The 66,738-nt window shown below is 34.8% G+C and overlaps 1 protein-coding gene across 4 annotated transcripts; it reads left to right on the top strand.

Annotated features, from left to right (window-relative positions):
• Window positions 1–46,031: 46,031 nt before the first annotated feature.
• On the top strand, window positions 46,032–61,885 carry LOC138312183 (uncharacterized). Of its 4 annotated transcripts, XM_069253187.1 has the most exons (6): window positions 46,032–46,134; window positions 52,229–52,324; window positions 54,812–56,126; window positions 56,250–58,914; window positions 60,471–60,865; window positions 61,154–61,885. In XM_069253187.1, exons 1-3 carry the CDS (start codon window positions 46,040–46,042, stop codon window positions 54,978–54,980), a joined length of 360 nt encoding a protein of 119 aa, XP_069109288.1. In that variant the 5' UTR covers window positions 46,032–46,039; the 3' UTR covers window positions 54,981–56,126; window positions 56,250–58,914; window positions 60,471–60,865; window positions 61,154–61,885. The 4 variants fall into 4 exon arrangements, with proteins under 4 accessions (XP_069109288.1, XP_069109287.1, XP_069109289.1 ...); XM_069253186.1 differs by having other exon boundaries at window positions 54,812–58,914; XM_069253188.1 differs by lacking the exon at window positions 46,032–46,134 and adding an exon at window positions 47,463–48,329 and having other exon boundaries at window positions 54,812–58,914.
• Window positions 61,886–66,738: the final 4,853 nt, after the last annotated feature.

Raw genomic sequence — 66,738 nt, 5'->3', positions numbered from 1 at the left:
GATCCCCAGAGGGAATCTTGGCGCCCACAATCAAAGAATGATCTATGTCTGACAATGTTCTAAAGAGGGATCTTTTTTCTCTGCTTTTCAAACTTTAGCAACTTTATACATATAAAATTTGAGACAGATCGCTTCAGTACTTTCTGAGAAATAGCAGTAACAAACTTCAACTATCAAAATCCAAGATGGCTCCTTGGCGGCCATCTTGTTAAATCGATCGGTCCCAAATCGAAATATTGCACAACTAGGGCCATAGAGGAAAACCTATATATAAAATTTGAGACAGATTCATTCAATACTTTCTGAGAAATAGTGATAACAAACTTTTACACTATCAAATTCCAAGATGGCAGCTGGCGGCCATTTTGTTGACCGATCGATCCAAAAACGCTATTATGCACAACAAGAGCCCTAGGGAAACTACATATGAAATATGAGAAAGATCCCTTCAGTACTTTGTGAGAAATAGCGATAACAAACTTTAACTATCAAATTTTCCAAGATGGCAGGCCCTGGCGGCCATTTTGTTGACCGATCGATCCAAAAACGCATTATGCACAACAAGAGCCCTAGGGAAACCTACATATGAAATATGAGAAAGATCCCATTCAGTACTTTGTGAGAAATAGCGATATTAATCTTTAACTATCAAAATCCAAGATGGTGCCTGGTGGCCATTTTGTTGACCGATCGATCCAAAAAACGCATTATGCACAACTAGGGCCCTAGGGGAACCTACATATGAAATTTGAGAAAGATCCCTTCAGTACTTTCTGAGAAATAGCGATAACAAACTTTAAGTATTAAAATCCAAGATGGCTGCCTGGCGGCCATCTTGTTAACCGATTGGTCCCAAAATGCAATATGCACAACTAGGGCTCTAGGGGAACCTACATATGAAATTTGAGAAAGATCCCTTTAGTACTTTCTGAGAAATAGCGGATAAACAAACTTTAAGTATTAAAATCCAAGATGGCTGCCTGGCGGCCATCTTGTTAACCGATTGGTCCCAAAATGCAATATGCACAACTAGGGCCCTAGGGGAACCTACATATGAAATTTGAGAAAGATCCCTTCAGTACTTTCTGAGAAATAGCGATAACAAACTTTAAGTATCAAAATCCAAGATGGCTGCCTGGCGGCCATCTTGTTAACCGATTGGTCCCAAAATGCAATCTATGCACAACTAGGGCCCTAGGGGAAACTACATATGAAATTTGAGAAAGATCTCTTCAGTACTTTCTGAGAAATAGCGATAACAAACTTTAAGTATCAAAATCCAAGATGGCTGCCTGGCGGCCATCTTGTTAACCGATTGGTCCCAAAATGCAATATGCACAAACTAGGGCCCTAGGGGAACCTACATATGAAATTTTGAGAAAGATCCCTTCAGTGCTTTCTGAGAAATAGCGATAACAAGAATTGTTAACGGACGGACGGACGGAAGGACGGACGGAAAAATGGACGGACGGACCACGGACAAAAAGCGATTTGAATAGCCCACCATCTGATGATGGTGGGCTAATAAAAAAGATTTGATGCATATCAATCAGTTATCTAGCGCTTGCAAGATCGTCTTTCGATCATTACAATATATACACTTGTATATTATTTTTCTTTGCTAGCTTAAGTTCTAAAAGTAGTGGACGTAAATAGCTTAATTACGTATCCTTCATTAAAAACTGAACGTCTATAAAAGATCATGCAAAAATAAATCCACTTCAAACTATGTGACGTCTTCCACTTATTGTAGGCTATTTGTTTTGATTCTTAATCACTGGTAAACAACAATATATTTATGATCCCAACCCTGCAAGTGCAAGTTATCTTGACTGTTATATTACGTCATGGTCCAGGGGCGTAGGAAGCGGGGGGGCCAAATTGCCCCCCCCCCCCCCCCCCCACCCCCCCCACCCCCCCCCCCCCCCCAGTTCCCAAGAATGGGTGAGCAAACATGTCTTTTTGCCACCCCTTCCCCCATTTTCGCAGAGTGAAATTTTCTAAAAAATGCACATTTGAAAAGAAAAAAGGGTCCTCCTGCACATTTTTGTACTTCATTTTAGAAAATTTTCCACTGCACGGCGCTTGTTCAAACCTTTAATAATGAAAATTCAATTCACACGAACTAGACTAAAAATGTCCATTAAGGCATTATACTATTTAAAAACAAGAGGCCCATGGGCCTTAACGGTCATCTGACTCATTGCACAAAACAACAAAGTCACAGTATAAAGTATTGGTTAACGATTAATATAAAACAATTCAAGGAACTCCTTAGTTGAAATGTAAGTTTCTGAAATAGGTAAATGTCATTTGTTAACAAACTTGGTAGCCCTTCATCCATACATGGTTGTAACCCATTCACGAATTAATATAAGGAGGAGTCAGATTTTAAAGCCAAATTTCAGCAAAGCTTCCATTTTGGACATCTGCCATACTATCTCCATGGGTCTTAGCTTGGTCCTTTATAAAATATGATTGTCCTCACCTAAAGTCCCCCCTTCTGAATCAATTAAAACCCCTGTAGACCAATTTTCCTTGAGATCAGAGACTGAAACCTGAAAACAGGAAGTAGGCTAGCGGCCATCTTGGAATACCAAAATCTTTATGAAAATGTTTGCATGTTGTTCGGAATCAATTTAAACCCCTATAGACCAATTTTCATTGAGATAGGAGACCGAAATCTGAAAACAGGAAGTGGGCCAACTAAAATTAAGAAAATTTGCCCTTTTGGGGTCGGACCAGACTCATTTATATAAATTACGATTGTCCTTCCCAATGATATTTCACACACAAATATGGATGAAATTCATCTAAGGATGAAGGAGGAGTAGGATTTAAAAGCTTAAATTAAGAAAATTTCCCCTTTTTGGGCCCTGTCCCTCTGCCCCTAGGGGTCGGACCTATCTCATTTATATAAAATATGATTGTCCTTCCCCAATGATATTTTACACTAAATATAGATGAAATCTATTCAAGGATGAAGGAGAAGTAGTATTTTAAAGCTAAAATTAGGAAAATTTGCCCATTTGGGGGCCCCACCCCCTCAGCCCCTAGGGGTCGATCGGACCAGGCTCATTTATATAAAATATGATTGTCCATCCCCAATGATATTTTACACTAAATATAGATGAAATCCATTTAAGGATGAAGGAGGTGTAGGATTTTAAAGCTTAAATTAAGAAAATTTGCCCATTTTTGGGCCCCACCCCTCAGCCCCTAGGGGTCGGACCAGACTCATTTATATAAAAATATGATTGTCCTTCCCCAATGATGTTTCACCCCATAAATGGATGAAATCCATCCAAGAATGAAAGAGGAGTATAGGATTTTAAAGCTTAAATTAAGAAAATTTGCCCCTTTGGAGCCCAACCCTTCTGCTCCTAGGGGTTGGACCAGGCTGATTTATATATATGATTGTCCATCCCCAATGATGTTTCACACCAAATATGGATGAAATCCATGCAAGGATGAAGGAGGAGTAGGATCTAGCTTAATTATATAAATTAAGAAAATTTGCCCTTTTGGAGCCCCGCCCCTCTGCCCCTAGGGGTTGGATCTATCTCATTTATTAAAAATATGATTGTCCTTCCCCAATAATGTATCACATCAAATATGGATGAAATCCATCAAAGGATGAAGGAGAGTAAGATTTTAAAGCTTAAATTAAGAAAATTTGCCCTTTTGGAGCCCCGCCCATCTGCCCCCTAGGGGTCGGACCAGGCTCATTTATATAAAATATGATTGACCTTCCCCTAATGATATTTTACACCAAATATAGATGAAATCCATCCAAGGATGAAGGAGGAGTAGGATTTTAAAGCTAAAATTTAAAAAAAAATTGCACTTTCGGAGCCCACCACCCCTCAGCCCCTAGGGGTCGGACCAGGCTCATTTATATATAAATATGATTATCCATCCCCAATGATGTTTCACACCAAATATGGATGAAATCCATCCAAGGATGAAGGAGTAGTAGGATTTTAAAGCTAAAATTAAGAAAATTTGCCCATTTTTGGGCCCCATCCCTCAGCCCTAGGGGTCGGACCAGGCTCAATTATATAAAATATGACTGTCCTTTCCCAATAATATTTCACACCAAATATGGATGAAATCCATCCAAGGATGAAGGAGGAGTAGGATTTAAAAGCTTAAATTAAGAAAATTTGCCCTTTTTGAGCCCCGCCCCTCTGCTCCTAGGGGTCAGACTTATCTCATTTATATAAAATATGATTGTCCTTCCCCAATGATATTTTACACAAAATGTAGACGAAATCCATTCAAGGATGAAGGAGGAGTAGGGATTTTAAAGCTAAAATTAAGAAAATTTGCCCTATTTTGGGCCCCATACCTCAGCCCCTAGGGGTTGGACCAGGCTCATTTTATAAAATATGATTGTCCTTCCACAATGATGCTTCACACCAAATATGGATGAAATCCATCGGAGGATGAAAGAGGAGTAGGATTTTAAAGCTTAAATTAAGAAAATTTGCCCTTTTGGGGCCCCACCCCTCAGCCCCTAGGGGTCGGACCAGATTCATTTATATAAAATATGATTGCCCTTCCCCAATGATGTTTCACACCAAATATGGATGTAATCCGCTCAAGGGTTAAGGAGGAGTAGGCTTTTGTATAAATAGTCTTACGCATGACGCACGGCGCACGACGACGGATGAAACACGATGACAATAGGTCATCCTGACCTACGGTCAGATGACCTAAATCAAAGTACTGAAAGTACTAAATGGCTCGGTCTCAATGATTGGAGGATATATTTCTAAAGTCAACACTTTTTTTGGACAATAAGAAATAAAGTTTGCTAGTGTTCCTTCCAGTTTGGACTTTTGAGGATTCCTTGGACACCAAGGTGTTAAATAAGAAACATATACTAAACTCTTAGGAGCCCATTCTAATATTTCCCATGGTGTTATATGCCAAATGACTTTATAGCATCTTTAACCTTTTCCTTGTTAATTTGATGTCAATTAAAATATCCATTCTGAATTGCTATTCTCGTTAAGTTCCTGGGACCAAAGTATCAGTTAACAAGTATTGTTTTGCAGCAGAGACAGACATGAGGCATATTTTTCTATGCCAAAATGTCTTAAATATAGAATATGTCAGTCCTCTAGAAGACTTATCAATATAGTCATACCATTTCTGAATAAACTGGTCAATTGGTCTACTTTTAACAAGTTTTTGTAATTAGTCTTTTGTAAAACAGCAAGTTGATTGATATATCCAAACATGATTTAAACTAGCTCTGGATAAAATATCTTAAACATCTTACAGCCATTTAAACAAGAGCTGTCGGGAGAACAGCAAAGCTCGCCTATTCAGAAGAAGTTGTTGTTCAAGTACAGTAAAACCCCGTTATATTGCCACCCGTTTTTACCGCCAAACTCGCTTATCGCCATGAATTTATTCAGAACGGATTTCCCTCCATACAAATACACCTGTTTTACCGCCAAACCCGCCTACCGCCATCCGCCATCACATTTGCGGAACAAATGATTAAAATAACACTATGATGACCTCGTTAATATCGCCAAATTCTGTTGATAGTGACACATGTTTTCATAAGGTGCTCAAATGCCGACTGACAAGTAATCAGCTACACACACTATGGCCGCGTGTACGACCGTGTGTACACAGTGAAATCAATTAACAATATGGGTACACTTTTGTTATTGTTTTTACAGGTACATTGTAGGTGTCGGAAGTTGTGGTGAATAAAACTCACTTCTGTACATGTGTTTTACGTATTATCATCGTTAGTTATTTATTGACACAAATGAACCAACAAGTCTGTTTCTCGATATCGCCGTTCGTTTATATTGGACCATAAAATGCAACTTACAATTTCAAGAGTGCCGTCTGAGTGCCGTTTATTACGGGAGTACCTGTTTTGATATTTGTAGACATGTGCGCGGAAGTGAGGTCACGACCGCACTGCGCTTGTTCAGAACTTCTATTCTTTGTTTCCGGGCGGGATTTCCAGTGATAAAAATATCATGTAACTTACGGCACGATACATATTTATTGAAAGACTACTATCGAAATTACTTTAATTTTGGAACTATTCATATTACAAAATACGAAGTGGCCGTACAGTACACAGACTGACTAGAAAGTCTGTTTCAGTACGGCACCGGGGGATTACCTATATGTATTTAGACCTAATTAAGATTTCAACGACAAATCCAATATACCGCCAAACTCGATATATCGCCAAAATCTAGGAAAACAGAAGGTGGCGATATAACGGGGTTTTACTGTATTTACTATTTAAACATGGGAATATGACAAATTAACAGACTAAAAAAACCCTAAAGGGCCCCAAATTGGTTGTATTATCACGTTCAGCATCCATACACATTAGGAAAATAAAATCATAAACATTTATGATGATTTATGCTTAAACAATTGACAAAATAGAAACTTGCTCAAAAACTTTAACATGGTAATATGACAAATTAACAGACTCAAAAACTCCTAAAGGGCCCCAAATTGGTTTTATTATCACGTTCAGCATCCATACACATTAGGAAAATAAAATCATAAACATTTATGATGACTTAAGCTTAAACAATAGACAAAATAGAAACTTGCTCAAAAACTTTAACGTGAAATATGACAAATAAACAAGACTCAAAAAACCCCTAAAGGCCCCCAAATTGGTTGTATTATCACGTTCAGCATCCATACACATTAGGAAAATAAAATCATAAACATTTATGATGACTTAAGCTTAAACAATTGACGAAACAGAAGCTTGCTCAAAAACTTTAACGTGAAATGGGACGCCAACGCTGACGCCGACGCCGGGGGGTGACAACATTAGCTCCCCCTATTCTTCGAATAGGCGAGCTAAAAACATCTGGTCTATTTTCATGTTAAGTATACATTATGCCAAAAAGTAATCATTCTACATTTTATTCCAATAGGAATTGGGTATCTTGTTAGCTCGCCATAAACCATGAATTGTTTTATACACTTTTTAAACTTGATAAAATTTCAAATGATTTTTTCTACAATATTTGTATTTTCAAATCCCAATACTTCTGATGAGTATAATAAAACTGGCATTACAAGTGACTAAAATATTTTCAGTTTAAAATCAACAGGAAGGGATACATTCCTTTGTTTCTTAAAAATAGTAGACACTGATTTAATTGTTTGTTCAGCAGTTTTTTTCCTTTTCTTTAAAAACGCTACCATTAATGTTAAGAAATATACATAGATATGTATACCCTTCTTATCAAAATAATTCTATATCCCATAACGTAAACTGGTGTTGTTGGGCCAATTTACGTTTTGAGAATATTACAACTTTTATCTTTCTGATATATTAGAGTATAATTTCCATGTAATGCAATAATGTAATGCAATATTATTCAAATCCGTTTAACATTTGTTGTAGAACAGTGTCATCGGCATATAAAATGATAAAAGTTTGGGATACATTTCAATATTATCTGTAAATAATTTGTCAATAGTTGTCAGACAATTAACATTCTTTTTCCGCCAGATAAGATTCCAAGTCATCAAGGTATATTGAAAATAGGAAAGGAGATATAAATAAGGTACCATACTGTGCATGTAAATGTTCAATGTAAATAAACAATGTAAGCTGATCTTGCAGAATTGCCTTACAGCGTTATAATAAATGCAGTTGTCTCATTGCATTGGATGTAATTGATTTAAGGGCAGTTCATGTGGCGACCGGAAAAGGTAAAATCAAAATTTTCAGACTGATCAGAGAAGATTGATAGTCAAGGAGGGAAAACATTAGACAACCTGTGTTATGCAAATTAATATCTTATTTATTTTGAATAAATTATGCCGAAGATGATGATTAGTGTGTTAACAATAATCTTAATATGTTTTCTAAGAATATTAACAACTAATGTCATATTGTGTTATAAATATTTAATGTTTTATTTATTCTTTTTATTTCAAGCATGTAGATGTCATAGAAAATAAACAAATACCAAGTATATGCATATTAAAGTAAAATTCACAAATCACAACACTAATGTGTATTGTATATATGGAATGAAGATGATGATGGTAATTATTTGGATCAAAAATGTTTACAACATTAAATGTATTATATATATGGAATTTAAATATGATGATAGTAATTATTTTCAGATCAAAAACTATTACAGTATTAAGCTACCACAGTTGAAAATGATTTCTTTCATTTTGTTCACACAATTTTTCTCCTGGACTGGTTCCAATTGAAATGATACTTGCATGTAGACATTCTGTAAAACATAAGGAAACAGTAAATGTATTAACAGAGTAATTACCGAAAAGGCTAATATCATATAATTAAAACATTTTTTTTTTTTATAAATAACAATACCAGTTTAGAGTAAATATTATTGAAATTTATTTTCTGTTGTTCTTTAGTCCTCCTGTTCTTTACAGTTTTGTCCTTCATAAATTGATTGTAATACAGCAGTTGTCATATAATGTATCTGATAATGTGCACACAGAAGTATAAGTATACGCATATGCATGTGTGCATGGGCACGGTGATAAGTTTATTTTGCCGAGTAAAAAGTTCAAAGAACTAGTATTGTTCATACTCAAAGATGTAATCGCACTAAAAACAGTGATCGTGTAGGCTTTTGTGTGATTGCATTTGTAAGGGGTGTATCTCTGAACGCCAACATTTTGGATTTAGCTGTAGGGTAGTGTGACATTGGTTTTAGTCTTTTTCCTAAAGGCAGACCCAATGCCACAGGTAAATTTACCTGTAAAAGTTACCTGTGTTGATACTTATCTAAGTGTATATTGATTAATTTTTATTTCAATAAGTGTTCATATTTAATATCAGATACATATATACATAATATATGTTTCTGTTAATATCTATGAAAATATAACAATAGAATCTATGAATGAAATTAAATTCACAATGATTTTATTTCAAGAATTTTAAAGATTTCCTTGATATATCTAAAATCTCTGGTATAAATCTCATTAGATTTTCAATAGATTGATACTAAAATCAAGCAAAATTCTTTGAAACTTATTTCACATGGAAGTAACTTTACCATTCAGTAATATAAAAGAAAAAATCCAAAAAGGAATTATCCAATTTCAACTTAGTGTAACACCAATTTGATTAAAAGTTTGAAATAATATAAGCCTTTTGCCTGTATTTCCACAAGGTCTTCCATTTATGTCTGTTAAGTGACCTTATAAACATATATAGTACATGTACATGTAACATCTGCGTTAATAACCTACCAAAGAGTAAGTGAATTTATGTCAAATATGAATTCCAAATTTTACTTGTACTTGACTGACCTTTTTAAGTTAACAGAACATACAATATATTTTGAAATTTGCATTAGGATGCATCATTTATCATAATTATATAATTTTCCTGCTTTCTTATCCTAAGATGGTATTTCTAGATCAGCGTGATGTTACATTATAATGTAAATGTACATGTACATTTGTATATCATTATAGCAAAAGAGCACCCAATAATTAAACTGTTGTCGTTAACAGCGCAGTAAAATGATATATTTTTGTGCATGTTAGAAATAACATATAAAATTTCTTTCGCTATGGTTGAATTTCGGTCAAAACATTGTTACTTAGATACAAATTGGTATATGTACTATAATCGTTTGAACAGAAAAAAATTAGAAAACTGTTAATTTGCGTATTCTGAGCACTAAAAGTTTGCAACATTTTGAGAATCTGACAAGACCGTGCAACATATGGACTTGAAAGTAATATTTGCCAGTATTGCAATAGCAAACATAACATCTATAATGTGTATTAAAATGAATATGTTTAAGACCCTATTTAACAATCTTCCGAATCTCATTTCATTGTAGTATTTTTTACATTATTTGAGTGGTGACTTCTTAAAAGAATTGTTTTGTAGCAAGAAATACATATATGGTAGCATTGCGGAGACCGGTCCAAATGAGGGATAAGGACGTTGATGGCAATGGAGTGTGGTTATATATACGCTCGGTGGAGAGGCATCGCGTTGGGCGATATTATTAGATTATGTGAGATTTGATGTCTTAGGTGCTGGTGTGAGTGACACAATAGATTACCAACTTAAACTATAATCATCAGGTCAAAATTTCAGACAATATATAATTTAAATCTTTTGTGATATTGTTTGTTCTTCACTCATTTTACTAAACAAATACTTCAAGGTGTAAACGTCTATGCGATAAGAGAAATCATGCGCAACTATTACACGTTCACAAGAATGAAAGTTGGCTAAGAATTTAGCCCTACTGGAACCTCCTATGTCAATACAGAATACTGTTAGCATTAGAATATACACTGATCAAGAAACCTGTTTTTTCTGATAAAATTGAGATATGATTTGTAATAAATATAATTCCAACTGGAAACTCAAAATGCATTGTTCTAATAATCCACATGTAGCTCCATATTTAATTCTTAGCATATTAAAGCACTGATATCTATTTGATTAATAATTTACATTGTATATAGATACAGAAATATATTGAAAGAATTATTTATCCAAAACCCACCAATGTTAACCTATGATACTGATTGAAATACAGGTAAATCTCAAGTGACTTTACAGGTGAAAATAAAGACAGCTTATATGAAAGACAGTATATAATTGCCTTCCTATTGTTTCATAAAGCAACACCTACATGTACCTGTTGTTGATAAAATATGTTGGCGTTAAGAACACCCCTTTGTAAGACTGGTGCCCAGGTGGTAGAGATTATTCCGCTCGTGAGTGATCACACAATGCAAGTGAAGAATCGGGAGTATGTTTATGTAAGTTTTAAATTTTGAAATATTGGGGTTAAAGTCAAAAACACTGATAACTGCATTCTGAAAGCCTGTTACGAAAATAGACAGTCTAGCAACGACAATTGGATTGTAAATATAAAATCAGAATTAGATAGGTTAGGCCTTAAGATACCTTTATAATAGTTATTTAGATGGGAAAACAATATACAAGATGATTTGAAAACAAATTTTTCTTATATATTTCAAGACCTGACAAGTGATATCAGAAATTCCTCTAGGGGCTTTTTATATCAGCATTTAGTAGATAATTTTGATCTACAGTATTATCTTAAGAAACCTATTAAACAACGATATAAGAAGTGTATTTCTAGAATAAGAATGTCATCACATAATCTAAAAATTGAAAGCGAAGATATATCAACACTCCGAGAGAAAATAGAACATGTACTTTTTGTAACAAAAACGAAGTGGAAGACGAGTTTCATTTTATATTAAGATGTCCATTTTATTCAGATATTCGGAAAAAATATATTAAAACCATACTACTTGCGTAAATCTAGTGTTTTTTAAACTTGTTCAATTATTATCCGTGAATAATGTCAAAGAACTTTCATAATCTTGGCAAATATTTACACTTACATTTAAGCGCCGGGAAAATGTTTAGATTAAATACTATCTTAAAGTTTGTAAACTTTAATTTGCGATTTGCTGTTATAATTGTTTAAGTGAACAGTCCTTTTCACTCTCCTACCAATTAAATGATTTTATCGTAGAAGACAATTCATTCAAACATGTACATTGATAATTATTAATTAAGAATTAGAAACTAGAGAGAATAAGCCATGATGCTGTATATGGATGAGTGAGAGAGTGTGAGACTGTATATGTATGAGAAGGCGTGTAAGGGTGCGCGTGTGTGCGTGCGTGTGATGTGTAGGGTGCGTGTGTGCGTGCGTAAACTTCCGTTACGTGTTAAAATGTGGTGTGTGAATGTGCAATGTAGTATTATTAGTATGAGCGTTTACATGTTACACTATTACATAATATGATAACTGAATTGTGTTTTTATATACCTGTAATAAAGTTGTAAAGCTTAAACTAATAAAAAAATTAAATTAATCTCTGATGATTGTGATAAAATATAACCCAGGATAATTGCTAAACATTTGACCGTTTCTCTCCACGTTTGTTGTTAGATTGAAACAGCTTTTTAAGTGCGTTCTACGGAAGAATTATGAAAAAGAAATCGCATTTTCATCGATCTACAAATGAAGTAGTCCAAAAAAATCTCACTTCGAGTTTTTGTCATTCGGACCAAATTACTGAATACGTTATTATATACTTATTCAGAACGTCAAGCTCCTTGTAAGCTCGCCATGTGATGAAAGTGGCTCTTAAAAACGTTTTTAGTGACAACCTATTTATACGTGCTTTAATACATGATTGTATATATAGATCTGATATAATGTATACATGTGCTTATAAAATTATCGATAATTATGGATGTGGTAAATATTTCATACCCTGGCGTTTATTAACTGCCGTAAGTTGGAAGGATTACGACAAGCTTGGACATTTAGAAAATGTTTCATCGTCCTCTCACGCGCTATTTGATCAGTTGACAAAGTTTATCCTAAATTTTCTTAGAGTTGTCTTTTCTTCCATTGTGAAGTTACACGTAACGCAGCCGTGATAAAACAAATGAGTCTACATTTCGTCCATGAGTTTTATTTGCTCCCGAAGTTAATATGATTCAAATTACAAAAATCATTATTGTAAAAATTTTGATGTTTGAGGTGAAACATTGATTTCATTTTCTCCGTTGCGGGATAATTGTCACTAGTAGGGACTAAACGCGTGGGGCGAAGCGAAGCATTTTCGGGACGAAACGTCTTCATGCATTGTTAACAACATTTTCGGGACGGAAAGTCTAGATACATTGTTAACAATTCAAGTGTGAACATTTTCCAACCTAACATCATTTGTATAGTGTATATGGTAAGGATATGAAAGCAGTTATCTACTTCTCCTATTTCAACATTACAGATACGCTTATTTCAGTAACTTTCATATTCAAAATTTGCTATTTAAAATTCCCGGTAAAATCAAAGTTGTTTAATACACTGCCGTTAGGAGCGCTAGTATCTGCGATCAAGTTCTAAGCCAATCATATTGAGGAAATTGACTGAAAGAGAATTTTGCAACCATGATCACAATGGCGAGGTGATCCTTGCCAAAAAGCTTCATAAAAGATTAGTTTCTTTATATATCTTGGCAAGACAATCAAATCATTACTATTTTGAGTTACACAATAATGTGCTGATGGTGTGAATCCGGTATGTTCAGATCGAGCTGGGTTGCATAATGATATGATGACACTCACAATTATCATTTCTAAATGCAGGTAACTTTAAATCGAAAAATTGCCGTGTTAAGAATGCTTTAAAGTCGTCAAAATACAAAATCGTAATATTTTTTCTCAGGGGGAGACCCCCGTACCCCCCAAAAAAAAATCTCGCACCTATGGCGCACGCAAATTCAACAAAATGCAATGTAAAACTCATCTTAGCCATTCTAAATTGTAAAAAATTTTCCCAGGGGAGACCCCCGGACCCGCGATACACCAAAATCTAGCGCCTTCGGCGCTCAAAAAAAAACATCAAAATTCATTGTAAATCTCATCTCAGTCATTCTAAATCGTAATGTTTTTCCAGGGGATACCCCAGACCCCCCCCCCAAACTTGCACGCTAATTTGCGTATTCATTAATTTTCAGTTAGCGAAGCCACTGTCTATAGATGTGTACAAGGATTATATGTAATGATATATGAAAAAGTATATCTCCTGTGGGTGCGGGGCGCGCGAGAGGGGGGGGGGGTTGTTACGAAATATTGAGGACCTTTGCCCCCCCCCCCCCCCATTACGTTTCATCTTCCTAGCCACTGTAGTCCAATAATCACTATTTGTCAAACATATAGGTAAGCCACAGTATCCAGCTATATTCAGGGACCTCAAGGTGACCATCGATAAATGGCCAGAGGGCAGAATCGTTGCCTTCTGTGTTTGTACGGCTTTATCTGAATGGGGCCAGTATCTTTGTACATGTTTTCAATGGAAGTTTGTTAAGACAAACAAAGATACTTTACCGTTTAAAAAATCATGTACATAAGGCCAAAAAAATGTTTGTTTAGAGTTACCTGACCGAACCTAATTTTTTACCCTCGACCCTAATTTTTTTTCCACTTTTCTACAAAAAAAAGTCAGGATTTCGATCTCAGACTCCGGTTCCATCCATCATTTTAGAGTGAAAGACACTAAAAACAAATAGAAGAAAAAGTTCTCCCGACCGACCGACCCACCACTTTTTTTGCCAATGTAACCCTAAACAGACCATTTTTTTCGTTATGAATTTGAAATACATAAATACCATTTTTATTAGATACCACGTACATTTACATGCATGTTGGAGAGCCTCGGTAGACATGTACATCGATCGTATCCTGGGGATAGATTAGGGTGAGGTAAAAACTAGCTGGTAAAGCATAGTAAGTGATGCTCCTACATGTAAATTATTGTAATGACAGACAGCCGTGAAGTGGAGCTGACGGGAGCTGTACTATGCGTAAATCAAGCCTGTTTGGCACAACCATGCATTTACCAATAATACATGTATATGTATATATCATGATCAAAATTAATTTAGATCAGGTACTTATTAAACATTATAATATTTTTTTTTATAATTTTTTTATTTTTCAAAAGTTGTTTTTTTACATATATTATTAAGATTGTACAGATATAGAATTACATACAAAAAATAACATGCAAAGTGAACACACATACACACACTCAGCCTGCACATTCATACATCTTATTATTACAGATTAATGGTAGGTAACGATACAAATAAAAACAAATACAAAAATTTGAAGACCAGAGAGTCAGAGACAGATAAACAAAACAAAAGTATACAACATCTATTGACACCATCACGATGAGATGAACAGGAAGAGCAAACAAAACAGAAAACATGGACGAACAAACAGGCAGACATTAAAACAGGATTGACAGACTTATATTGTATGTGTAGTATCAGAATGACAACTAGTAACATGGATGGACATAATGACAAAACATGGACTGACAAAAGAAAAGGGGGAGACTACATACTGTGATATATAAACACTTCATTTCACAACGATTAGCCATAGCAAAGCTATCCAATTTTAAGAAAAGAGAGAACTGACAAGTAATGGGAAAACATACATTAATAAATAACATGTGATCAGGGACCTCCCAAAATATTTGGTGCTTTGCCTGGGTATGGACGGACATATAAAAAAAACCTTGTATGATATAATAATATGGATATGAGAGCCATATAAAAAAAAAAAAAAAAAAAAAAAGATGCAAAAAACAAAACAAAAAAACCTTAAATGTCATATTCCTAACAATGGCAACCATTTTTTCCCAATCATATTTCATTTGAAAGGAATCGCTTTTATTAAAAACTATATATTTCTGGATACTGTAGTGATCTTTTATAACATTTACAAGTGCATTGATGTTAAGTGTTTTATGGAGACATTTTGTTTTATAAATATAATGCTTAATAATAAGATTTCATTTACAGCCATATTAGCATGTGGTGAAATTACTCCAAAGAGTAGAGTGTCTTTATTCATTAAGAAGGGGATAACAGGATTTCAAGAAAATAATCAAAACTCTCAAAAAGTGTTTGGACTTCGGTACATTCCCAAAGACAATGTACTATTGTTTCTCTTTCCCTGTTACAAAATGTACAAATTGGACTAGGGTGCAAATTAATCTTATATAGAAAGGTATTTGTCACTAGAATATTATGTATAATTCTTATGTACTTGCAACCACTGAAGTTTTGAACTTTTTGTCACGGTGAAAGGGAGTTTATATATTTTTTCCCCTTTTCTTTTTATCATAGTCAAATTCAAGGTTCCACTTCCATGTACCTGTTGGTGTAACAGCAGGAGTAATCAAACAGTTATAAAAATCTTTAGACCCCTTTTGACTCTTAAAAGAAAATCTGAAATTCAAGTGGTATAATGGGTAGAGGGAGTATCTCCAAATGCGATTGTACATCAATTTTATTTTTTGAAGGAAATTCTTGGCTGCAGAAACAAGACCTTGAAATTGTAGAAAAATTAGTATGAATGTTAAAAAATATATTGAAAATTTGTTGAAAGTGAAAAAGGTTAAGCTGTCAGGATTCTTAATAAGGTCATTGATGGTAATTACACCAGCATTGAACCAGTTTTGATAAAATATGCATTTATTTCCAACTTTACTATCTGCATTATACCATAATTTTGTTTTCAATATGGTTTCTTGTTTATATCTAGATCTAGATTGGATTGATATTGGGGAATTATTCAACTTAAATACACATTGGAGAACATCTTTCCAAAACATGTTTTGGCAGTTGATTAGGTATTGTTTAATATATTCATTCCCACATTTCTACATTTTATCAATATTTATACAATAATGTTATAGTGATTTCCACTTTCCTGTAGAATACAAAGTTCTCCTTATCCAGCCTAATTTTAAAGAGTCTATAAAGGTTTGCACATCTATCATTTTCAGTCCCCCATCCTTATAGTTCTGAATAATGACATCTTTTTTAATTTTATGAGATTTACTACCCATAGAAATTCAAATAAGAGAGAATTTAAATTTGAAAGAAGCTTGTCTGATGGGTTTGGTAAGGTGATAAATAATTAATTAAGCTGAGAAATAAGTAAAGATTTAATTATGTTGATTCTTCCTATTGGAGTTAGTCTGCGTTTACTCCACATGTTAAGTATTGACTTTAATTTTACAATTTTTTTTATATCAAAATTCATTTCTGGAATCTCACTTAAATTGACCGAAAAATCAATTCCCAAAAAAGTGAATTTATTTCTACCCCGTAAAAGATTATATTCTGGAAAAAAATGTTCCTCACTGTACTTTTTGCTTCCTATCCATACTACCTGTGTTTTACTTGGTGTTGACATTTAGTCCTGATATTTTAGCAAAATTGTTTAATTCATTTATTGATTCCCTTAATGACATCTCTGAACCATCTAGTATTAGACCTGTGTCATCAGCTTATTGTAAGTTCAAGATGTCTTACATTATCAATTTGGATACCTTTTATTTCGACATTTGACCTAATTCTAGCAGCTAGTATTTCTACGCAAAGAACAAAAATGTATGGAGCGATCGGATCTCCCTGACGGCAACCACGTTTGATAGAGACGGGCAAGGAAAGATTTCCACCTTGATTTACAAAAGACGATACATTATTATGTAATGTTTGGACCCATTTTCTAATACCAACCCCAAAATTGAAATAATTTAACACATTATTAATAAATTCCCAAGAAACAGAATCAAAAGCTTTTTCGAAGTCTATCAAGAGTATCATACCTGGAATGTTTAGATCTTCTACATAACACATAGCATCATAAAGTGTTCGAATATTTTCTCCAATATAGCGTCCTGATAAGAATCCTGTCTGATCTTCATTTATTAATTTATCTAGCAACGACCGAATTCTATGAGAGATAACACCAGATGCAATTTTATAAACAGTATTTAAAAGAGTAATTGGTCTCCAGTTTTTTAAAAGGTGGCGTGGTTTATCCCCCTTTGGTAGACATGTAATAATGCCTTGTCTTTGTGTTATAGAAAATTGACCTGTTGAGAAACTACAATTAATTGATCTTACAATGAACTCTCCTAAATATTTCCAAAACATTTAAAACAAGAGATCCCAGAGGGATTTTGGCGCCCACCAAAGAATGATCTATGTCTGACAACAGAAAGAGGGATCTTTTCCCTGCTTTTCAAACTTTTACTACATACTATATATGAACCTTGAGAAAGATCCTTTCAGTACTTTCTGAGATATGTAGCAGTAACAAACTTCAATTATCAAAATTCAAGATGGCAACCTGTCGATCATCTTGCTGACCGATCTGTCCCAAAATGCAATATGCACAACTAGGGTCGTAGGGGAACCTACATATGAAATTTGAGAAAGATTCCTTCAGTACTTTCTGGGAAATAGTGTTAACAAACTTTAACTATCAAAATCCAAGATGGCCGCCGGTCGGCTATCTTGTTGACCGATCACTCCCAAAATGCAATATGCACAACTAGGGTTCAAGGGGAACATGAATATGAAATTTGAGAGAGATCCCTTCAGTACTTTCTGAGAAATAGCGGTAACAAACTTTAACTATCAAAATCCAAGATGGCCGTCAGTCGGTCGGCCATCTTGTTGACTGATTGGTCCCAAAATGCAATATGCACAACTAGGGCCCTAGGGGAACCTATATATGAAATTTGAGAAAGATCCCTTCAGTACTTTCTGGGAAATAGCGGTAACAAACTTTAACTATCAAAATCAAAGATGGCCGCCGGTCGGCCATCATTGTTGACCGATTGGTCCCAAAATGCAATATGCACAACTAGGGCCCTAGGGAAACCTACATATGAAATTTTGAGAAAGATCCCTTAAGTACTTTCTGAGAAATAGCGGTAACAAACTTTAACTATCAAAATCCAAGATGGCCGCCAGTCGGCCATCTTGTTGACCGATTGGTCCCAAAATGCAATATGCACAACTAGGGCCCAAGGAGAACCAACATATGAAATTTGAGAAAGATCCCTTCAAAACTTTCTGAGAAATAGCGGTAACAAACTTTAACTATCAAAATCCAAGATGGCCGCCAGTCGGCCATCTTGTTGATCGATTGGTCCCAAAATGCAATATGCACAACTAGGGCCCTAGGGGAACCTACATGTAAAATTTGAGAAAGATCCCTTTAGTACTTTCTGAGAAATAGCGGTAACAAACTTTAACTATCAAAATCCAAGATGGCCGTCAGTCGGTCGGCCATCTTGTTGACTGATTGGTCCCAAAATGCAATATGCACAACTAGGGCCCTAGGGGAACCTATATATGAAATTTGAGAAAGATCCCTTCAGTACTTTCTGGGAAATAGCGGTAACAAACTTTAAACTATCAAAATCCAAGATGGCCGCCAGTCGGCCATCATTGTTGACCGATTGGTCCCAAAATGCAATATGCACAACTAGGGCCCTAGGGAAACCTACATATGAAATTTGAGAAAGATCCCTTAAGTACTTTCTGAGAAATAGCGGTAACAAACTTTAACTATCAAAATCCAAGATGGCCGCCAGTCGGCCATCTTGTTGACCGATTGGTCCCAAAATGCAATATGCACAACTAGGCCCCTAGGGAAACCTACATATGAAATTTGAGAAAGATCCCTTAAGTACTTTCTGAGAAATAGCGGTAACAAACTTTAACTATCAAAATCCAAGATGGCCGCCAGTCGGCCATCTTGTTGACCGATTGGTCCCAAAATGCAATATGCACAACTAGGGCCCTAGGGGAACCTACATGTAAAATTTGAGAAAGATCCCTTTAGTACTTTCTGAGAAATAGCGGTAACAAACTTTAACTATCAAAATCCAAGATGGCCGCCAGTCGGCCATCTTGTTGACCGATTGATCCCAAAATGCAATATGCACAACTAGGGCCCTAGGGGAACCTGCATGTGAAATTTGAGAAAGATCCCTTCTCTACTTTCTGAGAAATAGCGGTAACAAACTTTAACTATCAAAATCCAAGATGGCCGCCAGTCGGCCATCATTGTTGACCGATTGGTCCCAAAATGCAATATGCACAACTAGGGCCCTAGGGGAACCTACATGTAAAATTTGAGAAAGATCCCTTAAGTACTTTCTGAGAAATAGCGGTAACAAACTTTAACTATCAAAATCCAAGATGGCCGCCAGTCGGCCATCTTGTTGACCGATTGGTCCCAAAATGCAATATGCACAACTAGGCCCCTAGGGAAACCTACATATGAAATTTGAGAAAGATCCCTTCAGTACTTTCTGGGAAATAGCGGTAACAAACTTTAACTATCAAAATCCAAGATGGCCGCCAGTCGGCCATCTTGTTGACCGATTGGGTCCCAAAATGCAATATGCACAACTAGGCCCCTAGGGAAACCTACATATGAAATTTGAGAAAGATCCCTTCAGTACTTTCTGAGAAATAGCGGTAACAAACTTTAACTATCAAAATCCAAGATGGCCGCCAGTCGGCCATCTTGTTGACCGATTGGTCCCTAAAATGCAATATGCACAACTAGGGCCCTAGGGGAACCTACATGTAAAATTTGAGAAAGATCCCTTTAGTTATTTCTGAGAAATAGCGGTAACAAACTTTAACTATCAAAATCCAAGATGGCCGCCAGTCGGCCATCTTGTTGACCGATTGATCCCAAAATGCAATATGCACAACTAGGGCCCTAGGGGAACCTGCATGTGAAATTTGAGAAAGATCCCTTCTCTACTTTCTGAGAAATAGCGGTAACAAGAATTGTTAACGGACGGACGGACGGACGGAAGGACGGACGGACGGACGACGGACCACGGACGAAAGGCGATTTGAATAGCCCACCATCTGATGATGGTGGGCTAAAAATTCTACGGTGAAACCATCAGAGCCTGGGCTTTTATTATTTTTCATACTTTTCAGAGTGTTACTTGCTTCATCCATAGTTATGTAACCTTCTAACCTTTCTGACTCAAAATTACTTAATTTGGGAACCTCACAACCATTGAGATAATGATCTAAATTAATATTGTTCACTTCTCTAAAGCTATATAAATCAGTGTAAAAAGATTGAACTTCAAATAAAATATATCATTTTGGTTTGTGATTATGTCACCATTCTCCTTCTGTATTTTTGGGATTATTTTTGGGGTAAAATTTCTATTTTCAATATGAAAAAAGTATGATGTAGGCTTTTCTCCCTCTTCGATCTATTTATAAACAGTATAATATGGTATTTTATATACATAGTCAGAATAGTCAGTGTCAAAAAAAAATTAATAAAAAGCAATTTGATGGAATTGGATATTCCAATAATCTTGAAATAAATGTTTTTCTTAATTATACACCAGGTATTTTGATTATATTCTTTTATTTTAATATATAATAAACAAGGATTTATAAGTAAGATATAAGGCTTCATTATCAAATTTATTAAAATGCAACAACCAGTTAAAATACATATCCCTATTGACTAGCATTAGCTTAACGTATTTGTGTGATGAGTACAATGTATATATAGGTAGAGAGGCAGCCACCTAAGAACAGCATGCTATAAATTGACCTCCTGGGGTTGGGATAAGGTGCGTATAATACAGGTGTTGTTAGCTGTGATACACCTGACTGAACATATTGAAGGGGCCCAATGAAGGTCCCAGGTCCCTGGCTGACCAATGTTAGGTAATTAAATTATCATACCGTGTGGTTGATGAAACAGTATGAAGTCCAAGTGACCATGGCAACGGCAGTCCTAGATTACCTTTCGAGCAGGCATGTACAATATATTGTACATGTACATGACGTATATGAGATACTTATAAATCCTTGATGGATCACACATTTTGTTACCACGTAACTCACGCGATTTGTAAAAGGTCAGAATCGGAGATTATCAAATTATCAGAGTTTCTAAAATCAAAATAATTGTGACAAATACAGAATCTATGTATCTGTAGTTTGAATTGGCAGAAGTTGGATTTATTTTGACTCTGTTTGATTTATTATCAGGCATGTGACCTACATTTTAGCAGAAACATATATATATTTTTCCACTTCTTCAAATAGTAGGCACTAACATCCCTAGTTTGTGCTTCCTACCACAAACTAACTGGCAGCAAGCTCTGTTCAATCAAGGAATTAACGTTTTAATTAATGAGCATGTTGGGTCGAAATAACCCGCCGTATACATCAAACGGGCCGAGACATTTGTACCTGCACACAATAGATGTAAACAAACATGTAGACGAACACGTTGTGTTAGTGTTATTTCGGACTGAAGAAGGCCCTATAGTGGCTGAATATATATTCCATAGAAATGATTTTGATTTTACTTTGAATTTATTTTGGCCTTTTTATTTCGGATTATTAAAGGTAGGTTTCGCCCAATGAAATATAAAGACTACGAAATTGAAATTTATCCTATACATAGATATAATCTTCAGATCATCTTCAATGCATACAGCGAACGATATGGGTAGTCAGTTTGCCTAGCTTGACCAGGAAAATACTCCTCTAACAAGAGGCCCATGGGCCTTAACGGTCATCTGACTATTAGTGCAATACAACATAGTCGTTTAAAGATTTTAGCCTATTTGACCCGTGACCTTGATTGAAGGTCAAGGTAATTCATTTGAACAAACTTGGTAGCCATTCATCCCAGCATGTCACAGGCCCAATATCAGTACCCTGGGCCTTCTGGTTCTTGAAAAGAAGTCGTTTAAAGATTTTAGCCTATTTGACCCTCGTGACCTTGAATGAAGGTCAAGGTCATCTATTTGAACAAACTTGGTAGCCCTTCATCCCAGCATGCCACAGGCCTAATATCAGGTCTCCAGGCCTCTTAGTTATTCACAAGAAGTTTTTTTAAAGGATTTTAGCCTATTTGACCCCTGTGACCTTGAATGAAGGTCAAGGTCATTTATTTGAACAAACTTGGTAGCCCTTCATCCCAGCATGTCACAGGCCCAATATCAGTACCCTGGGCCTTCTGGTTCTTGAAAAGAAGTCGTTTAAAGATTTTAGCCTATTTGACCCTCGTGACCTTGAATGAAGGTCAAGGTCATCTATTTGAACAAACTTGGCAGCCCTTCATCCCAGCATGCCACAGGCCTAATATCAGGTCTCTAGGCTTCTTAGTTATTCACAAGAAGTATTTTTTAAAGGATTTTAGCCTATTTGACCCCTGTGACCTTGAATGAAGGTCAAGGTCATTTATTTGAACAAACTTGGTAGCCCTTCATCCCAGCATACTACAGGCCTAATATCAGTACCCGGGGCCTTCTGGTTCTTGAGAAGAAGTCGTTTAAAGATTTTAGCCTTTTTGACCCCTGTGACCTTGAATGAAGGTCAAGGTCATTTATTTGAACAAACTTGGTAGCCCTCCATCCCAGCAACCTACAGGCCAAATATGAGTACCCTGGGCCTTCCGGTTATTGAGAAGAAGTCGTTTGAATGAAAAGTTTACGGACGGCGGACGGCGCACGACGACGGACGGTGCATGATGACAATAGGTCATCCTGACCCTTTGGGTCAGATGACCTTAAAATAGAGCGAAGTCAAGCTTTACATAGAACATGACGTATTTTTTCCAAAAGGAGGCCGCAGCAACAAACGGAAGCGTGCAACAAAATGTCAAATAGAAGTGACAGTCTTGCCACGGCATGTTTAGATCAAAGTACTGAAAGTACTAAATGGCTCGATCTCAATGATTGGAGAATATATTTCTAAATTCAACACTTTTTTTTTTTGACAATAAGAAATAAATTTTGCTAGTGTTCCTTCCAGTTTGGACTTTTGAGGATTCCTTGGACACCAAGGTGTTAAATAAGAAACACATACTAAACTCTTGGGAGCCCATTCTAATATTTCCTACGATGTTATATGCCAAATGATTATATAGCATCTTTAACCTTTTCCTTGTTATTCTCATCTGAATTGCTATTCTCGTTAAGTTCCTGGGACCAAAGTATCAGTTAACAAGTATTGTTTTGCGGCAGAGACAGACAAGAGGCATATTTTTCTATGCCAAAATGTCTTAAATATAGAATATATCAGTCCTCTAGAAGACTTATCAATATAGTCATACCATTTCTGAATGAATTGGTCAATTGTTCTACTTTTAACAAGTTTTTGTAATTATTCTTTTGTAAAACAGCAAGTTGATTGATATATCCAAACATGATTTAAACAAGCTCTGGATAAAATATCTTAAACATCTTACAGCCATTTAAAAAACGTCTGGTATATTTTCATGTAAAGTATACATTATGTCAAAAAGTAATCATTCTACATTTTATTCCAATATCAATTGGGTATCTTGTTAGCTCGCCATAGACCATGAATTATTTAATACACTTTCTTGAGGAAATTACAAATGATTTTTTCTACAATATTTGTATTTTCAAATCCCCATACTTCTGATGAGTATAATAAAACTGGCATTACAAGTGACTAAATATTTTCAGTTTACAAGAGGCCCAAAGGGCCTTAACGGTCATCTGACTACCTTGGCAATAGTAAAATTAATTTCATATGGTGTCACTTTGTCAGGACCATGTCAGGATCATTTTCCATTTCCTTCAACAAATTTTATTTCAAACAAGAGGCCCAAGGGCCTTAACAATGTAGGAAATTAATTAGATATAGTGTCATAGTAGCCTTCTTCAATTTGGGATCAACCAGAGATGTAACAATACTTTGTCGATCCATGTCAGGATCATCTCAGGCAAGTTTCAGCCAAATCACATAGGCAGAACTTGAGAAGAAGTTCAAAATGTGTTTTCAAGATGGCGGCTGTGGCGGCCATCTTGGATTTCGGATCGACCCGAAAAATAACAACACTTTGTCGGGACCATGTCAGGATCATTTCATGCAAGTTTCAGCCAAATCGAACCAGTAAAACTTGAGAAGAAGTTCAAAATGTGTTTTCAATATGGCAGATGTGCCGGTCATCTTGGATTTCGGATTGACCCGAAAAATAACAACACTTTGTCGGGACCATGTCAGGATCATTTCATGCAAGTTTCAGCCAAATCGCACGAGTTGAACTTGAGAATAATTTCAAAATGTGTTTTCAAGATGGCGGCTGTGGCGGCCATCTTGGATTTCGGATCGACCCGAAAAATAACAACACTTTGTCGGGACCATGTCAGGATCATTTCATGCAAGTTTCAGCAGCAAATCGCACCGGTAGAACTTGAGAAGAAGTTCAAAATGTGTTTTCAAGATGGCGGCTGTGGCGGCCATCTTGGATTTCGGATCGACCCGAAAAATAACAACACTTTGTCGGGACCATGTCAGGATCATTTCATGCAAGTTTCAGCCAAATCGCACCAGTAGAACTTGAGAAAGTTCAAAATGTGTTTTCAAGATGGCGCCTGTGGCGGCCATCTTGGATTTCGGATCGACCCGAATAATAACAACACTTTGTCGGGACCATGTCAGGATCATTTCATGCAAGTTTCAGCCAAATCGCACCGGTAGAACTTGAGAAGAAGTTTAAAATGTGTTTTCAAGATGGCGGCTGTGGCGGCCATCTTGGATTTCGGATCGACCCGAAAAATAACAACACTTTGTCGGGACCATGTCAGGATCATTTCATGCAAGTTTCAGCCAAATCGCACCGGTAGAAATTTGAGAAGAAGTTCAAAATGTGTTTTCAAGATGGCGCCTGTGGCGGCCATCTTGGATTTCGGATCGACCCGAAAAATAACAACACTTTGTCGGGACCATGTCAGGATCATTTCATGCAAGTTTCAGCCAAATGCATCGCACCGGTAGAACTTGAGAAGAAGTTTAAAAAGTGTTTTCAAGATGGCGGCTGTGGCGGCCATCTTGGATTTCGGATCGACCCGAAAAATAACAACACTTTGTCGGGACCATGTCAGGATCATTTCATGCAAGTTTCAGCCAAATCGCACCGGTAGAACTTGAGAAGAAGTTCAAAATGTGTTTTCAAGATGGCGCCTGTGGCGGCCATCTTGGATTTCGGTTCGACCCGAAAAATAACAACACTTTGTCGGGACCATGTCAGGATCATTTCATGCAAGTTTCAGCCAAATCGCACCGGTAGAACTTGAGAAGAAGTTCAAAATGTGTTTTCAAGATGGCGGCTGTGGCGGCCATCTTGGATTTCGGATCGACCCGAAAAATAACAACACTTTGTCGGGACCATCTTAGGATCATTTCAGGTAAGTTTCAGCTCAATCCCACTGGTCAAACTTGAGAAGAAGTTCAAAATGTGAAAAGTTAACGCACGGCGGACGGCGCACGGCGCACGGCGGACGGCGCACGGCGCACGGCGGACGGCGCACGACGACGGACGAAACATGATGACTATAGGTCATCCTGACCCTTCGGGTCAGATGACCTAAAAATCAACAGGAAGAGATACATTCCTTTGTTTTTTAAAAAATAGTAGACACTGATTTAATTGTTTGTTCAGCAGTTTTTCCTTTTCTTTAAAAACGCTACCATTAATGTTAAAAAATATACCTAGATATGTATACCCTAGCCTTCTAATCAAAATGATTCTATATCCCATAACGTAAACTGGTGTTGTTGGGCCAATTTACGTTTTGAGAATATTGCAACATTTATCTTTCTGATGTTAGGTTATAATTTCCATGTAATGCAATATTGTTCAAATCCGTTTAACATTTTTTCCCGCCAGATAAGATTCCAAGGTAGATTGAAAATAGGAAAGGAGATATAAATAAGGTACCATACTGTACATGTATATGTTCAATGTAAATAGACAATGTAAGCTGATCTTGCAGAATTGCCTTACAGCGTTATAATAAATGCAGTATGTCTCATTGCATTGGATGTAATCGATTTAAGGGCAGTTGATGTGGTGACCGAAAAAGGTAAAATCACCACTTTCAGAGTGATCAGAGAAGATTGATAGTCAATGAGGGAAAACATAAGACAACCTGTGTTATACAAATTAATATTTAATTTATTTTGAATAAATTGTGCCGAAGATGATGATTAGTGTATTATTAACCATAATCTAAATATGTTTTCTAAAAATATTAACAACTAATGTCATATTGTGTTATAAATTTAATGTTTTATTTATTCTTTTTATTTCAAGCATGTACATGTCATAAAAATAAACAAATACCAAGTATATGCTTAAATCATATTAAAGTAAAATTCATAAATCACAACACTAATGTGTATTGTTTTGTATATATGGAATGAAGATGATGATGGTAATTATTTGGATCAAAAATGTTTACAACATTAAATGTATTATATATATGGAATTTGAATATGATGATAGTAATTATTTTCAGATAAAAAACTATTACAGTATTAAGCTACCACAGTTGAAAATTATTTCTTTCATTTTGTTCACACAATTTTTCTCCTGGACTGGTTCCAATTGAAATGATACTTGCATGTAGACATTCTGTAAAACATAGGAAACAATAAATGTATTAACAGAGTAATTACTGAAAAGGCTAATATCATATAATTAAACATTTTTTTTATAAATAACAATACCAGTTTAGAGTAAATATTATTGAAATTTATTTCCTGTTTAACATTCTGAAACAAAATGGTAAACACGGTAATGGTAAATACTTATTTGGTAAATGTTACTTGATGCAAGACTGAATTGACTTTGTAAATGACAACACACATTGCAAAGACAAATATATGGAAGATGTTCTTGAAGTAACACTTAAGGAATCAGCAGAGAGTACGGAGACAAATACAGAACTGAAACAAAACGATTTTGTGGCGTCCTGTTAATCCAAATAAAAATTAAACCAGGGCTGCGGAAAAATTTTTGAAATGTACTCGTCCGTCAGACAAGTGCTTCATCACAATCTACTCGTCCGAATAACATTTTTACTTGTCCGCAAAATTTGTCAGATAAATAAGTAGATGTGACTGTACATATTAGCCTACAGCGGTTTTAGATATATCCATTTGATTGTTAGAACTGTATTGATGCCGATTCGGGATAACATGACTAACAGACAGTTTTACAAGAAGACCGACAAAACATTTAATTCCCAAACAATTTTGTATGCAAGTGTTATAAAAAAGATATCTTTTTAAAGGGTCGATATTTTAACTTACTTTCCAATGTAGTAGGTATAAATTATTTTTAACTCCATTAGCTTACTGGTAAGATTTTTTTGAGGCGAATGTCGCTAAAAACTGAAGCAAATTTCGCTGTGACATCTTGTTTTTCAATACACCTCTAGACTCTTGATTACGATATCAATAGATCTCGGATTTATTCATGTTACAATGCTGTACATGCGCATGCGCATTGAAAACGAAAGTCGGGAATTCCTAGAATGATGCAGAAAACGAAAGCTTATCATTGCTTCGTCGTATTTTTAAGAAACCATTACGAATGTCAGACCCTATATAAATTTACCGAGAAACGATATAATTAATAAGGTGTAGGTCATATAGTCATTGTCAGAATTTTTCACTCGTCCGACGGACAAGCGTGATGTCAACATTCACTCGTCCGATGGCCAAATCCACTCGTCTAGACGAGCGGACGAGTACTTTTCCCCAGCCCTGTATATGTACATCTTTACCAAAATAGTCAACATTTTCTTTCTATGTCTCGACATTTTTGAAAGAATTCACAAAACACTCCCAAAGTCTACTTGATGCCATAATATAGGTATTGATATTAGAATCATTGATGATTATGATGCAATGATATACATATTATACAGTTGTTTCTGATATTAGCTGTATGTCGTATATAAAATGCCCTAAAAGTTTTATGTCGCGAAAAAAATGCCCCTTTTTTGCCCAGCGCCCTGCCGTTTTCAAATCCTAACTGGAACACTGTGTTGTTCTTAAGTCCTCCTGTTCTTTAGAGTTTTGTCCTTCATAAATTGATTGTAATACAGCAGTTGTCATATAATGTATCTGATAATGTGCACAAAGAAGTATAAGTATACGCATATGCATGTGTCCATGGGCACGATGATAAGTTTATTTTGCCGAGTAAAAAGTTCAAAGAACTAGTATTGTTCATACCCAAAGATTTAATCGCACTAAAAACAGTGATCGTGTAGGCTTTTGTGTGATTGCATTTGTAAGACTGTGCCAGGTGGTAGAGATTAGTTCCGCTCGAGTGATCACACAATGCAAGTGAGAATCGGGAGTATGTTTATGTAAGTTTTAATTGCTAATCTCTGATGATTGTTGATAAAATATAACTCAGGATAATTGCTAAACATTTAACAGTTTTCTTCGCGTTTGTTGAAGATTGAAACAGCTTTTTAAGTGCCGTTCTACGGTAGAATTATGAAAAAGAAATCGGCATTTTTATCGATCTACAAATGTAGTAGTCCAAAATAATCTCACTTCGAACATTTTATGTATGATTTTTTGACATTCGGACCAAAAATTTACTTCGTTAATTACGTAGTTTACTGAATATGTTATATATATTATCAGAACGTAAAGTTCCTGTAGACCTACATGTGATGAAAGAGGCTAAAATGTTTTTAGTGACAACCTCTAAACGTGCTTTAATATGTAAATGTGTATCTGATAATATAAATACATGTGCTTGTAAAATTATCGATAATTATGGATGTGGTAAATATTCATACCTTATTAACTGCCGTAAGTTGGAAGATTACGCCACCTTGGATATTTAGAAAATGTTCATCGTCTGTCATGCGCTATTTGATCAGTTGACAAAGTTTATCCTAAATTTTATTAGAGTTGTCTTCCTTCCATTGTGGATTTACACGTACATGTGGCATAACGCAGCCGTGATAAACAAATCTCCATTTCGTCCTGAAATTTATTTGCTCCCGAACTAATATGATTCAAAATACAAAAATCATAATTGTAACAATTTTGATGTTTGAGGTGAAACATTGATTTCATTTTTTCCGTTGCGGGATAATTGTCACTAGTAGGGACTAAACGCGTGGGGCGAAGCGAAGCATTTTCGGGACGAAACGTCTTCATGCATTGTAAACAACATTTTTGGGACGAAAAGTCTAGAAACATTGTAAACAATTCAAGTGAAAATTTTCCAACCTAAGATCATTTTGATAGTGTATATGGTAAGGATATGAAAGCAGTAATCTACTATTCCTATTTCAACATTACAGATACGCTTTATTTCAGTAACTTTCATATTCAAAATTTGCTATTTAAAAACGCTTATTTCAGTAACTTTCATATTCAAAATTTGCTATTTAAAATTCCCGGTAAAATCAAAGTTGTTGAATACACTGCCGCTAGGAGCGCTAGTATCTGCGAGCAATTTCTAAGCCAATCATATTGAGGAAATTGACTGTAAGAGAATTTTGCAACCACGATCACAATGGCGAGGTGACCCTCGCCAATAAAAAACAACAACAAATCGAAGTGCGAGGGACTGTTTATACATATCATATAATCTAAAACACTTCATGTTACTTACATACGCTCGCTAACTTTGTACACCAAATATACATGTAGTTAGTCTGCGGTTGTTTGTGCGCTGGCATATGTGTTGAAATTTAACTCACCACGTGCAATGCCGTTACACGAGTCCCAACAGATCCCGGCAAGTTCCGCTTGAGATGTGGCTTCTGTTTCTTCTATTGCTAAGTTACATGCCATCTCTGAATTCAATTCCCTATAGATATCCTAGGGTGCTACCGAATCCATTATAATTTTCTCCACTTTGTTGCCGATTCAGATATATTTTTTTTTAATCTCACACACATTCGTTCAGCCATTTTGTTTACTTTTAGTGCGTGACAATGCGCATGCGCCAAACTTCGACAACACAATCCATCGCAGCTTCATTTGCATATTATTTTGTCTGACGGACACCGTAATAAATCAAGGATTTCCTTCAATTTTGGATTCAAGACACATTTTTTCAATCTCAAACACATAAAGAAATTAAATTGAGATATTTTAATATGTTTTTTCATCTTTTCTTCCGCTTATCGAATTTCACAAAAAAATATTTACATGGTTTGGCGAAACCTACCTTTAATATACTAGCTTTATACCGTTTTTCCTCATTATGAAGGAATTAACGCAACAAGGATATGGCGAATACTTGGCACATCTTAATGAAAAAAGATGGCCGATAAGTTTTATTATATGATCTTTCAATTAAAGTTTTCAATAAAATAAGATTTTACAAAAAACTATGAGTGAAGGTGCAGCTTCAAAATCGCCACAAAGTTTCATATATAAACACAATATATGAAGCTGCCGCCACCCTTGTTTTATTTCTGATTTTAGCGATCGGTACCTTTGATCTATGTTGATGCTCGCGAGCAGCCACATGCCCGATACTGAATTATTGCTTACTCAATCGGTTGACACAATAAAATGTAATTTCTAATGTCGACTTTTAACGTCTATGGATGATTTTTTATATTTCCAATGCTTTGCAACGCGCCAGGTTCCATGAAGCAAATGCATTACGTATATACATTTGACAGGGCATAAAACTAAATATTCGTGCACCTTGCCGTTTTGAAAACTATATTCCATACATTCATAGTTAAACATTTTATGAAGGACTTAATCTGTTTATGTTTATATGTCCTTAATATTAATCAAAATATTTTGCTGATCAAAATATCTCTTAGGCGTCAACAATGAAAATCTTACTTCACGTTAGGTTCATCACTTTATGTGTTATAACAAGAATTCCATCTACGTCTTTGGTTCGAACTATCCAAAGTAAGATTGATAAAAAGTCAATGTTTAAACTATATATCACTAGCTAAGAAAACTAGATTTTACTGGGAAAATGTGGACATGAACTATCCATTGATGAGACATAACCAGTGTGTGGTTTAACTTAAACCTGTACGTAGTTCATTTGCTTTTATAACTTCTACTAAACATCCTTATATAAATCAAATAGTATGATAATATGTATTGATACATTATACTTTTTTATGTATCAATTCAAATAAACATTACAGTACAAATGATTTCCAGTAATTAATGGCAATTTTATGTTGCAATAAATATTATGTTTCTGATCGCAATAAATATTTCCATCTAGTCCATATAGACTATCTCTGTTAAACATCATCTAGTCTGTCTGTGGTCTGAATGTAGTGGACATATCATCTGGACACGATGTCCACCTGTAGTGGACACCGTGTTCACACGTTGTGCACCCATGTCTACATGTAGTCTAAATCTTGTGCACTCCGTGTCTACCTGTAATCTAAATCTTATGCACTCCGTGTCTATCCAGTGGCGTAGGAAGATGAAACGTCATGGGGGGGCAAAGGTCCTCATTATTTTGTAAACCCCCCCCCCCCCCCCCCCCCCCCCCGCCACACCTACAGGAGGAGATTAATTCAACTCCCAACCATATAATATATGCTTTATGTACATTTTTCATATATCATTAATTTAATCCTTGTACACATTTATAGACATTGGGGTCGCTAAAAGGAAATTAACGAATACGCAAATTGGCCAAATTAGCGTGTGAGCGTCGAAGGCGCGAGATTTTTGTGTTTTATTAGGGGTCTGAGGGTGACCCCCCGGGATGAGTTTTATGTATTTAGATGATTTTGCGATCGCCCGAAAGCGCGAGATTTGGGTGTTTGGGGGGTCCAGGGGTCTCCCCCGGGAAAAAATTACGATTTAGAATGGCTTAGATGAGTTTTACGATGCATTTTGATGAATTTGCGAGCGCCCAAAGGCGCGAGAATTTGGTGTTAGGGGGGTCCGGGGTCTCCCCCGGGAAAAAAATTACGATTTAGAATGGCTGAGATGAGTTTTACGATAAAGTTTAATGATTATAAAGCGTTCTTAACATGGTAATTTTTCGATTTAAAGCTACCTGCATTTAGAAATGATAATTGTGTCGTAATAACATTATGCAACCCTACTCGATCTGAATATACCGGCTTCACACCATCGGCACATTGTTGTGTAACATAAAAAAATGAATTAATTGTCTCGCTAAGACATATAAACAAATTGATCTTTTAAGAGACATTTTTTTAAAATAGTACATAGAATTCCTTGATGGACATTTTTAGTCTAGTTTGTGTGTATTGAATTTTTACTATTTAAGGTTTGACATTATGTGCTTGAACGTTTTAGGAAATGCGCCGCGCAGCGGAAAATTTTCTAGAATGAAGTACGAAAAATGTGCCGGAGGACCCTTTTTTCTTTCATAAAGCATTTTTAGAAAATTTCAGTCGGCGAAAATGGGGGGCAAAAAAGACATGTTTGCCCCCCCTGCCCCCCCGCTTCCTACGCCCCTGCTATCTGTAGCCTAAACCTTGTGCACTCCGTGTCTACCTGTAGTCTAAACCTCGTGCACTCCGTGTCCACTCGTAGCTTTGATGGCGAAATTGTTGATGGGGTATTTGATGATTTATTAAATAACGAAATTACTGAGGACGAAATAACTTGTTCTATTGCCGGTTTAAGTAATAATAAGGCTCCAGGTCATGATGGAATTCTAAATGAATACTTAAAATCCACCGCAGAAATTCTTATGCCATTATATTTTCATAAGAGAAATTTGAGTTTTATTTTATTTTTAAAATTTGAATTTGAATCTTCATTTCCCTATTTATATTAGGAAACAATTTGGTCAAATTTAACTATTCTAGTTTTCGTCTTTATATTGCAGTATTTTGTAAATAAGTTATTGAGAAAACTTGTATATGAATTACATTCCTTAGAAAGACGGTCCTTTGAATTCTACCTTCCTGTTGTAATATTTGAGTAAAAGATATCAGCTGATTAGACAGACGCTGTGAATTTTTCTATCAAACAAGATTAATGAACAAACATTGCTTTGTACATAAATTTCGTATTTCCGTTCTGAGAGATTTATTATTTACCTATACTCTTTAAAGGTTTACCTCCGGCTACCCAGTGACACCAGCCTTTGTATTCAAGTTAATTTTTACGTCCTAATGTCATTAAGTATATAATACCCTTCACGTAAGGTTACCTAGGGATTACCTGCATATAGATCACTTCAGGGTCCGAACCCACGCGTAGTTCTGCGCATGCCTCTACACTCCTTAGGGCTACCTTATTTACATATCTAAAGGAAATCTCCAAAATGACCAATCAAATCATGTAATTAACTCTCACCTTGGAGCAGCGATATTTAACTTTCCGAAAAATCGCCCAGGTCCTCACTTTCGGACTGGACGAATAAAGAGAAACATCTATTTGAAAAGCTGTCTCCATTATATTTTACAGGTGAGAAAATGTTTTATTTTACAATCTTAATTGTATATATGATTTTGTATTGTAATTGTTCTATGTTTTCTTATGAACTATTCTATATTGTTATTCTAAAATGATTGTTCTCATATAGAATTTTTCTAGCATTACATGTATTTGCATTACACATTATTTAATTATTATTTTTATTAAAGAGAAATGAATGGTAACATTTTAATAACTCTTCAACAGTTCTAATTTGTTATCCTTAAATTATTGATCAAGTATTGTTTTTCCTAGCACTTTGAATGTATTTCATTGCTTTTTCATTGCAAATTATCATTTTTGTTATTTTGTTAAAACCAAAATATGATAGCATTTGAATCACTTATATTCCTTTTTTGGTAACCATTTCACTTTATTAATCATTCTAAACATTTACTGAAAACACCTATAAGTGAATCTAACCAGATCTATCAATCTGTTAATTGCCTTGTTACTTTATATTTTAGTGAATTACCTCCCTTGTATTTATTGAGTGTTACTTAAAATCTTACGGAGTTACCTCCCTTGTTTTGATCAAATTATACAATTTGTCATGTAGAGTTATCCCCCTTGTTAACTTGTCAACTTCCCTTTATGTGAATGCTGAGATTAGAAAGAACTGATTGAAAAGTTTATTTTTATGATTATCAATAATGTAATCGATTGGTTACGATGTAAAGTTAAGAAGGTAATTGTTGATAGAATAATCATCGAATGCGATTTTGAGTAGACTATGTTTCACAGATTTCAAATACATGTAGATTTATTTTATAATAATGTGTTGTGACACAGCAGGTATATTTATATTGTTTCTGAACATTTGTTCTGTTCTATTTTTAAATACAATCTTTGTATTTTCATTGTGTAGGATGACCAGTTATTGTTTATGTTTTGAATGTAGACTATTAGGAATATTTACAAACAATGTTTCTAAACAGTATTGTACATCTAGTAATATAATTATATTTCAAACTTCTAAATTATAAAGTAATGACTTATACCTTATTTACATTTTAATTATCAGTTATGAAGTTATAAAAGTGTTCAATAATTTCTTATCAAACTTGTAATCATAATCTTCAGCAGCCTTCATCCTAAACTTCTCATGCCAAGCTATATACTAATTAATTTTCCCCATGTACATTATTATTCTCTGGTTGTATCTTAGTCTCTGGTCTCATATAACAATATAGGTTTACGTTATAGATTGTTGTTCGTAACTTTTACTGTATAACTACAGATTGTCATTATTATCTTTATAACTTTTGTGATTTTGTTTATTAACTTTCGGACTGGACGAATAAAGAGAAACATCTATTTGAAAAGCTGTCTCCATTATATTTTACAGAAAAACCAACAAAAACTTTATAAAAATATTGTAAGATATTTAATATCATATTTGATACGGGCTTCATTCCAAGCTCATGGAAAATAGGGGTTAAAAAACCTATATATAAGCGTAAAGGGGATCCTAACAATTTAGATAATTATAGAGCAATAAGTCTCGTTTCTTGTCTCGGTAAAGTTTTTACATCCATATTAAATTGTAGACTAAAAAAAATGGCTGATGAAATAAACTTGATAACTTCTGCCCAGGCAGGATTCAGGAAAAACCATTCTACAACTGATAATATTTTTATTCTACATGTTCTAACTTCTATCTATTTCTCACTTGGTAAAAAACTGTTCTGTTCGTTTGTTGATTTTAGAAAAGTTTTTGATTCAGTTTGGAGACTCGGTTTATGGCAAAAAGCTCAAAGAAGCAATATAACAGGGAAAATGTTTAAAGCAATTATTAATCTATATGAAAATACAAAATCCTGTGTCAAAAATCGAAATGATGTATCTGATATGTTTACTTGCAACGTCGGTGTAAAGCAAGGAGAAAATTTGTCACCCTTCTTATTTGCTATTTTTCTTAATGACATTGAAACTTTTTTTGAAGAGCATGGTGTCAACTGTTTGAAGAATGTAAAAGATTTAGGTAATACTATTGGAATGTATATTAAACTATTTGTAATTCTTTATGCAGATGATACAGTTATAATGGCTGAATCAGCTAACGATCTACAGTCAGCCTTAAATAAAATTTGAAATTTATTGTGAAAATTGGAAACTTGAAGTAAACACAAATAAGACAAAAATTGTTATTTTTTCAAAGAGGAAGTCTCGAACTCGTCCTCATTTCACATTATTTAACAAAGAGATTGAGATTGTAGATTCGTTTTCTTATCTAGGAATATTGATGAATTACAATGGGAGTTTTCATAAAACGAAATTGAAACTGTTGGAACAGTCAAGAAAAGCTATGTTTGCTGTTTACAAGAAAATAAGAAACATCCCTCTTCCTATTGATCTCCAGTTAAAAGTATAAGATTCCCTTGTTTTACCAATATTGATGTACTCAGTAGAAGTATGGGGTCACGAAAATATTACAGCTATAGAAAATCTTCATTTACAGTTTTGTAAACATATACTCGGCGTTAGGAAAAGTACGTGTAATTACATGGTATATGGTGAATTAGGGAGATTCCCTCACTATATAGAGGTTAAAAACAGAATTATTATGTTCTGGCACACAAATTGATTATCTTTCAAGTAATATATATAAGTTGATGTTAAACTTGCAAACAAATAATATCATGGAATTCAAATGGATGCATAATGTTAAAATTATTTTTGAAGAAACTGGTTTGAACTATATATGGGACTACCAGAATGTATGTACATATAATAGAGAATATTTAAAATCTATCGTAAAACAAAGATTACAAGATCAATTTGTACAAAAATGGTTTAATGATATAGAGAATTCATCAAGAGGTCGTACTTATTCTATTTTTAAAAGTAATTTTGAATTTGAAAAGTATCTTGTGAAACTAAAGCCAATAGATAGACAAATCATCATAAAATTCAGAACCTCGAACAATGGACTGGGACCCCTGAAGTAAATAGAACTTGTAATCTATGTTTTACGGAAACGAATATCATTAGTTGTTTCAATGCAGTAATGAAATGGTGAAACGTTTACGAGAAATGTATATACCAAGTTACTATTATAGAAACCATAGTGTTATCAAAATGAAAGGCCTGTTTACTATATGTAACATTACTGTTCTGACAAATATATGTAAGTTTTTGAAAAAATTTGTAAAACTTTTGATTGAGCATGTACATCACTAATACATATTGTAATGCACTGTCGCGCTATGGGCCCAATATACTTGTACAGTTGGTAGTAGACTAAAGGTTACACCCTTGTGCACACGGAGTGCACGAGGTTTAGACTACAGGTAGACACGGAGTGCACGAGGTTTAGACTACAGGTAGACACGGAGTGCACGAGGTTTAGACTACAGGTAGACACGGAGTGCACAAGATTTAGACTACAGGTAGACACGGAGTGCACTACGTGTGAACACGGTGTCCACTACAGGTGGACATCGTGTCCAGGTACATTGAGACCTAGGCAGACAAGGTGATGTGTTACAGTTAGGGATCGGGGAAGAATAAGTTCTTCAATTTGAAATAATACATAATTATAATTTTTAAGTGTTATTTTTTTTAATTACAACATCTACAATTTAATGTACAGTATACATAACTATATAATACAATATTTTTTTAGTATACACGAATAAAACCTTTTCGCTGCAAAAGTAATAAAGATTAATTTATATTCATTAAGTATATGTCTATTTAATTTTATATCAGTAGTTTCCATTTCATATCTTAAATTGTCTATATTACGTTTTCAAAAGTAAATGTTTTATGGGTAAATTGCATTAAATATATATATATATATCATTTACATGAAATAGTAAATACAGGCATTTTCACAAGTCAAAAACAACTTTAAATTGCAGCAAAAACTAGCCCTTATGTGCTTTTGAGACACTTTTTTTATGATAAGCTATCAGTAATACAATCATATACCGGGTAATACATACATAGCTTTTAAATGAAAAGATTTGGTGCCTATCAATCAGTTGTCTAGCGATACCCTTGTAGATTGTCTTTCATTAAAATATATACACTTTTATAATATTTTTCTTGCTATTTTAAGTTCTAAAAGTATTGTACGTAAAAATAGCTTAATTACATATTCTTTATTAAAAATTGAACATCTTTAAAAGATCATGCAGAATTAAATCCACTTCAAACTATATGACGTCCTCCACTAATTGGTGACTAGTCTACCTACAAGTACCCAATTCAGCTTGTTATGATTCTTAATTACCGGTACACACAATATGTTTATGATCCCAACCCCGCAAGTTATCTTGACCGTATATTGCGTCATGGTCCAATAATTATAACTTGTCAAACATACAGGTAAGCCACAGTATCCAGCTATACAGGTGCCTCAAGGTGACCATCGATAGATGGCCAGAGGGCAGAATCGTTACCTTCTGTGTTTGCACGGCTTTATGAGAATGGGGGGCAGTATCTTTATATAATATGTGATTTTAGAATTGTTTCTATGGAAGTTTGTTAAGACAAACAAATATACTTTACCGTTTAAAAATCATATAGGTTCATGAGTTTGAAACACATAAGTACCATTCTTATTAGATACATGTACATGCTTGTTGTAGAGCCTGGGTAAACATGTACACCGTTTCCCGAGTGGTGGTGGGGGGGGGGGGGGGGGGGGGGGGGGGTAGATGGGGGATTGGGATGAGGTAAAAACTGGCTGCCAAAACATATAGTAAGTTGTGCTGAATACACCTCAATTATTATTGTCACAATTATTGTCATGACAGGCAGCCGTGAAGTGGAGCTGACGGTAGCTGTACAATGCGTAAATCAAGCATGTCTGTCACAACCTTGAATTAGGGTAGATGGGGGATTGGGATGAGGTAAAAACTGGCTGCCAAAACATATAGTAAGTTGTGCTGAATACACCTCAATTATTATTGTCACAATTATTGTCATGACAGGCAGCCGTGAAGTGGAGCTGACGGTAGCTGTACAATGCGTAAATCAAGCATGTCTGTCACAACCTTGAATTTACCAATAACACATGTATATATTATAATCAATTAGGGATTTGGAATGAGGCAAAAACTAGCTGCCAAAACATATAGTAAGTGATGCTGAATTCACCTCAATTATTGTCATGACAGGCAGCCGTGAAGTGGAGCTGACGGGAGCTGTACAATATGCGTAAATCAAGCATGTCTGTCACAACCTTGAATTTACCAATAATGTATACATGTATATATTATAATCAAAATTAATTTAGATTAGGTACTTATTCAACATTGTAATATGGTATTTTATATACATAGTCATGATAATCAGGTTTCTGATATATGTAAAAAGCCAGTGTAAAAAATTAAATTAATGAAAAGATATCGGATGAAATATGATATTCCAATAATCTTGAAATAAATGTTTTAGTTAATTATACACTTGGTATTTAGATTATTTTTTTATTTTAATATATAAAGCTTCATTATCAAATAAATTAAAATGCACTACCAGTTAAAACACATATCCCTATTGACTAGCATTGTTGTATAACTGTACGTATTTGTGTGATGAGTACAATGTATGTATGTAAAGAGGCTGCCACCTAGGTACAGCATGCTATAAATGGACCCCCTGGGGTTGGGATTAAGTACTACATACATGTATATACAGGTGTTGTTAATATGTGATACACTTGACTGAACATATTGAAGGGTGCCCAAAGAAGGCCCCAGGCCCCTGACCCCATTATGACCAATGTTAGGTAATTTAGATTATCATACCTGTGTGGTTGATGGAACAGTATGAAGTCCAAGTGACCATGGCAACTGCAGTCCTAGCCTAGGGGTCTACCTTTCGAGCAGGCAAATTTTAAGTGTACAATATAATACATGTATGGATCATACATTGTTATCACGTAACTCACGCGGTTTGTAAAAGAAGGTCAGAATAGGATATTGTCAAATTATCAAGGTTTCTAGAATTAAAATAATTGTGACAAACTCAGTATTTAATAAACAACTTTGAATCTACATTTTAAATGGGTAGAAGTTGGATTTATTTTGATTCTATCTGTTTGATTTGTTAACAGGCATGTGACCTACATTTTAGCGATCGGTCCTTTGAACAGTGTTGATGCTCACGGGCAGCCACATGCCCGATACTAAATTTTTGCTTTCTTAAGCCAGTGCTTACAGGTTCCTCAATCGGTTGACACAATAAAATGTAGTTTCTAATGCCGATTTTTAACGTCAATGGACGATTTCTCATTTTTCCAATGCTTTGCAACGAACCAGGTTCCATGTAGCAAATGTATACGTATTATACATATGACAGGATTAAAACTATTTCGCGCACCTTGCCAGATAGAAAACTATATTCCATACATACATAGTTAAACATTTTATGAAGAATTTAATTTGTTTATATTTATATGTCCTTGCTTTTATTATGCCCATCAATATATTCTTTTTAATCAAAATATTTTGCCGATCAAAATATCTCTTTGGCGACGATTTGCTTACACTGAAAATCTTACTTCACGCAAGGTTCATCACTTTATGCATTCGAAAAAGAATTTCATCTTTAAACTACATATAACTAGCTAAGAAAAATATTTTTTTCCTGGGAAAATGCGGACTTGAACTATCCATTGATGAGACATAACCAGAACGTGGTTTACCGTACGCAGTTAATTTGCTTTTATAACTTCTAATAAACGTCCTTATTTATAAATTAAATTGTATGATAATATATATTGATACATTTTACTTTATATGTATCTATTCAAATAAACATTACAGTACGAATGATTTCCAGTTATTAACGGCAATTTTTATGTTGCAATAAATATTATGTTTCTGATCGCAATAAATATTTCTATCTGTCAAAGTCCATATAGACTGCAGAATAAATACATGTGTTCTCATATCTCTGTGGATTATCATCTAGTCTGTCTGTGGTCTTGATGTAGTGGACATTTTACCTGGACACGATGTCCACCTGTAGTGGACACCGTGTTCACACGTAGTGCACTCCGTGTCTACCTGTAGTCTAAATCTTGTGCACTCCATGTCTACCTGTAGTCTAAACCTCGTGCACTCCGTGTCTACCTGTAGTCTAAACCTCGTGCACTCCGTGTCTACCTGTAGTCTAAACCTCGTGCACTCCGTGTCCACTCGTAGTTCACACCGTGTGCACAATGTGTAACCTTTAGTCTACTACCAACTGTATGTTTATATTATGTATAGTGACCTCCTTTACATACTTGTATGTCTGAGAGTGAAATAAAATCTGAACCGTAGTTCACACCGTGTGCACAATGTGTAACCTTTGTCTATTATCAACTGTACGTAGCGAGTACTGGCCATGGGGAGCCAGGCACCTTTGACTGGAGTCCTTCTAAAGACCTGAATGGACCTGAACGGGACCTGAAGGAGGACCTGTTTGTGCCGGAGGCTCTTTACATTATCCGTATCCCTCGTCCTTATTTCAGTCGCTATTTATAATTTTAGCAAATATTACAGATAAAATAGTTTAATTCTCTGTTAAAGCTTACCTTCCACAACCATTTGTTTTGTTTTCAGCATGCCGCCTCATCCGTCAGCATCACGCGGATGTTCTACGGGATCGCGGGAAATCTAACGTCACAAAGCTATAAATATAAAGCCTCGCCTGATTGGCTAAACGGACTATGACGTTATTTAAGGAATGATTTTTATTTTTTGTTGTTTACTGGTGTGTAAACTGCATTTTTTGTACAGATATTTTAAATGACGCGCGTCCATATGCGGAGCTTGCACCAGAATTCCAACCCGTCTACTGGGGGTGCTAGTGAGTTCAGGGGTAATATGACTGAAGGCAAGGCATTAAAGTCTACCTCCACATATGAATGAAAAAATCACGGCTGTCAGTGTGTAGGATTGCATTTTTTACGGTGGCTGATTTGTGCCATTTCGTCTTTTCGTCTTTTCGCCCCGAAAAGACGTTTTTTCGCCCCGAAAAGACGAAATTGCGAAAAGACGAAATTTAACAACTTTAAATTTCGTCTTTTCGTCTTTTCGCCCCGAAAAGTCGTCTTTTCGCCCCGATAAGACGAAATTTAACAACTTTAAATTTCGTCTTTTCGCCGCGAAAAGACGAAATGTCAAACACGAAAAGACGAAAGTGATACACGCTAATTAGTGACTTTGATTCTCGTCTTTTCGCCTTCAAAATTCTCGTCTTTTCGTCTTTTCGCCCCGAAAAGACGAAATTTAACAAACCTTAATTTTCGTCTTTTCGTCTTTTCGCCCCGAAAAGACGAAAATTAACAAACCTTAAATTTCGTCTTTTCGTCTTTTCGCCCCGAAAAGACGAAAATTAACAAACCTTAATTTTCGTCTTTTCGTCTTTTCGCCCCGAAAAGACGAAAATTAACAAACCTTAATTTTCGTCTTTTCGTCTTTTCGCCTTCCGGTCTGGTGTGGAAGTCATTTTGAAATCTTTTTATCTTAATACAGGCGCGGATCCAAGGGGGGGCGGACCCGGCGTACGCCCCCCCTAAAATAGGAGAGAGAAAAAAAAGAAAAAGGAAAAAGAAGGGAAAAAGAAAGAGGGAAAGGAAGGAAAAGAAGGAAGAAAGAAAAAAAAGAGGGAAAAAGGGAAAAAATTAAGGAATTAGATAAAGAGTGAGAATTAGACAGAAAGCTCCATTTCCTACCTTTACCGTTTGATGTTATCATTTTAAAATCTAAAGGTATTCGACTTTGTGGTACATTCATGCATGAACATACTTGTATCCAGGCGCAATGGAATAATTATAATTTTTTTTCGTGTAAGTTAAGGTTTTATCTCCATCGCTTAAAAGGTACAATGTAAATCCCTTCAAGTATTTACTTTTTCCAAAAAAAAAAAAAAACCCGATAAAATCCCAATATATTAGATAATTTATTGTCATTAATATTCAACATTGACAGGTTATATCTCGATATCCTTAGCAATAAAAGAATAGGGGCAGGGGTTGGGTGGAAAGAATTGTAGCTGGCCATGAGTGTTCGCTAGTTGACTATATCATTCCCTTCGTTTTCCAGGTTGTAAATGATATATCACACATTTTTGAATCAGCATTAAAGTTCTGTATTAAATCCGACTATCAATTCACAAATGTGTTCGTACTTTCAAAACGCCAGTTACAAGATCACTACTGACGCCGAATGCTTCTAGAAGCCTTTATTTGTCCTAAGAAAATGTGTGTAAAGAAAAAAGTGGAATGCGACAGAAAATGAGAGCTTCTAGGGTCTGGGTGCACCCCATGGCCAGATGCCTTCCTTTTTTGTTTCAATAAAAACATATCTTAACGATAATGTTATAAGATAGGCAAACGATGTTAAAAATTAATGCACATGACAAAAGGCTCCCTATTAGAAAACAGGATGATAGCAATGGCTCCTGGCACCTTATGGCCATAGACAAGACCACTAACCTTCTTTTCTTTCATTGTCCAATACACGAATTATGAAGATTTGTAAGTTAGGGAAAATAAATTATCTAATCTGACAGATAATTTATAAAAGTAAAAGCTTATATCGTTAAAAAAGTTCACATACACTTTCATTAGTCCTATAAAAACCTTCAATAGGCGGACCCTAGCTGCAATATTGTAGCTCAAAAGACTTTTAGACTGAAAAATGGTGTCTTCTTTAGAGCTACAATTGTTCCCTATTACTTCAAAACCTTCAAAAAAGTATGAAAAACTGTGCCCGAGTGATTTTCGGAGGCAGTGCTCCACTACGATACATAGGGACCAATTCGTACCCGGCCTAAAGGCATAGTAGGCCGGGTACGTATATTCGTTCTAGGCGGCCCCCAGACCCCCATCCTTTTCTTTGCTTCGTGCCTCTATGAATAGATATTCAGATTTTAGGCAGTGCAATTCTATAACTTTATATTCAAAATATGACATTAGACGTCAAAAATAATAAACGAACATTTTTACATGGCTTCAATTATTTTTTGGAAAAAGTGTACATTTATTCGAGGGCTTCTGGGGGCTTAGGCGGCCCCCAGACCCCCGCCCTTCTTCGCTTTATGTCCATATGAATATTAAGATTTTGATATTGCAATTCTGTAAGTAAAAAAATTCAATCAAAACTTCAAATAAAAAATATGACACGAAAACCATAAATAAACATCCTTAAATGGCTTCAATTATTTTCTGGAAAATGTGTTCATGAAATCCTCAGAATGCAGGATTTTGCACCATTTATTCGAGAGCTTCTGGGGGCCTAGGCGGCCCCCAGACCCCTCGCCTGATTTGCTTTGTCCCACGCCCCCTCTAACCTCAAAACCTAAATCCGCCCCTGTAATATTGACTTAATTGTTCAATATAGAAGCATCAAAGTAGTTTATGATAACAATCGATTTATTAAATTGATAGTATTACAAGTATCTTCATCAATAACTAAGATTAGAAGTTTTAAAACAGAAGTCAACGTGTTTGTTTACAGCAGTTACGTAGATTTCTCACACGTGGCATATGCCACGTGCCACTAACAGATTTATCATTCCGCAAATCCTTTAGCGTGATTGATACATTTTTTTTTAAATTCATTAATATCTTATTTTTTGTGTTCTAATCGCCCTCTTTAGCAATCACGCTTATCAAAACATTGCCGTGTATATGTAAGGACCATAATGAACTTAAGATGCTAAACATAGCACTTACAGGAGTTGCCTCCCTTACACAACTTGAAAAAAAAAGTTGTCGGCGGGTATTATTTGAAAGCGTTTGAACCACGGATAAACTTGTTAAAAAAATAATTTATGAAAGACAACTCGTGAAGACTTTGAGTTTAAAGGAAGGACTTGTACCAAGAAATTGCTCAAATACAGTTAATTATAACAGTCAATCAGTAGGTACAATGTACTGTGTATTATTTGAAAAGACATTTTGACTACATACATGACATGGTCTTCATCATAATTGTACATTAGAAATTACATTATAATCTCCGTCGTATATGATAGATGACAAAGTATATCTGTAATTTGTATTTTTCGGGGCGAAAAGACGAAAAGACGAAAATTAAGGTTTGTTAATTTTCGTCTTTTCGGGGCGAAAAGGCGAAAAGACGAAATTTAAGGTTTGTTAATTTTCGTCTTTTCGGGGCGAAAAGACGAAAAGACGAAAAGACGAGATTTTTGAAGGCGAAAAGACGAAAATTAAAGGCGCTAATTAGCGTGCTTCACTTTCGTCTTTTCGTGTTTGACTTTTCGTCTTTTCGTCTTTTCGCCGCGAAAAGACGAAATTTAAATTTGTTAATTTTCGTCTTTTCGGGGCGAAAAGACGAAAAGACGAGAATTAAGATATTTAATTTTCGTCTTTTCGCCCCGAAAAGACGAAATGGCATAAATCAGCCACCGTAGTTTTTCCTTGTATTTTCGTGTATGTGTTACCTTAGAAGTGCTTCGGGCACGAAGGGCTGCGCCCTTATTAAATCGTCTATCTAATACTCGACCTTTCTCTTTAGTTTACACTATTTGACTCTCTTCACCATCATCCTTAACAATGAGGGAGGAGAAATAGGTTCCCATGTACCCCTCTGGCATTTTTATGGAACATGTTTTTTTTTTTTTTCATTTTATGCTTGTTGCCATTGACAAATAATGTCCCGTAGGGTCATATGTATATACCCGGCCTTCTATGTTTTCCGGCCGACTGTAAGTTACACTACATGGTACTATATAGAGTATTTTTTACCGTTTTTTATCTAGACCTCTAAAAACGTCTAAAATGGTTATAGGGCACTCTGGTGGGTCCAAGATTATATAATCTGTTACTAATTCTCGATCAGATCCCTGTGGTCCTGAGGTGATGTTACTTATACTTTTTCTTGCATTTTCACTATGTAATCTGTTACGTATTCGAATATTTTCAACCCTGGAACCATCTGAGAATTAGTTACAGTTTATATCATTCATGGACCCACCAGAGTGCCCATAGACCGTTTTAGGGGTATAGATAAAAAAATCGGTAAAAATCATACTTTACATTTACTATACACGTAAAGGACACAAAACTTCTACCCAACCTAGCTTTAGCGGCTAAAAATCACATTTCTAGCACGTCTTTCACAAAAACGGCTACTACCGTTGGAAAAAGCGATAGTTTCCCTCTCAAAATCATCCTCACACACCTATACAAAGTGCTCTCACCTTAAAAAAAAAAACACGCAAATATTCTCAGATTCTCAGATCCCTGTGGTATAACCGATCGGTTTGTTTGATATGTTGTGCCAGCAGTCCTCATGCTTTAGTAGTGTCATGCAAATGTGTCACGTGATTTGTGTACCTGTTCGTGCACCTGTACGTTCTTTATGTTCGCATTCACGCAATGGACAGAGACGGCTGGACATCGTTATTCATTGTTATCTACATGTATTTACCACACTTAGACAGATTAAAGTGGCGGACACGTTCTCTTCAAACGTAAGTTATTCTGTGTGATTTATTATTAATACCATGAAATCTTCTGAAGAACGACAAGAGCCGCGAAAGCGCTTGGGAGAAGCTATTCTTTTTTTTTTATATTTTTGTTCTTAAGCGATACTGTGGCGTCCGGCGTCCGTCCATCAACAATCGACTTCTTCCCATAATCACTCGTCGGAATTCACAAAATTTGAATGATAGCATCCTTCTCATAAACTAAATGTAGAAACCGGTAGATATAGAAATATAGACAGACACATTCAAAAATGTATATGTTGTGATAATGATGACATTGAAGACGAGTACCATTTCATAATTAAATGCAATAATTACTTAGATATTAGAAACCGTTTTATCAAAAAATATCATCATAATAATCCTAGCATGGCCAAATTTATTCAACTTCTGGAAACAAGAAATAATAAAGAATTATCTAATTTAGGAAAATTTATAGTTTTTGCCATGAAAAAAAAGAATAAATACTGTTTGAAACAAATGTAGAAACACTCTCTACACTAGCGTAGCGGTCGTGCACGTGTTGGGTGTATCTACACTATGTATGTGTGTCTGTGTGTTAAATATCTATGTGATTGTATATTGTAAGTTTTGTTGCACTGTATATATTCATGCACTTTTTTCTGATGAACCGTAAGGTTCAAGGAATTAAAGAATTGAATCCTTATGGATTACTGACTGTAAATTGTTCAAGTGATGGGGCTGACCCCCCCCCCCCCCCCGGAGACTTGAGGGGCGGTGTCAAAAGGGATCAATTTGGCTGTTACCATTTAGCATGGGATATCACTCTTAATGCAATGGTAGCATCCTTATAGGGTGGGGATTCAAAATTATTCAAATGATGGGGCTGAACCCCATGGGGCCTGAGGGACGGTGTCAAAAGGGGTCAATTTGTCTATTTCCATGTAAACGACTTCTTCTGTAGGTAAGCATGGGAGAGCACTAAAAATGCAATGGTAGCATCCTTATAGTGTGAGGATTCAAAATTATACAAATGATGGGCTGACCCCCGGGAGCCAGAGGGGCGGGGTCAAAAGGGATCAATTTGGCTTTTACCGTATAAACTACTTCTTCTCTGTAACTTATCATGGGATAGCACTCATAATGCAATGGTAGCATCCTTATAGGATGGGTATTAAAATAGTAAAAAGATGGGGTTGACTCCCCGTCATATAAACGACTTCTGCTCTGAAACTAAGCATGGAAGAGCACTCATCATGCAATGGTAGCATCCTTGTAGAGTGGGGATTCAAAATTGTACAAATGACGAGGCTGACCCCATTGGGAATGATCGTGAGTGGCAGGGTCAAAAGGGGTCAATTTGGCTATTTCCTATAAACGACTCAGAAACTATGCACGGGATAGCACTCTTTATTCAATAGTAGCATCCATATACGGTGGGATTCAAAATTGATAAATGATAGGGCTGACCCCCGGGGGCTTGAGGGGCGGGGCCAAAAGGGTGAATTAGGCTACTTTTTCATATAAATTACTTCCTCTCTGACAATATGTATTGGATAGGATATTCCTATGGTATATATATCATCATTATTTGGTATGGATTTAAAAACAAACAAATCGTGGGTCAATTTGCTAATAATCTAATTTTCTAATTGTAAGATAAATACTCTAAAAAAACAGGTGAGAGACACAAGACGTCTGGATATATTTATGATGTTAGTTTGAAATTCATGCCAGGTCTTAGACTATTCTAAGACGTTCATTGGGAATATGGGGCATTTTAAGGGTCTAAATTTAAAAAAAAATAAAAAAATTAGAAACGTTCTAAACTAATTTCCAGATCCTCCACAGGGATCTGAGAATTAGTCACAGTTTAGACCAGAGTGCCCTAAGACATATTTAGACGTTTTAAAGGTCTAAATCAGAAATCGGTAATTCTCGTATCCCTGTGTGATCCCCGTGATGTGGTGAGTTGACCACTTGTCACTAACCGGTCGTAGTATCCTATTGGCTGGATTAATATGCTGGTCACGTGGCACGAGGACTATTGTTGGTTCTGAATTTGGCGCCAGATCTCTGCCCACTTCTCAGATTTTCTCTGACGATACTGCACGCTCTTTGCTACCTATCCAAGATTCATCATGGAACTCTTCGTTGCGCTCTTCCTGGCATTGGAGGTGATCCTTCAGTGTCTAGGCAAGTTTGTGTACTGTGGTAAGGTATGTAACGTTCGTTTTTATTCCTAGTCCAGACTAAAGTTTTAAGTTATTTTCTTATTTAAAACATTTTTTATCTGTGTAAGAACAATGGGATCGGGAACAAGTTATTTCAACTTATGAAGCCTTCTCATATTCACGGCAATATATATATATAATAGATGATTCTGATTTTAAAAATATTTTAATATTATTAAAGTAATAATTACACTTAAAGTGAATAGTCGGGCAAAGAAAACCAGTCTAAATGCGTTCATTGGCCTTCCAAAAGTTCTCACATATTAATACGGCGGTAAAGTTCTGCTTAGTTACCCAGTTCTGACCATTAAAGTAAAGAAAAGTTGAAAGCATTGAAAGCGAGGCTGCGCGGAAATGGTCTGTGCTTTTTTCTTAATTATACATTCAAACTCGTATAGTAAAGATACTGTACATGTATCAATACTTTCCAGCTTCTAAAGGTTGTAAAGCCTGTTAGGTATACTTACTATTACCACAGGCATTTGGCTCTATAGACATTTTGCTCTCTTTATGTAATACTGTACAGTATCATACATATATATATGGAGAAAATGTCTATAGAGCCAAACGCCTGTGCTATTACTACAACTTTAATTCCACTTAGCGAATGATTGAAATAGGTGGCTGATGTAATTTTGATGCTGAATATTGTTAGTTATATGTAATAAATAAGGAGATTGACAATATATCATAGTATACATGTAAACTTTAGATAGAGCTCTGTTAAAGGTACAATATAGGTAACTTTTCAGTTTTTAGGTCACCTGTGACGAAGTCGCCTTTTGTCCGTCGTCGTCCGTCGTGCGTCGTATGGCGATAAACAATTTACTTTTTCGACTTCTTCTCCAAAACTACTGAACCAAATTTGTTGACATTTTGCAGAAACTTTTCATAGCCAAAGGTCCACCAAAATTGTGAATTATATGGTCCCAGCTCCCTAGGGGCCTGAGGGGTGGGGCCAAAAGGGGTCAAATAGGCTAAAACTTCAAAAATCTTCTTCTGAAATTCCAGAAATGGCAGAATCAAATACTCAAAGGTCTCAAGGCCCTCTACAAAAATTGTGAATTACATGACCCTGGGGTCTCAGGTTTCTCCGTGGGGAGGGGGTTAAGTTTACTATAGTTTATGTAGTGAAAACACATTTTGGAGCATTATTTGGTCATTTTATAATAGAAAATTAGTTAAATGTTGTCAGAATTATCCCTATGAAATGGCCATTGAATCCTATTAACAAATTTTCCATGACCGACTCCTAGGGGCCTTTAGCGGTGGGGCCAAAAGGGGTCAAATAGGCATAAACTTCAAAAATCTTCTTCTGGAGCTGGTAGAATCAAATACTCTTCATAGATGGAGAGGTCTTAAGGTCCTTTACGAAAATTGTGAATTATATGACCCTGGGGGTTTCATGTTTCCCCCCTGGGGAGGGGGGTCAAATTTACTATAGTTTATATAGGAAAAACACACTTATGAATGTTATTTGCTTATTTTTCATAGGAAATTAGCCAAACTGGGTTAGATTTTTTGCCTGTGACAGCATTTTATCGTCATATCCATATCGGTCTTGACCGACCCCAAGGGGCCTTAGGGGCGGGGCCAAAACGGGTCAAATAGGCTAAAACTTCAAAAATCTTCTTCTGAATTCACAGATTTGATGGAACCAGATACTCTTCATAGATTGGAAGGTCATAACGCCCTTTACAAAAAATTTGAATTGCATGGCCCTCGGATCTCAGACTTTCCCCTGGGGAAGGGTCAAATTCACTATAGTTTATAGGGGAAAAATACATTTATGAACATTATTTGCTTAGTTTTCATAGGAAACGAGTCAAACTGGGTTAGAATTATTAGCCATGAAATAGCATTTTAACACCATATCCATATTGGTCTTGGCTGACCCCAGGGACCAGAGGGGCGGGCCAAAATGGGTCAAAATGGCTTAAATTTCAAAAATCTGCTTCTGAATTCACAGGTTTGATGGAACCAAATACTCTTCATAGATTAAATAGTGAAATTTATAAAATCACTGACACTGACTGACTTCTAGTTTGGTTTTGTTGTTTAACGTTGGCAAAGCAAATTGGAATTTTAAGCATAAGGTTTGGTAACATAATACACTATCAAAATAAAAATTCTAATACGAAGGTTCAACTTTAAAGTTTATTCTGATTCATAAATACTTTTAACAGATTTGAACCAACTTTGCAATGCTCTTTCTGTAGCAGCACTCAGGTGAAGGCCTCTTTGGCCTTTTTTTTTTTTTTTTGTAATCGCAAACATTTACAAGAAAATTGCCACGTTCTCTAGATCCCTGCATAAAATGTTGACTAAAACTGGGTAATACGTTACTGACACCAAATGTGAAGTCATAAAAAAATATGAAATAATTAATGTGGCCCACAATAAATTCACGGAAACTCCGGAAAACATTTTCTTGGCCCGATCGATGTACTAGTAGCTACAATGTATAGGCTAAAGGCACATACCACAGGAGTCTGACGTTCTGTCAATAATATAAAAAAAATATAAAAAATACCCCTATATACTATATAAAATAGGATAAAGGTGTTTTTTTTTAATATTTATACTATACATAAGTCATTATATAAAATAGTATATATAGAGGTATTTTTTATATATATTTCAACTATCTGTTATTGACAGAACGTCAAACTCCAGTGAACATACATGTACGAAACGCTTCCGTAATTGTCGTGACCCGATCAACTTCGCACGGGAAAAACAAACATTTTAGATGTACAAGTCTAAACACAGGGACCTAACACAAATTTGTAGTCAATAGTATATACATGTTTTATGGTATCAATTATTTCTTTTTAAAGTTATAGATGCCGTATTTTTTTATACTCGTGAATCAAGATGAGTTTTTAATATGTTATTCATCACCAAAAGTAACCATCATTTTGAGAATTACACTACTTTCTATCCATAGGTTTTTATTTTACAAGCACATATAAGAGCTGAAAATGATTTTTTGGCATTATATTTATATTTATAGTGAATTGAAATGAGTACATACGGTCAGACCATGAAGCCAAATTGTGGTCTACAATTTCATTTCACATTTTTACAGTGTTATTAGTAATTGTAAAATTATAATTGCAGGTATGTTTCCATCTAAACATACATAACGCATAAAATACAACAACTTTACAGTATATGTGTTGAGGCTAATATTTATAAGGCATCTGAAGTCATTTGAATGACTTTCACAGCTTAATTCGTCAAACCTTGTGGTTTTCAATAGATTAATAAAGAAAAAATAACATCATTTTTTTTGTCCAGTTACGGCACATATAACTTTAATGTTCGATATGCGTCACTGATATGTAGAGCCCGTTTATAAAAACAACTCGGATACACAAAAATATGTCTGTTTTTTCTCTACCGTAGAGTTCATACCCTTGATATTATAATACATATATAGGGGCCAAAGAAGTAATATCAACAGGATTTTCCAGATGACACGGGATCCAATCAAACGTAATGGTCTTGGGGTACTCTGGTGGGTCCATGATTATATATAATCTGTAACTAATTCTCAGATCCCTGTGATGTAAATAACAGGAACAGCTTCCTAGACAAATGAAATAGGTTTATAAGGTCACTCATCATTTGCCATGTGTCCTTCACCTAGGGAATGTGTATCCAGCTTGGTATGTATGCAAGCATATTATGTATAGGGTTTCGATAAATTAACAGCAATGGATTCTCCCCATTTCAAAGAAATCCAAAGAAAATCTTGATATTATCCATGTGTTTTTTCATAATATTACACACGACCGGTATAAATCTAAAGCAATTGTTGATGTTTGTCGTGTTTTTTTTTATCTTATCTGAACTTCTGTCGTTCTTGTTCTTTGCAGGTTGTGTTTTACACTTCCTTCCGCAGTTTGGTTGACCGGGTTGCGACGTCGCTCGCAGTGGTGGTTAGCCGTGGGCTTTCTCTTGCGGAGGCTGTGGTAAGATTTTAGATGTAAAAATTCATTATTCCCTACCGTGAAAAAGTGTTCAGGTCACGTGAGAAAGACTTAACCTAATCGCCTTCTGTTTGTATAGCGATAAACAATTTATATCTTCGACGACTTCTCCTAAACCACTTAACCAAATTCATTAGAAATTTGCAGAAGCCTCTCATGGCCAAAGGTCAACCAAAATTATGGATTACTGATCTCAGGGTCATATAGTTCACAATTTGTAAGTCCCCCCCCCCCCCACCCCCCCCGCACCCTCAATGGAGTCCCTAGGGAACTTATTGTGTGTGTGTGTTTTTTTTTTTTTTTTTTTTTACAGTACAAATATTTTATTCCCCCAGCTGTATGTGATGTGTATATACATACACATTAGTGTTTTGGTAAGAGCTGCCAGAGCTGGGTGCCCTGAGGTCAACTCCTCGAACAATATTGTCCTCCAAAGCATGCACCAATATAAATATAATTTTTACAGATAAATTTTGAAAGCCATTTTAGTTGAAGGGACATGCATATGTAACTTTTTGCAGAAAACAAATCAAGAAAATTACATGTGTATTGAGTATTCTGATAACAATGATTTGGAATTTATTGTTTTTGATTAATGTTTGTAGTAGAACTAGAGAGAATGTAATGTTTGTATCAACAAACAAAAAATAGAAAAAAAAAACCACACACATAGAAAGAATTATAGACAATACGCAAACAAACCAAAAAGAATTCAAATCATACATATTTAAGTACTACAACATAAAACATCATACAAACATTGATTGGCATATTTCAAGAACTATTCAAAATTGTATTTCCAATTGATCCATATTTGATGATCAAATTTCTCAATACACCTATTTGGTATTGACAGCTTTTTTTTCCAACATCATATTTTGTAAACAAAAACTCCATCAAACCTTCCATATTTATGTTTTGTTTTTTTCATGATACAGGAAAAAATACAAAACTTCATAATTTATTATAGAATATCAAAATTGAGTGGTATTGACAAATTTTCAGTCTCACCAAAGAGTACTGTATCTAATTTAAATTCCACAACATTATTAGTTTTTACGTATATTTTTTCTTTTCATATCTTGCCATATTTGGAAAGATTTTTGACAATACCAAAACATGTACTGTTTCTAATTTAAATTCCATAACATAATTAGTTTTTTAACATTATTAGTTTTTACATATATTTTTCTTTTCATATCTTGCTATATTTGGAAAGATTTTTGACAATACCAAAATATGTGTTCTTTGGTTTCAACTTCTGTATTACAGATATTACAAAATTTATTTCAGAAATATTTATAATTTTTTAAGTAATTATTCAAAGGGAGTATACAATGTTGTAGTCTATACTGGAACCATTGTATTGATGTATCTTTGGTAACTTTGAAAAGGTATTTTTATATTTGTTCTTTTCCTGTGTATGCATGTTTCTAAAGACGTGCTTGTTGCTTCCATTTCCTCTCTGTTAATTACCAAGCATTTATTTTTTTCAATTAGACAAAAATACGTTAAGTTTACATCCCTTAATACTTTTAAATAAAATATGATTATGACTAGGTATGAATGGTCTATCTAGTTTATTTAACAAGTTAAGGTTATATTCAGATTCTTACATATTTTCTTTATACATTTCTAACTTAATAAGGTATTCTTCTTCTGGGTCTTCTTTTTCTGCCGGGACTTTGACCATTTTCTCAAACTTTAAGTTGGATTGCCATGAAATTTCGTAAGGTCATTTCTGGTGACCTGCAGATGTGTCGACCGTTTTAATTTTTTTTTGACCAGCATCAAAGATGTTTAAATCAAATTCTAAATTTTTAAAGTGAAAAATACCATAATTGTGAGTAAAATAACAAATTTTGTCACGGTTTCAAATTTTCTAAAACCAGTAAGAGTTATCTCTCTTTATTCACTGCTCAGCAGGGATCCGTTAGCAAGTTCATTTTTATTGTTTTTAAGTTATAGATCGTATTGTTACTAGCGGCTAAAATTATTTTGAGGTCTTTTTTTTGTGCAACTTTTATAGACCAGTAACCACGATGGCCGCCATGGAATACAATAGGTCAAAATTGAGCAAAAAGGAACATGGCTGAGAACACAAATCTAATACAATATTTGGAGAAGTTATTTGTGCCATGGTTCCTTTCATATACATATTAATGTATGTGTAGGAAGAATAAGGATAATCTGCACTCGGGATGAAAAAATGTACGTACAGTTTTTAAAATAAATTGTGACGTACAAATAAATATTGTTCTTTGCCCTCAAGTTGATTACTAGTATATCCATATCCTTCATATTCACATACTCACGAGTCTTTCATATTCATAAATGATATCATTTTTTTCATAAACCATGAACATATCTGGCCAATATTTCAGCAATATTCTCTCTTGTATATCTGCTGAATATTTTGTAATATGCGCCTATACTTGTTTACTGAACTGTGTACTTGTGATCTTGCAGGTTGTGTACGCTACCTGCTGCTGCCGAGGAGAGGTTTTCCCTGTCCCTGCTGCTGACCAGCCTAGCTCCAGCTCTGTTGTCCCCGCAGTACCAGTCCCAGCATCACCTGTTCCTATCCGCAGATCTGGTCGTGCCACCCGCAGACCAGCTTGGCATAAGGATTATGTAATGTGATGTCATATATAATGTATTGTAATGTAATATCCTTTATCTGTTTGTCCATGGAATGATGTTGCTTGAGGATGTGGTAACCCCTCAAAAATTGTCCCAATTCCTGTCCCTCACCCAAAAATGTATACAGTAGTATACACCATTAATTGGTTGTTCATTCCAACATCTAAGATCAGTCCCCATTTAGGTGATTTGGTAATTTCCTCCCAAATTCCGTTCCATACTTTTGTACCCTAAACGAAGAAGGGACATTGTTTTTGCTCCGTTTCGAATTACTATTATTACAACTTAAGGTTGTTTGAGGTACATTTTTGTAAGATTTTTTGGGATACGGAATGCATTCAGTGATATGGTTATGTGGTAGGTTGTGAGGAACACATGAACACGTGTAGTGATACAACTTCCGGTTATTTGAGGTATATCATGTAATGCTATAAGGTTTTGACAGACATACTCTTTGGAGTGTGCATAAAGGGTTTTTTTCCAGGATTGCATTCAAAGATGGCTGCCAGTGTCCACTTTTTAAATTCTTGAAAAATTTCTGAAATTTTGGTCTATTGGTATTGTAAATTGGTATACAATATATATAGTTTTAAGGTTTAAAGTTTTTGTAGGACACTGAACTCATGCAGTGATCCCAATAAGGTGTTAATTGAAATACATCACAAAATATTGAGGACGCTGACCACTTAGCAGTGACCCAATTATTGTTATTTGAGGTATAACTTAAGATTTTGAGGACACTGACCACTTAGCAGTGACCCAATTATTGTTATTTGAGGTATAACTTAAGATTTTGAGGACACTGACCACTTAGCAGTGACCCAATTATTGTTATTTGAGGTATAACTTAAGATCTTGAGGACACTGACCACTTAGCAGTGACCCAATTATTGTTATTTGAGGTATAACTTAAGATCTTGAGGACACTGACCACTTAGCAGTGATACGACTGCAATACTTGGTAAATCACAGGATTTTGAGGATACTGACCACTTGCAGTGACCCAATTATTGTTATTTGAGGTATAACTTAAGATTTTGAGGACACTGACCACTTGCAGTGATACGACTGCAATACTTGGTAAATCACAGGATTTTGAGGATACTGACCACTTGCAGTGACCCAATTATTGTTATTTGAGGTATAACTTACTTGAGATCTTGAAGACACTGACCACTTGCAGTGATACGACTGCAATACTTGGTAAATCACAGGATTTTGAGGATACTGACCACTTGCAGTGACCCAATTATTGTTATTTGAGGTATAACTTAAGATCTTGAGGACACTGACCACTTGCAGTGATACGACTGCAATATTTGGTAAATCACAGGATTTTGAGGATTATACTGACCACTTGCAGTGACCCAATTATTGTTATGAGATAGAACTTGCGATCCTGAGAACACTGACCACTTAGCAGTGACCCAATTATTGTTATTTGAGGTATAACTTAAGATTTTGAGGACACTGACCGCTTGCAGTGATACGACTGCAATACTTGGTAAATCACAGGATTTTGAGGATACTGACCACTTGCAGTGACCCAATTATTGTTATTTGAGGCATAACTTACTTAAGATTTTAAGGACACTGACCACTTGCAGTGATACGACTGCAAAGCTTGGTAAATCACAGGATTTTGAGGATACTGACCACTTGCAGTGATACGACTGCAAGACTTGGTAAATCACAGGATTTTGAGGATACTGACCATTTGCAGTGACCCAATTATTGTTATTTGAGGTATAACTTAAGATTTTGAGGACACTGAACACTTGCAGTGATACGACTGCAATGCTTTAATTTTGACTCAACTGAAGTGTACAGAAAGTAGTTAATAGGAATATTTCGTCCCTGTCCCTAACAATACTCACATTACCCTACCCATATACCCTAGCACAATTAAGCACGCATTTAGTAAATAACATTCTAACCGCTACTTTCTATATGTACACTTGCAGTTGACCAAATTAACAGCCAGCGTCATCGGTGAAGAAATGCCGTTGACCAGCAATGAGTGCCAGGTAACTGCCCCACGTGGGATTTGAACTTGTCATCAAAAGGTGAAAGGTCCCTAATTAAAATACAGGAGACCATAAAGTCATTTAACAACCTTGGCTCCATTGAAAAAGGAAATGAATTTTTTTTTCAAGATGGCGATTTTTGTGCCCATCATTGAAAATGTATTTTAAAGTACACTTGGTAAGGACAATGTCAGGATCGTTTTAGACATGTTGCATTGATAGATAGAAGATGGTGGTCAGGGTAGGCATCTTTGATTTCGGATCAATCCAAAAAATAGCATATGTTTGAAATCATGTCCGGATAATTTCAGACAAGTATTACTAAATCATACTAGTAGAAGTAGTTTTAAATAATGGACACTGTAGTGGCCATCTTGGATTTTGCATAGGCCCGGAAAAAAACACTTGGTTGGGACCATATTGGAAATTTAGGCAAGTTTCTGCGAAATTGTTAGGTTATCCTGACCTTTCAGGTCGACCTTATAAAGTATCACGTTAAAGTATCTAAGGTATCTAAAGTAACCATTTGCCCTTGCATCCCCCTCCCTCCCCGTTCCTGCACAATGCCATCTAAATCCAGGACAACAGGTAGAGAAGTTGTAGAATTAAATTGTATGTAATAAAAGGAATGAAAGCTAGAAAGAAAGTTTGTAAGAAAGTTTGTAAGAAAGTTAGAAAGAAAGTTTGTAAGAAAGTTTGTAAGAAAGTTAGAAAGAAAGTTTGTAAGAAAGTTTGTAAGAAAGTTTGTAAGAAAGTTTGTAAGAAAGTTAGAAAGAAAGTTTGTAAGAAAGTTTGTAAGAAAGTTAGAAAGAAAGTTTGTAAGAAAGTTTGTAAGAAAGTTAGAAAGAAAGTTAGAAAGAAAGTTTGTAAGAAAGTTTGTAAGAAAGTTAGAAAGAAAGTTTGTAAGAAAGTTTGTAAGAAAGTTAGAAAGAAAGTTTGTAAGAAAGTTTGTTAGAAAGTTAGAAAGAAAGTTTGTAAGAAAGTTAGAAAGAAAGTTTGTAAGAAAGTTAGAAAGAAAGTTTGTAAGGAAGTTTGTAAGAAAGTTGATGAAAGTTTGTAAGAAAGCTTATGAAAGTTTGAAAAAATGTTTCTAAGAAAGTTTGTAAGAAAGTTAGAAAGAAAGTTAGTTAGAAAGATCGTTAGTGTTAACGTGTGACGAATGAAAGCCCCCCTGTGAGGGGACATCTGTTTATATTTAAAAGGCTGACCCCAAGGCCCCAACCTTGGCAGCTTTCAAATGTATAAATGTTCTGGGGTATTAAAATTGTGTTTTTATGAAAAATGAAAAAAAAAAAAAACAAAAAAAAAAAAATGAAAAAAAAAAAAAAAAAAAAAAAAAAAAAAAAAAAAAAAATGAAAAAAAAAAAAAAAAAAAAAAAAAAAAAACAAAAAAAAGGTTAATATTGTAAATAAAAATGTAAATATTGTAAATAAAAAAAATCACAATGGCAATACATGACATGATCCTGATGTCATAATAATTTCAAATATTTTCATATTTTTCAGGATAGTGATACCATGAAGATATGCGACAACCATCAAGACAAACCTCCTTTGATAGCGACCCATAATGCTTAGCAGAGCATCTGGAACCAGGATAGTGATTCAATCAGGACAGTGATTCAATCAGGATAGAGACAACCACCAGGATAGTGATACCATGAAGATATGCGACAACCATCAGGACAGTGACACTAGATAGAAAACGTTCTTTGATAGCAACCCATAATGCTTAGCAGAGCATCTGGACCAGGTTAGTGATTCAATCAGGACAGTGACAACCATCAGGATAGAGACAACCACCAGGATAGTGACAACCATCGATATTGAGAACCATCAGAATATTGACACCCGATGGCAGACGTAATGGTGACTAGTAGTGATTAGCAGAGCTCCATTCAGGTACATTTACTATTAAAAACTTATATTAAAAAAAGCTATAATTGAATTGTAAAATTAAACTACAGTGTTATTGCAACTGCATGTGTGTATTTTGTGCCCATCACCATCAAGTGGTGGGTCATTCAAATTATCTTTTATCCTTGGACCAGTGTCCGTTCGGAAATACTTAGGTATTACTATGTCTGCACTGTCGTCGTCTGGGAAATGGTTTCTGTGCGATAACTTAAATATTTAATGTCCGATTTCAATCAAAGGTTCATTGCTTTATATCGATAAGATCTCAGACGAGTTCGATAATTGTCAAAATCTGTCAATATTTACAAGAGTTACGGGACCTTAAAATTGTCAAAAATAGATAAATCCATGGTTTCCACTCAATAGCTTTAGTATTTATTGTCTAATTTCAACCATTTGGTATATTGCTTTTTATCAATGTGATCTCGGATGAGTTCAATAATTGTCAAAATCCATCAATATTGTCAAGAGTAATGGGACTTTAAAATTGTCAAAACAGATAAATCCATGGTTTTCACTTGATAACTTTGGTATTGTCCAATTTCAACCAAAGGAGTAGATATGATAGGACCAGTATTTGGCCTTAATTTTTCAGGCCGAAAAAAATAACTCTGATCCCCATCTATTTCATATATCAATAAATACTCTCATACTTGCCATTCATTAAAACATATTTTTTTATAACCATGTACACGATGTGTCCCACCTATGACGTCATCAAATTGATGATTTTCCTCTTCTCGCCAAATTTTGCTAGAAATTCATCATCTTTAGGTTAGAAAAGGCTTGAAATGAATTTGGCCGCCACCTTGGAGCAACTTTAAATTTTGCATGGATATGCGTAAATACACGATACACAACGTGTGAAAATCTCTTTCTGCTCCACGAAGGCGGCCACATTCATTTTTAAGAGAAAACCACTCAAAAAGTATGATTTTTCAAGGATTTTTGTGAAAAATGGCGGGAAACTGCATGTTGATGACGTCATAGTGAACATAATTGGCACATGCGGGATATTTTCGAGATGTAATGTGTTAGCAAATGTATTCAGCTGTTATATGGCAAAATATGTTGTTCTTTACAGGAGAATTAATTTTGAGGCCATATTCGAGTCTTAACGTACCTTCTCCTTTGGTATATTGGTTAATAAGATCTGGAAGTGGTTTGATACTGGTCCAAATCCATCCATATTTGCAAGAGTTACGGGACTTGATAACTTCACCTAATAATTAACAATATTTTCAACTGTAAATAACTATTTTTGTGATGCTGTGCAGGCGACACATCCACTTCCGTGGAATTCTTGTGTCCATTGATAATTTATCAAAACTACAAAGGGATCTCTCTCAATTTTCATGCAAGAATAAAGGTTTCCCTAGTACCCTTGTTGAGCACATTGCATATTGGGGCTCATATGTCTAAAATAGCTAACAGACAGCTAATTTGAATTTGAATAGTTAAGTTTGTAACCACTGGGTTCAATCAGATCATATGTTTTTCACCAAACTAACTGATTTCACTTTTTTCTCCCCAAATGGCAGCTGCAGTATCTTTTGGTGATCTACAAGGTTCATAACTCTTCTAAGTGGCTGTTCACCCCCAAGAAAAGGAAGTTTTATTATTGTAACTGTTGTTGGCAATTCAAAATAATTGGCATCTTAGGATTGTGATGATCACCATGATAGTGACAACCAGTATATCGACAACCATCAGGATTATAGTGACACCATCAAAAAAATGACAACCATCAGGATTATAGTGACACCATCAAAAAAGTGTGACAACTATCAGAATTATAGCGACACCATCAAAAAAATGACAACCATCAGGATTATAGTGACACCATCAAAAAAAATGACAACCATCAGGATAGTGATGCCCGATGGCAGACGTTCCCGTGATGGTGACCATTAGTGATTAGCAGAGCTCCAAACAGGTACATTTACTATAAAACCTCATGTGTAAAGCTTACATCTAATTGTAAGGTTAAATTGCAGTTTTATTGCTCATGTTATTTCGAATCAACATACTATCTGTATATATGTTTCCCTAGTAACCCTTGTTGAGTAGTAATTTGGGAAAAATATGTCTGCCAAGTAGCTAAACATGCAGCTATCTTTTATTAGTGGAATTTTGTAACCGCAATCTTTAAAAGAAACTATAAACATGTCATATCATGATTTCCACTTTACTGAATGATTTCACTATTTCTCTCCAATGACAGCTGCAGTATCTTGACCACTTTTGGGGTTCTGCAAGGCACTGGACTCATTGGCTGTTCAATCCAAGACAAGGAAGTTTTAGTTTGGCGACTCTTGTTGGCAAACCCAAAACAGTAGGCATCGGAGAAAAGTGATACCATCAAGTTAGTGACATCCGTCAGGATAGTGACCACCATGAGGTTAGTGGCAATTAACCATCAGAATAGTAACAGCCAGGGTCATGTAAGGACGCGCCAGGTTTGTTGGTGGAGGAAAGCCGGAGTACCCGGGGAAAAATCACCGGCCAGTGATCAGTACCTGGCAACTGCCCCACATGGGATTCGAACCCATAGCCATAACCATCAGGATTTTGACAACCATGAAGATAGTGACACCATTGGATCGTAACAACCACCAGGATAGTGACAACCCGAATGGCAACTCCAGTATCTGCGCACCTCATTTGGTGCCTGGCTCTTATCTCATCTCAAAAGAAGGAAGTCTGGTGACTCCTGTTGACAATCCAAAATGTTCGATAGTGATACCATCAAGATAGTGTCAATTATCAGGATAGTGACACCCGATGGCAGATGATCCCTGATAAATAGTGATTGGCAGATACCGGTACCTTTCCATTCAGGTACTGTTATGAAATTTAGTAAATTAAATCAAAGTCAATTTCTTTTTTTCACTCATTAAAGAGAGATAAAGATGTTAATGAATTATTAAACTTTAAGGTCAATACTTGAGTTATACACACACTATCAATACGAACTGAATACCACTAATGGATCTGCTCTGGTGAGGTTTCCGTCTCGTTGAAGTCTCGTATTCATCTTTAATTAAAGATTTTTAAAAAACTGATTTTCACCATTTAATTTGTAGCAAGTTGCTATATAAAAAATATGTTAACGAAGTGGACTTCTTTTTGTTGTAAATTTTTCATATATGAGTTTGATTTGGCGGCCATTTTGAAAACAAGCATTTTTTACATTTTAAATTTGTAGAGAGGTGAAATTTCACCTTGTTAGCTTCAATAGTTTTACTTAACTTGTCAGTGCAACAACAGTTTTTTAGATACATTGAGTTAATTTTTGCTGTAAATCGTTTTGTTATGATCACTGAGATGTCAATGATAAGCATTTAAGGGGGGGATTATAACATATTGGTCTTTATTTTTTTACATTTTAGTGAAAGATCAACTTCTTTGTTATATTTTTTACAAGAAAAGCTGAAAAATAACACATTTTTGTAATTGGGACAAAACATCAAACACACTGACCCCCTGTTTTTTGATGAAAGGTTTTAGAAACAACTTTGAGCTGCAAAAAGTCAGTCACCAGAAACTTTTTCTGGGAAGACGTTCAATCTGGCAAAAACGAGTGTATTTTCATCTTCAAAATTTAGGGGGTAAGGGGGAACATACACAGCTGTTTCTGAAGGCAAAAATATGGGTTTTGACAGTGTGTTATTATTTTTGCTTTTAAAACAAACTTTGGTTTTGTCAATTTCCATGAATATTAAACTTATCAGACAAACTAATTTGCAAAATATTGCTTTAGTATTATCGTTTGTATAGTCAGACAAATTTTAATCATTTAACCAGAGCAGGATCCTTAATACCCAGGATCGATTTAATAAAAAAAGTTTTCAACACTAGTGCCAAAATCATTTACAGAAACATATTTCATTGAATTTTGTTACTCTGGGATGTTTCCACCGCCGACAGAGCATAAACGATACCCATTATTATTTTGAACGGTAAATGATAGTTAATGATGATAATAATGTATGTCATCTAATACAAAAATACATATTAAATCATTTATTTTGCTTTTGGTACATGCGAAATCAATACTTCATTCGATATAGGCATTATTTTAAGCGCCATGGATTTCTTTCGGGACAAAATTGAGTATTTTTAATATTATTTCTATTGAAATATAAAAAAGAAGCTCCAAACTTTTCAATGGTGGTAATTGTGTAAGTAACTTTTGTAACTGAAGAAAAATACTAATTCATCTGCTCCTGTTTTTGATAGAGAAAAAATACTGTATATCAGCGGTGGATCATCTTTATGTTTTTAGCAACTAGATCATATCAGTATGATGGTAGGAGAAACTATTTTTTGATAAAGAGACTTTACCTAGTGAACTAGTGTCAAGGGAGACAAAAGATTTTTAGCAGCGTTTTATATCTTAAAAATGACGAATGCCTTTTTTTCATCATAACAGAAACCTCCCACATTCATTGAAAATAAAGTCTTAAGGTTAAGAATATACATTATAATTATATCATATTTATTCTAAAAAACTCTAACATTGCACAACCGAAGATACTAAAAATTCAAATTCTTGTCTCTGATTTCAAAATTACATTGACTTATATTTTCCAAATAATTCAGAATTTCATATTCTAAAAATGCGCACACATTTAGTAATGTTATGTTTTAGTCTATGAAGGCCAGAAGGGTCATTTTTGCTCTTGCAATAACAAGTATGTTTTGAAAAATAATTCTTAGTGTCATAATCTTTGGAAAAATTGTCATTGTGTGTCCTGTTTTTGGGTAATTTCTTTTTTTTTCCAAATTTCTCGATTTTATAGTTATTCATTTGATGAATATAGAAAAGTAAAGTTCTTTAATCCCTTTTACTCACTCTGCAAGACATTGACGAAAAAACCCTCCCAACTGACAGGACACAAACGACTAGACGGGGACTGACGTGGGAGGCGCGTACGATCTGACCCTATCACTAAAACTACTAATTCACATTATCACTCCAAAGGACTTAATTTCTATATTCTTTAGTCAATGATTTTAAGATAAACTTCAAAAATTATATTTTTTCATTTTTTGAAAATATTGTCCTTCAACACATACTGGCTTGAGCTGTTATGACCATCTGCCTTGTAGACCAGAAAATAGCATTGAAAAAAAGTGTGGTAATAACAATAATCATTGAAAAATCAATATGATATTGAATAAGATTTAGTAAGATAGATCAATTTGAAACTATACTGTCTTAATTTGTCGTTGATAACAAATTCAATTAAGGAGTTATCTCACTTTATTTCTAAATATCACCTACAGGTACTGTAGATGTCACACCAGTAACATAAGTGACCTACAGGTACTGTAGATGTCATCAGTATTATGTAAGTGTAACAAAAAATCAAAATTATGGAATTTATGAATTTTATTTATGAAACACAAATACGTGTACATTGTATATCATTTTTATATGGGGCAAAATAAGTAATTCTAACAGTGTGGGACAAAAGATTGATTGTTGAATTTCAAGGCAGATCTGTCCCTTTGTCTATAAGGATCACAGTGTTATATGGAAAATAACATGTTGATATTACTTCCTTGACCAATTATCATTTTTATGTATGGTTTCAAAAGAATTAAAGCACTTATGCCATTCTGTTAAGAAATCATCAATGTATCTACAAAAATCACGAGTTTTTCTATGTATGTAATTGTCATTTTTTGTCTTTGTGTGACCAGAAACATATTATATGGGCAATTTTTAGCTTGGCAGATGCACTTCTGTTATAGGCTAACGGATAGTTATGACTCTTTAGATATGCTCTTAAATTAGTAAATATAGGTGAATAACTTTGATATATTATAAATGTTCAATAATTTTAAGATAGTTTCTATGTAGACTTTTGGAAAATTAAAAAAAAATTACTTTTTAACTTACATTACTTTAATGTAACACACAATATTGCACTTCTTTTTGAATGTATGACTGCTCTAAATAATTTTAAATAGTATAATTTTATTATTTGCATGCTTTCAAAAATCATGACCTTGATATGTTTAATCTTTGTTTTGAGCCAAAAACTATGAATTAAAGTTAGCCGAGGGGAATAAATGCCTTTAATGTCTATAACCAGAGGTCCCATCTTACGTCAAACAAAAAACATATGTTTCTGGTGTGACACGCATTGTTTTCTGTTAACAATATTGTCAGAAGGTTTTCCTGAGTTTTTACTATGTTGGTCTTATCTCTGGTTTTTAACCTTGGACATGCAACTACACGAGTTTTTTAACAACTTTGTACATTTGTATGAAGTAAAGATTTGAAACCCATCATTGCTGCTTCTAATTTTATTCATTGCTGGATTGAATTGTAAATAGGCAATTTACATTAACACATTGCCCATGACCAATCCCAATTCTTTATATATTTTGTCATTATATTAAATTATAACTCTTAGATCTAATTGATTATATTATCATTTTCCAATAAGATTCATTAATGGAATTTTCATGTTTATTCAAACGATCAAATTTGATATTCAATGAGTCACAAAATCCTATTTAGAAGAGTGATCTCCGATGACAACTTGTATTTCTTCACTCTATCATAAAACAGAAAGCAGTACGTTTTTTTCGTATTTTCTTCAGTTACAAAAGTTACTCTACTTTAACTCCATTACCACCTTTGAAAAGTTTGAGCTTTAATTTTTACTTAATAGGTGAAACATTTAGAAAAATAATTAATTGCATCCAGAAATAAAATTCCGTGAGCTACTATCATCCTATATGGAACGACGATTAATGGAGTGCGCAAGCAATGAGGTCCGATATAAAGTATTTTTTATTATTTTTTGATGTTAATTAGGCATAATTAGACTGGAATTATCACCAATTTATTGTTTCTAATGATGAAACATCCATTTTTGCTCTGTCACGGCGGGTGGGAGCACTCTCTTATCAAGACGGATCAATATTCATAATTATTATCAAATTGTAACCAGATCAGTCCAACAGATACTTTCAAATTATTTTAATTAACAGGAATTAGATTTATTTAGAAGGGTTATACACATATCTAGGTATATTATCTAATTTAACAGAATTTGGGAGTTATTAGAAGGGTTATTACATATCTAGGTTTATATATCTAATAAAGAATTAGATTCTATTTAGTAAAGGTATACATATCTAGGTATATTATTTAATACAAAATTAGATTTATCTAGAAGGGTCTACATATCTAGGTATATTATTTAATACAGAATTAGATTTATTAGAAGGGGTATACATATCTAGGTAATATTATTTAATACAGAATTAGATTTATTAGAAGGGTATGAACATATTAGTACCTTTTTTTTAAAAGCATGGAATTAGATTTATTCTTAAATCCTACAAAGTATTCATGTATTTATTTAATATTTTAGAATTAATTATACATATTAGGTAAAGAATTATTTAATTCAGATATTCAATTCATTGAAAATGCCTAGTGTTAATTTAATAAAGAATTAAATTAGAAGGTATACAAATCTAGGTATTATAACTTTTGTAACTTATCTTTTAAATTAATGTTAAGGAAACTGCCGAAAATGCATGTGTAAAAGATATTAGATCAATTAACAATTTTGTAAACATCTTTTAAATTAATGTCACATGTTAAAGATCTTAGATCCTTAAATCAATTAACTTTTGTAAACTCTTTTAAATTAATGTCACATGTTAAAGATATTAGATCAATTAACTTTTGTAAACTCTTTTAAATTAATGTCACATGTTAAAGATATTTAGATCAATTAACTTTTGTGAATTCTTTTAAATTAATGGTCACTGTAT

The sequence above is a fragment of the Argopecten irradians genome, unplaced genomic scaffold (genome assembly GCF_041381155.1).
Source record: "Argopecten irradians isolate NY unplaced genomic scaffold, Ai_NY scaffold_0238, whole genome shotgun sequence".
In the NCBI taxonomy this organism is placed as follows: Eukaryota; Metazoa; Mollusca; class Bivalvia; order Pectinida; family Pectinidae; genus Argopecten; species Argopecten irradians.
Note: the sequence above shows the minus strand (reverse complement) of the source record. Positions and strands in the feature narration are given on the sequence as shown.

Excerpts from the sequence above, each read along its gene's own strand:
- LOC138312183 (XM_069253187.1), top strand. The coding sequence starts at position 46,040 with ATGGACAGAGACGGCTGGACATCGTTATTCATTGTTATCTACATGTAT. Across the intron at positions 46,135-52,228 it reads CGGACACGTTCTCTTCAAAC|GTTGTGTTTTACACTTCCTT; the intron begins GTAAGTTATTCT and ends TGTTCTTTGCAG. Across the intron at positions 52,325-54,811 it reads TTTCTCTTGCGGAGGCTGTG|GTTGTGTACGCTACCTGCTG; the intron begins GTAAGATTTTAG and ends GTGATCTTGCAG.